The 72,089-nt window shown below is 42.6% G+C and overlaps 1 protein-coding gene across 1 annotated transcript; it reads right to left on the bottom strand.

Moving 5' to 3' along the window:
• Positions 1 to 42,931: 42,931 nt before the first annotated feature.
• LOC311126330 (ferritin, lower subunit-like) lies at positions 42,932 to 58,928 on the bottom strand. The gene is made up of 5 exons (XM_084200334.1): positions 58,869 to 58,928; positions 53,396 to 53,499; positions 48,089 to 48,235; positions 43,543 to 43,668; positions 42,932 to 43,252 (listed from the first exon to the last, which is right to left on the bottom strand). Exons 2-5 carry the CDS (start codon positions 53,495 to 53,497, stop codon positions 43,103 to 43,105), a joined length of 525 nt encoding a protein of 174 aa, XP_084056460.1. The 5' UTR covers positions 53,498 to 53,499; positions 58,869 to 58,928; the 3' UTR covers positions 42,932 to 43,102.
• Positions 58,929 to 72,089: the final 13,161 nt, after the last annotated feature.

Raw genomic sequence — 72,089 nt, 5'->3', positions numbered from 1 at the left:
AAAGGAATAGTTTCACCATATTAAAACGAGAGTTCAGTTCACATAACAGGGTTGACCTTAAAATGAGGGACAGACATAAATTAATCATTAATCACACGAAATAAACAATAATCTTCAGAAATGACTTTGTCAAAGCAAGAACATAACTAGGGGGTTTGCAATGATGGTGAAAACTTGGGAGACGTTTTGGGATTAAGTGGGTCAAAATTCAAAAGGCACTCGCTGTCTTTGTTGCAGGTGCATGGTAACAATTGAATAACATGAGAGAAGAAATAAGAAAACCTCACACTGCTCTTGCTAGTATCACTTCTCTTTATTATTAAGCTTGCTTTTGGGCTTAAAATTAGTAACAGTTCTTTGTTGGGTTTCTAAGCCAGAAACAGTATTTTGGGAAAACACATGTTTAAGTTTAATTTTGCGAAATAATTTAAACAGATCTACTTTCGTATCAAAGGGTTTGTCTGTACATATAGGTACAAAAGAGAGGCCCATAGATAAGACTGAGACTTGTGCGTCAGTGAGCTCTTTTTTGGAGAGGTTAATCACCGCGTGCTGCTGTAGCTCCGTGTCCACCGCCTGTGGGTAAAAATATTCCTAGATGTCTGAAAAATATGACGAGTGACATGTCAGAATGCAGATGTTTGGCACTTTAGCAAATAAAATCGGATTTATTGAATTTATTTATTGACGACAACATACACTATATATAAAGAAGTATGTGGACACCCCTTCAAAGTCGTGGCTTCGGCTATTTCAGCCACACCCGTTGCTGACAGGTGTATAAAATCGAGCACACAGCCATGCAATCTCCATAGACAAACATTGACAGTAGAATGGCCTTACTGAACAGCTCAGCGACTTTCAACGTGGCACCGTCATAGGATGCCACCTTACCAACAAGTCAGTTCGGCAAATTTCTGCCCTGCTAGAGCTGCCCCGGTCAACTGTAAGTGCTGTAATTGTGAAGTGGAAATGTCTAGGGGCAACAAAGGCTCAGCAGTGAAGTGGTAGGCCACACAAGCTCACAGAACACGACCGCTGAGTGCTGAAGCGCAGAAATTGTCCTCGGTTGCAACACTCACTACCGAGTTCCAAACTGCCTCTGGAAGCAACATCAGAACAAGAACTGTTCCTCTGGAGCTTCATGAAATGGGTTTCCATGGCCGAGCAGCCGCACACAAGCCTAAGATCACCATGCCAAGCGTTGGCTGGAGTGCTGTAAAGCTCGCCGCCATTGGAAATGAGTTCTCTGGAGTGATGAATACATGTAGTGAATATTGTGTACATTGCTTTGTGCATTGTCTTGTGCTGCCACCTGCAGCTGAATGGATGTCATGGCATTCTCTTTGTGCAGGATGCGCACCAACAAGTCAATGGAAAGAATGGCCTTTGGAAGAAAATAGCTCCATGTAGCTTATCGCCTCTCCTCGAGTGTGATATTACAATGTCTGTCTACACGAGATGGAAAGTATTCTTATCCCTTTTCTCAAAACACATTTAACTCATGTATGTCCTGGCCTCTATGGTGTAAGCTACAATGTGGGACCCAAGTCTGACAGTCCAAGTCTGACAGTCCAGGCTTGTTCTGTAATAGGCCCATATGAAAATGTATGCACGTACTACTGTAAATCGCTTTGGATGAAACCGTCTGCTAAATGGCATATAGACAAGTTTTTGAGCCGTTTCCGCTCTACTTCCTGAACTCCTCCCGTCGATGCAATCCACTTCCGTTCTGCCGGGCTGGGTTTGTTTTGCTAGCTAGCTCCGTTGTGCCGACAAAGCACTGATATCGCAGTGACAAAGAGGATATAAAAATTACAATTACAACATGAAGAAAAGTGGTTCGGGAACGACGTGTGCGGTAGTTGGTTGCAAAAACTCGAGAAAGCACCTGAACGAGTGGTTAGATAGAGAGTGCTACGACCACAAACCAGCTACGAAGAGGCAATGTCCATGCGCTCCATTGTTTACATTTTTTCGCAAGCCTGATACCGACTCGGAATCAAGGACCTGGCTGAAGGCATTGAATCTAAAGAAACCACCCCTCAACGTTTTTGTTTGTTCCTATCACTTTGTTGACCAAAAACCTACCAAGGATAATCCTTTCCCAGAGTTGTGGTTGGGATACAATCGCCCTCCCCAGCCAAAGAGGCGTCAACTCACCCAGCGGACCACTGCCTCCCCCCAGATAAAGAAACGCAGACTTGAATCTGAGGGTAAGTTCAGCAACTTTAGCTATGAAGCTGACAATACTGTTAATTATGAAGAAGTTGTCATACATTAACATTGCTACCGGTATTTTGCTAAGGCAGTTGATTGTTTTGGAGATGGGACAAACAATGCCCACGATAGCTACATCATTAATTGTGTGTGTGTGTGTGTGCCTGCCTGCGTGTGCCTTAGTCTACATCATAAATACAATGCAAGGTGGCAGGCTGTTGTGATGATGATTGTGTGTGTGCGTGTGAGTGCAATGTTGTAGTACACATTTTTCCATTGTGATGTTTGTAGTGAGAGGACTCTATGCCTGCATTAATTTTGCTCCATCCATGTTTTCTCTTCCCCTTTTTAGATGCTCCAGAAACCTGTCAGCCTGTCTGTGAGGCCGAGCCTGCTACACCAAAATTTCGAGATGCCCAGACCCAATGGGAGGATCCGTCACATATTGATCACATTTACTGTTCAACAACACAGTCTGTTAAAGTAGACAAGGCCACACAGTGCGAGGCAGAAATGGGTCCTACTGTGACCAGCACCACGGTCATTGATGATGCTAGGTCCCGGCTGTATACAGGAGTGCTTATGGTTCAATTCTTCACCCTGGTGACGGTGTTGTTGCCTTTCAGTAAGCCATCAATTACCCTTCCTGTTGTTGACCAAATAATTATGACGTTGATGAAACTAAAACTAAACCTAATATTAGGAGATATTGCTCACCGCTTCAATGTGTCTACATCCATGGCAAGCATTGTGATTAGTCACTGGATTGACGTGATGGGTGAACAGTTCAAAGTCCTGATCCCCTGGCTTCCAAGAGAGACCATTCGTGCCACCATGCCCTTGTCGTTTCAGAGGAACTACCCTCGAACCACCTGCATCATTGACTGTGCCGAAAGTGCCATGCAGAGAGCCACAAACCACGACTCAAGGAGTGACACTTTCAGCCAGTATAAATCACGCAACACTGTGAAATATCTCGTCGCTGTGGCCCCTAATGGGCTAATCATGTTTATATCTGATGCCTATGCTGGCAGAAGCAGCGATAAGTTTATCACCATGGACAGTGGGTTCCTAGACTATCTGAGGGCTGGTGATGAGGTCATGGCGGACCGTGGGTTCACCATTCGAGACTTGCTTGATGAGAGAAGGGTCAGTTTGAACATCCCTGCTTTCACCTACAGGCGCAATCAGTTGACCAATGAGGAGACGACACGCACCAGGCGAGTAGCCAATGTCTGCATACATGTGGAAAGAGCAATCCAGAGACTGAAGGTGTTTAAGATTTTATCCCAGAATGTTCCCATCAGCATGGCCCCGAAACTGGACAACATCTTAACCATCTGTGCTGGCCTAGTTAACCTGAAGAGTCCACTGATCAGTGAGGTTTAGAATCTTGCCCTGTGTCCCTGTCTACCAACACCCAGCCATGTTGTTCATTAAATACAGATAAACACAACAAATACTTCATGCATTGTATTTTTTAATATTATATATGAATATTTTCATAGTGATGTAATTGTGTGGGCTGCTTTTGTATTTTACTTTTTAATACCTGTTAAGATTAAACACGCAATCTTTCTTGTTGAAGCCATTTGTTTAGTTTCCTCAAAACAATTAATTAATCCAGTGTTATGTATGTACAGTATGAGCTTACTATGAATTATGAACCGTGTTAAAATAAATTGTAGCACTCTAAGGATTGAAATTACATCAAACTTTATTTTCACTCAAACAGTAGGCACACTGATATATTGCACAGCATAAAGAGATCATGTAAACAATGGACATCTGTTGGCTCCTGTGGGCATGACCTAAATAAGGCCGTTTATTTTGGTTTTAAAATGCTGAGATATTTACTGCAGAACTGTAACCTTCCCTCAACAAAATCATCAACAATTTTCGGGAGCCTTATGATATGCCCCTGGACAAAGCCTTGGTCGTAGGGTACTTCCGATTTCTAGGTGCTCAGTTTTGTTCCAGATCACCAACTTTGAGTGCTGAAGCCCTGTGCAGTGCATCCCAATTTGTACCTGCATGTAGTAGCCTTTTGGACCATTGCAGGCAATATGGTAATCTATCTCCGTTTGCCACAGTTGTGATTTCGCAGTTATTTGTTGCCAAAAATTCTGCAAATGACTTGTTTCCCATCACAGGTGATTTGATCTCCAACAGAATGTCGTTGTTTATCACTCCATCGGGAGATGCTGCAAGCCACGGTTCCTTTTCGCACACCACTAAGCCTTTGGTTTCAATGCTGTTGCCCAGAGTTTCCAAATAGTCCCTTGCAAGTTCCTCCCCATCCGCTCCTTGACGGGTTGCGGCATTGCCACGGAAGGATGGGTGTAAGTGTTCTGACAAAAACTTGTCAGGCGCCGTGGTTGAGCGAATGGGCACCTTTCTAGCTGTGCTCGCTGTCAAAGTAGTAGAACCGTGTTCCCAAACTAGCGTCGACATCGCTGTGTTTACACCGGCAGACAACTTCCGGCGGAAATGAAATGCATTTGTGTAGAGTTATGGCGCCACCCGGGATACAGCGCGTAAACTTGTCTATATAATATAATACAAAGTAGGATTTGAGTTGGACGCTCAATATTCTTGTATGCCCTCTCTCACCAGAAGATGGCGATAGAAACCTGGTCATTGTATCAATGCAAGACCAGTGCAGACGTGTTGCGTCTGACCATGATCTCAGAACACGGAACTAAATCTCTGCAGATGTTTGGAGAGATTGCCCTGTAGACCAGAGGTGTCATGAAGGGAGCACTGATGAAGATAATTGTGTAGATATTAATTTTATAATCACAGAATACTAAACCTCTACTGGATTCAGTATGCCACTCCTTTTTCACGGCATGGCATTTGTGTTAACCACAACGAGCACCAACCACTACTGCCAAGTATGGTAAGGTTTAGTCAACTCTTAAAAAGAGAAATCGCCAGGAGATTACAGTATGAGAGAGAGAGGTGAGAGAGATAAGTGTGTGTGTCTGAGAAAGAGAGTGTGTGTGTCTGAGAGAGAGAGCGAGACATAGCATAGGGGTATGTGTTCTTGTAAAAGGGGGATTTATTTCACAAACAGGGGGGAAAAAACTATTCTACAGATTTGATCGAAGGTGTTGGTGATGGATGATTATGACATAATCCCAAACAGTTGGCATGCAAATAAACATTAGCTCCTCAGTCCTTCTCATTGGGTGTTAGTGGCTGATGGGCGGATCTAAAGAGGAAAGTGAAAACACAAACTCAAACTCTGTCAGCATCCAGCCGTGGCAAGCAGGCACATTGTGGAGTAGGCTATGCAGCCGCGCTAAAGAGTTATTAAAGTTCTGAGTCTGACAGTCAAAGCTTCCGGAAGGCATACACACGGAGGAATACAACTGAAAACAGGGAGGAAAATCTCACCTCACCGGTATCTGCTTTCTACACTTTGACTTTGGGACTATTCTGGAGTGTAGCTAAATGAAAAGGAGGCGACGTATCATAACCAAATAGACCGCACTATGGAGAGCAAGGGCAGCCGCTGTAAAATCTTGGTGGTCGGCGACACGCGATGTGGCAAAACGGCATTACTTCATGTCTTCGCCAAAGACTCGTACCCAGAGGTGAGTTATGGCGGTTGTATTACGAAGTTTGTACGATTGTAATAAATAAGTCATTATTTTAATTTTTAAAAATATTTGTCAGCCTTCTCCATAAATTATGTTATAACAATTAAAGGATTCTAAAGTTTTTAGGCTTGAGATCCTGTCTAAAGCCTAGGATCAATAGCCTCAATCTATGGCACATCTTTTTAATTAATGACACACATTTTGCCTTAGCCCTATACATTCTAGCTGGTCATGTGTGTTTTAGAATTGGCTCAGAATTCATCTGGTGCATGCCATATGCACATAGCCTACATGTGATATGTGATAGAGGAATAGGTCTAGACCAGACTTTATCCGCCGAGATGAGTAGGAATGGAACATGGTATCATTTTGAATCATTGGGCAGATATAGGTTTTCATTGTGCCATTTGAAATGTTTCTTTTCAGAATTATGTCCCTACTGTCTTCGAGAACTACACGGCCAGTTTCGAGATCGAGAAACAGAGGATTGAGCTGAACATGTGGGACACATCAGGTAAGGACTGTGGCTTCAAGCGGGACTAATTTAATAAATAAATGTTGACATGTGGTGTATTAAGATTATGATGGTGTTAAATGTTTTTCATGAAGAAATTGAATGTTGTTTGTGTTAGTATCAAGAGGGAATGTTTTAGGTGTAACGCCACATACAACAGACCGGAAGTGTGTTGTAGACAGGGGAGACTGGGGATTGGCCAGAAGAGGGAGCATCATTGGTTATAAATAGGGGGGAAAACGAAGAAGAAAGTCAGATCGAGCAGCCATTCTGAGGCGTCACTCTCCGGGTGTCATGTCACCTGTCACTCATGCTGAAGCTTCTGATCTGAATAAACCTTATGATCAACGTTCAGTATGAGCAGACTCCTTTTGTTCATCAGCAATAATTGCCACCACTCACTCGATACGACAGACACTTGGACTCGAAGATGTCACAACTTGCACAAGTAATGTGGGCAGTGAGCCAAGTCTCTTTTAGTCTGGGAGGCTCCGTTCAAGGTGCAGAAATTGGCAAAGATGGGACAGTTTTGAGCATTCAGCAAAATCCAGGCACGTTCAAATTAATTATATTTATTCGGATTATAATTCTGGATTTTCCCAACAAATTACGCACAGCAATTTGTGGTTTTTGCCCACAAAACTACGCACACAAATTACATATTTTCGAGGGAGGCTACCTTTCTTGGACATTTTTTGTTACTTCCTTTGACAGTTGAGTACATATTGAATGTCTAGCCTTTAGGCCTCCTGCACAGTTGACCTGGTATTTTATTGCACCAATTTGTCTTTTTGAGGGATTGCCGCTTTCACGTGCAATCGGAGTTATCAGAAAGCCTAGTTCCCAGTGGGAAATTTCACTTCAATCCCAGCTAACAACAAACGTTCCCACAACTTTAGAGAACGTTCCCTTAAGAGTCTCATTAGGTCATTAACTAACATTTTCATAGGAATGTTCCCTTGATGTGCAAGGAATTTTTCCAAGAGACCATTCCCTTAATGTAAAATAGAACTTACCCAGAACGGGTAACCATGTTCTCAGAACTGAAGGTATTAATGTTCTAGACACGTTTCATGCGAACGTTGCAAGAACATCAATGTGTCCAGTTTTCTGTGGGTTAGGAGAATATTCCATTAACGTCCTACCAAACATACACAGAACATGGTTGCCATGTTCTCAGAATATAAGATATTAATGTCATAGACATGTTTTATGGGAGCGTTTCAAGAAAATTTATTTGTCCAGTTTTGGGAGGGTTAAAATAATATTCCATCAATGTCCCACCAAACCTACACAGAATATAGTTGCCATGTTCTCAGAACATAATATATGTTTCATGGGAATGTGTCCAAAACGTTTGTGTCCCCCCCAAAAAAATCATTACACATCATGTTACTGTTGCCAAGCCAATCAAGGCCCTGATAGGTGAACCACTGATCCATTCACAGCTCTTTGTCTGTTGGCAAGGTTAGGGATACTCACACACACAGTGCTTTTAAGACACAGTGTTTTTTCAATTTACATATTTGACACACTTTGACATACATGATTACATTGTGCTTGTTCAATTAATCAGTAATTATTATTCAACATGACCTCACCTGGGATTTGGACTCACAACCTCTCGGTTCATGATATTCTGATATTCATGTTACGCCAACATGTCTGTGTAAGGTATCAGTAATTAATCTGACTATTCTCTCATTGATTTTATTTACTTATTTCAGCAATTTAATGGCTTTCTGTATAGTTGTCCAATGTTGGTGGGGCAAATTAACCTGTTTTAATGATAGTCCATGGGGCGGCGCACAATTGGCCCAGCGTCGTCCAGGGTAGGGGAGGGAATGGCCGGCAGGGATGTAGCTCAGTTGGTAGAGCATGGCATTTGTAATGCCAGGGTTGTGGGTTCGATTCCAGTATAAAAAAAAAAAGTAAAATGTATGCACTCACTAACTGTAAGTCGCTCTGGATAAGAGCGTCTGCTAAATGACTAAAATGTAAATGTAAATGTAGTCCTGAATCACTATGATCAATAAAATATACAGAGCAAAAATATAAACACAACATTCAACAATTTCAAAGATTTTACTGAGTTACAGTTCATATAAGGAAATCAGTCAATTGAAATAAATTAATTAGGCCCTAATCAATGGATTTCACATGACTGGGCAGGGGTGCAGCCATGGTTGGGCATAGGCCCACCCACTGGGGAGCCAGCCCCAGCGAATCAGAATTAGTTTTCCCCCACAAAATAGCTTTATTACAGACATAAATACTCATCAGCACCCTCACCCCTCCTCAGACGATCCTGCAGGTGAAGAAGCCGGATGTGGAGGTCCTGAGCTGGCGTGGTTACACGTGGTCTGCGGTTGTGAGGCCGGTTGGACGTACTGCCAAATTCTCTAAAACTACGCTTATGATAGAGAAATGAACATTAAATTCTCTGGCAACAGCTCTGATGGACATTCTTGCAGTCAGCATGCCAATTGCACGCCCCCTCGCAACTTGAGACATCTGTGGCATTGTGTTGTGTGAAACAACTGCACATTTTAAAGTGGCCTTTTATTGTCCACAGCACAAGGTGCACCTGGATAATGATCATGCTGTTTAATCAGCTTCTTGATTTGTCACACCTGTCAGGTGGATGGATTATCTTGGCAAAGGAGAAATGCTCACTAACAGGGATGTAAACAAATGAGTGCACAACATTTGAGAGAAATAAGCTTTTTGTGCGTATGGAACATTTCTGTTTATTTTTTCTCCAGCTCATGAAACATGGAACCATCACTTTATATGTTGCATTTATATTTTTGTTCAGTGAATTTTCTTGAGTGTACTTTTAACAGAGCTGAGATTTACTTCAAAGTGCATTCACTCTATTGCTTACACCTATCAAGTTGTTTCAGATCTACACAAGTGCCTAGGGAGGAGGAGTTAGGGTTTCTTCTGGACAGGGCCTAACTATACTGGTCCAAGAAGCACATACAGTAGAGATATCCCTTATTGGGACAGTGGTTAGGTTGTTTGTCATTGGTGCTAGTGGCCTGGGTTCGAGACCCGCTAGAGCAGTTACCCTACTGTCCCATTCTTAGCAATATGTGTTAATGTCATTATTTGGCAACAGTTACACACTTGTCTGATTTCATTAAAAATGAGTTTCTCATTGAAAGACGGGTAACATTACAAAAACGTTCTCTCTCCATAGAATAGTTAGCTGGGATGACCCTCCAAGTCAGATCAGATAACATTTTGTTACCCACATTGTGAAGTTTCACCACTGACCTTTTCAACCAAAAGATGACAACAAATCTGTTTTTGACAATTACAACCTTATCAATATGGATAATGTAGCTAGTCTGACCATATTGTCAATGTTAAGCAAGCTATCTAACTTTATTATTAGCAATGTTAGCAAGCTTTATCAAGCTAGCTAAAATCATATTGGTTGAAGAATTGTTCCGACCAAAAAGCACATGAATGAAGGGAAGTTGTATTTCCAACATCACAACTGTGAAATAGGAAGTTCCGACTAGCACCTGAACGTGGCACTAGTCCCTGTGACTGTCCCATCTTTTTCCTCTTATGTAACAACAACGCCTCTAAACATGTTTTCACACTCACTAGAGTGACAAGACGTTGACAATGAAGACAGACAGACCAGCTAAAGCCTTAAGAGCAAGAAGCTTGTGTGCTTGTTTAGATACTGCTTGGTGGTAATGGTTGTTGTTAAAATGCAGTTAGAGAACTCACTGAAATGGGTGTTGCTGAAATGTCTAACTGCATTTCAACAACAACCATTTCAACCACCCAGGTGCTATTCGGCTGGCTTTTAAAACACTGTTGTGGATAACAAGTTATCTCAGACAACTGTCTCAATGTTTTCTCCTACCAGTGATCCTATACTGAACTATACTTGCCCCAAGCCTAAAAGAAAATGGCCTCAATTGGTTTAAATCACAACTTCAGAAGATGGCCCTGACAACTTCAGAAGATGGGAGCCACCTATACAAAACAAATCAATGGGAAACAGATGAGAGGCCGACTTGGTGAAAGTGAAAGCAGATGTGGCTAAGTGGATTTCTCCCACCTATACAGAAGGAAGGTACTATATGACCCACCTCTGACCCTACCTAGCCTCCAATTAGTTGTATAAATTGTTTGTTGTTCGGAAGAGGCAGGTTCTAATCTGGGTATATCTCATTGGACAGGTGTATTTGCTCCCACTCACACTACAATAGCATCAGTCCCCTGGCACCTGTCTTTTGTTGCTAACTGGCTAAATGAGGGTTAGCGACTCGGCGCATGTAGACAGGGCAGTGTGTGTGTGTGTGCATGTGTGTGTGTGCATGTGTGTGTGTGTGTGGAGCATTGTTTCTGCTATTTTCTGCTAGGAATCGCTTTGCCTCTTTGTGTGTGTATTGTTAGGTATCATAACAATAGGATTTGAAAGATAAACAGGATTTGTGAGATCATGTTTGTGTGTGTGACCCTGTGAGGTATAGACATCCTACCTGCAATACCCAGGAGTGTTTATTTCTATCCCTGCACTGTTTGTTAGCAATAGATTCTTTGTTTTGTGTGTGTGTGCTCACACACAGGCATGTGTGAGAGACAGCCAGCCAGGCAAATGTGAATGGAAGTGGATAGATGTGCTAGCCTGTCACGCTAAGGTGTTAGCTTTGCATGGCAGCAGGTGAGCAGATGAACAAAAGCAGTGAGTGTTAACAATGACTGAGGTCGAGAATTAATGAATGAGGATAGCTCCCCTGTCCTGCTCTCGCTCTCTCTCGTTGTCTCTTTCACTCTCTCCCCCCCTATCCCTCTCATAGCTCATTAGCCAGAGAGGCAGCTGCGGGCTGGGTGTAGCTGATAGGGCGGGGACTAGTGGAGTTGAGGAATAGAGTAGAGGAGGAAGAGGAGGAGTAGTGCCGTGAAGACCGAGGAAAGGAGGAGGAATCGCGGAAGAGAATTCAGAGTGGAGGAGTAGCAGAGAAGTAGAGAGGAGAAGAGTGGAGAGGAGGAGGGAGACTAAGTAAAGACAGAGATGAGAGGAGAGGAGAAGTCAAGCAGAGAGACTAGGGGTTGGGAAGTGAAGGAGACAGACACAAGGAGGGGAGGCTAGAGTGGCCAGCCACTCCACTGGAGCCCGAGCTAGTCGCCTGCTTGCTGACAGAAACAGTGGCAGTAATTAACCATACACTTATCCCCACGCTCGCTCAATGACCAAACACTTGCCCCCTGTCTCTTTCACTCACACTCACTCTCTCTCTCTCTCTCTCTCTCTCTCTCTCTCTCTCTCTCTCTCTCTCTCTCTCTCTCTCTCTCTCTCTCTCTCTCTCTCTCTCTCTCTCTCTCTCTCTCTCTCACTACCACCCACCCTCTTTTTCATCACCTTCTCCCTCTCCCTCTTTCTCCTCTTTTGATTGCACTCATGCACTCTCTCCCTTCATCCTACTCTTTTCTCCACCTCCTGATTGGTCTCTCTATCTTTCTCTCTCTCTTTTTTATCCCCCTCTCTCTCCTCTCGCTCAGTCAAAACAAGGTCAGGACTCCCACTCTGTTGCGCTAATGCCTCTTATGATCATTGCGCTTGATTAGCCTAGCATCTCTGCTAACCCCTCTCCCCTCTTGATCCTCTATCCTCACAGCGGTATAGATAGCAGAGATAGCTGATCCACACTCTCTCTATCACGGCACATCAGCCATATAAGGCTCAACATAATCTGTTTATGCAGTGTGACAAAAGAGCAACACATAAAAAAACACAGGCGGATGAACTGCCGAATGAGTGGGGGGATTTGGAAGGGAGAGAGATAGAATGTGTGTGTATGTGTTGTTGTTGTTTTGGGAGGGAGGCTCTGGGATTTTCTCCTAAATCTGTTACACTCTAGTGTTTGGTTGTATTTCAAAAGCAGCACATAGAATTCAATCATCAGTTTGTCTCTCATCAGATGCCCCAAAATAACAGTATACAATACCAGAATAAGTAATTAAGTTAAGTATCAGAAGAGGTAAAGCATGTACTAGCGTAATGCTTACAATTCTCTTTTCCTAAAAGTGTTAGCTCTAGCTTTCAGCTGTTCTCAATTAAGGCCAGGGTATTCAAATCTGACCGTCAAGATCTGGTAGTTAATGTATTGGTTAATGCCATTAAATAACCAGAGAGTACAGAGAGTAAGAGTCCATAGAAACCTGCTCAACCTGCAGTGTCATACACACACAAAACAGCGTAACACCAGGAAGGAACTCGACAGGGAGTCTGTCCCTCAGGCAACTTCCTACTCAGGAAGACATTGGCACAGGTTTGATCTCAGCACTCAGCTCAGTGAAACCTCTCTAGAGACCAGATTTTATTCTCTCTCTCTCTCTCTCTCTCTCTCTCTCACACAACCACACAGTATAGACTGTAGATCTCCACCTCCATGCTCCCTGTTGCATTTCTCTCAGATTGAAATGGAGTCCCACTCTGGTATTGCCACAACAGGCTCTCATTAATTAATGAGGAGATTTTATGACCTCTATCAGATGTTGGCTTCTTGAAAGCCTGCCCAGATGAGATGAGAGAGAAGGACACCTAGCTTGGGTTCATGCTCAAGTCTAAAAGTGAGTGAGAGTAGGTAGAGTTAAAAGCAACAGAATGATAAATGAAACTCAAAAGCGCTATGTAGTCGGTGTGTGTGTGTGTGTCTGGTTGGCTTGATCTACTCCTGGTCGTGGTGGCCATTAAAAACACAGGGAACATTGAAAATCAATGGCCTAGATGCTTCTCCGCCTCATCCCCATGGGAAACGCATCCATCTCCTCCATACTCACTCACTTTCACTGATAGACCTCAGACTGTTCAGTAACCCATTCCTAGAATGCTAGAACACACACACACACACACGCACACACCACGCCAAAGAGGGTCATGCAAGGCTCCATTAATCTACCCCCTAAGCCAATTCTATCCCTCATTTATAATTCAAGATATTTGCTATGACCGCACAAGTCTATCCTCACAATAGCCAGCCATTATTGAGTGGGGAGCGACCCCATGTCTTCCATGATGTTGTCCAACTGGAAATGAAGTGTCCCTGTTTCAAAGTTCCTCTTTCCTGTGTTCAGTGTGAATTACCTCTATACTGTATGACTGTAGGACTAGGGATGTAGTGGAGGGTATTTATTTAAAGGTGAATCATTGAGAACACATTATATTTTACAAACAGTGCTTTTACAAGCACTGTGTACTCTCAGTGTTGCAAATAGCGTTTATGCACCTACTACGCTAGTAGTAGTAGTACTGTAAGTAGCACTTATGTGGAGCGCCACCGTATCTTGATCGTCGTTCACCATTTACCTTTATATTTACCAGTACTTCCCAGAGTAGGGCCTTGTAACATGACGTCTTATCAGCTGTAAACTGTATCATCTGGATATTTTTAAACGTTCAATTCAATAGAACGACGGAAACTGCAATGACAGGTAAAACATTTTGTATTGCTCAAGTGCAAAATCATAATTGTGATTACCCAATAATATATAATGTCATGTTGCTCAACGATGTGTCCTCATTTAGAGCAATCCACACCCCTGACTGACTATCAGGCCTCAGCAGTGCCTGTACTTGCGGTGCCGGCTCTCTATTTACTGGCCTTTGGTGCTGTTCACTTTGGCCTGAGTGGTATTCACAGCAGCAACAGCATCAGGGTGTTCTTCAGGCGGGTCGACTGTCCATGTCCATCTCCTGAATGATCTCTGGCCTGGTGAAGCATTGGCCTGGTGAAGCATTGGAAGCATCTGTGATTTCTCCTGGCTAATGTGAATGTAAACCGGTATGGTTATTTATGCAGTGGCGATTTTAGCATGTAAATCTTGGTGGGAAAAAATTAATAGAAAATATTTGTTGCATGCCAGCAAAACCACTACACAACACAACTCTAAACAATACATTCATTGGACTATAACTGTGATTTCCAACTTGTTGTGTACTGTTTATGTCCAATAATGTTTTGTCTATCATTTCTGTTCATAATTGATCTTCATATTACAAGGATCGAAAAGGATTTGCCAGTAGATTCATGATGATGACTGCTAGCTAAGATTTTGAAAGTATGATGTTGACATGATCAGTCCAATCAAAGCTACGGTAGATATAACGTGATTTTATCTGTCCAATTTATCTTCTTTTTATTTTATTTTATTATTTTACCCCTTTTTTGTGGTATCCAATTGTCCCTTCGCCTCTCCCGTACGCACTCGGGAGAGGCGAAGTTCGACAGCCGTGCGTCCTCAGGAAGCTGGAAGCCAGTCGCACCAATGTGTCGGAGGGAACACCGTACACCTGGCGACCGTGTCAGTATGCACTGCGCCCGGCCCGCCACAGGAGTCGCTAGTGTGCGATGGGACAAGAATACCCCTGCCGGCCAAACCCTCCCCTAACCTGGACGACGCTGGGCCAATTGTGCGCCGCCCCATGGGTCTCCCGGTCGCGGCCGGCTGCGACAGAGCCTGGACTCAAACCAGGATCTCTAGTGGCACAGCTAGCACTGCGATGCAGTGCCTTAGACCACTGCGCTACTCGGGAGGCCTAAATGGGCACTTCTAATGTAACTCTATGGCAGCACCCAAGGGGCTTGAATTTTCGAGCTCTCTCCGTAGAGTTTGCGGTGACGTAGTGTCCCCATGAGTGACAGAACACTGAGCCAATCAAGGCGCAACTAGAAAACATTACCAACCCCTACGCTCCATATTTTCCGTTGGCTGCCCCACCACCACAGAAAGCACTGAGCTAGGCTGAAACACCTGCATTTTGGAGCTGCCTTACTCAAGAAAGCAAAAAAGAGACCATGTTTGTATGCGGCTTTATTAACTAAATTATTATTATTTTATTTTTTTGCTAAACAGTTGTGGAGCCCACATCATTTTCCCTCTCCTCTTTCGGTCGGTGAGGCGGTAGAGAAGCCTGCAGAACCTCTCCCTGAGGGGGGCGGTGCGGGCCACTAGCAAGGCCCAAAAGTGTCTCACTCCCCGGGTCAGAAAGCTCATAATGAGCTAGGTCATCGCAAGCACCAGCACCAGTGTAGATACTACCATGACCTGGTAGTATATGAGGAGCTGTAGGTCACGGGGGCGTTTGCCAAAGTTGTCTGAAAAAGCATGTCGGACGTGAGACCCGCCCCAGTTAAGGGACAGGGACTGCGCATCAAACATATTGCCAAATGTATCCATAGAAATAAATGAATTAATTAATTATAATGAATTAATGAATACAATGAAGAGCAGGTTACAGAGTTGTTGATTGTCCACTGTCAACATTCTAGAACTCTTGTAACATACTGGGTCCATATAATATTATGTTTCATGACAGTCCCACTATAAACATTCTGGTAGTTGTGATGTCATAATCGATTCTTCTATTACATCATGTTGGGTCCATATCTTGTGTATGTTTGACAGTGAACAGTAAACCCAATTCACATTTACAAAGCACAGCTAGCCAACTAGTAGTTTGACTTGTAATTTGTACTGCCTACTTTTGAAAGACGATTTCTTTAATCAAAATGGCACAGCTCTCCCAGAAGGGTGGGCTGTGCAACATGAAGATGTTATTGTTGGCTGTTATTTTCTGTCTCCTATCGTTTGTTGCTGCAAATGTGTTGGTGTCTTCAGAGCACAAGACTTTGATGCCAGTGAAGGACCACCCTATTCTGAACAACCCTGATGCTACAAAAGAGACCAATTTTAAGTCATTGCTGGAACGACTTGTGAGTTTACGGGTGAAAGACGATTCTTCTCCAGGTAACGTGGGCCAGTTGACAAAAGGATATTCCTCAAAAAATGTCATAGACCACCCGGACTTTGATGAGTCCCTGCCCCTGAATTATGTTCCAGAGCACAAGCCGTTGATGCCAGTGAAGGACCACTCTGTTCAGAACAACCCTGATGCTACAAAAGAGACCAATTTTAAGTCATTGCTGGAACGACTTGTGAGTTTACGGGTGAAAGACGATTCTTCTCCAGGTAACGTGGGCCAGTTGACAAAAGGATATTCCTCAAAAAATGTCATAGACCACCCGGACTTTGATGAGTCCCTGCCCCTGAATTATGTTCCAGAGCACAAGCCGTTGATGCCAGTGAAGGACCACTCTGTTCAGAACAACCCTGATGCTACAAAAGAGACCAATTTTAAGTCATTGCTGAAGAGCACCCTGAAGATCAAACCCAGAGTCAACATATTGACTGACCCTTCTTACTCCGAGCCACTTGTGAAGGTGAACCTGATTTTGGGGCCCGTTTTCTATAGCTTCATCGTAATAGTGGTTCTCTATGAGGCTGTGAGAATCTCCAAGGAGGCTAGAAGGCGATCTGATGCTATTGCCACTGCCAGGTTGAAGAAAAGGGAACCAGCCACCACTGAGGCATCCAACTACGAGGCAACCGAGAAGCCCTGCTACACACAGTCTTGGCTCACTGAGGTTTGCGTCAAATAAGACTGAGGACTACTTCTTAAACCAAGTGATATTGAATAAAAGCTGCAGATATTAAATCTCCAAATGAGATCACATGGAGACTGCCACCTTTGAAGACTTCCATTGTTTGTTTATAATTTAATGTCTTTAGAATAGTAATAAAAATACATTGCATTTAAAACATATGTTTCAAGTTATTTTTGGGGTATTTTGATTTGTTGTTGTACTGTTGTGTTGTAAATGCAATATGCAACATTATTTAATTGATAAAATAATATATTTTTCAGAGAAAAAAAATAGTTAAACATTAAAGAGATTCTTCTGTACTTTTGTATACTTTTTTGCCAGTAGTTCTGAAAGTAGCACTCACGAGCCAAAAGTGTTCCCCGAGAATTGCGTACTACGTCACATATGTGCAGATACAGTGCCTTCAGAATGTATTCATACCCCTTGACTTAATCCACATTTTGTTGTGTTACAGCCTGAATTCAAAATGGATTAAATAGATTTTTTTCTAACTATCTACACAATAATAATAATAATAATAATAATATGCCATTTAGCAGACGCTTTTATCCAAAGCGACTTACAGTCATGCGTGCATACATTTTTTTTTGTGTATGGGTGGTCCCGGGGATCGAACCCACTACCTTGGCGTTACAAGCGCCGTGCTCTACCAGCTGAGCTACAGAGGACCACAACATACAGAAATATCTAATTTGCATAAGTATTCACACCCCTGAGTCAATACATGTTATAATCACCTTTGGCAGCAATTACAGGTGTGAGTCTTTCTAGGTAAGCCTCTAAGAGCTTTGCACACCTCGATTGTACGATATTTGCACATTATTATTTAAAAAAATCTTCAAGCTCTGTCAAATTGATTGTTGATCATTGCTAGACAACCATTTTAAGTCTTACCATATTTCTTATTTTATTTGTAAAAAAAACTACCCCCTTTTTCTCCCCAATTTCGTGATATCCAATTGCGATCCAATTACAATCTTGTCTCATTGCTGCAACTCCCCAATGGGCTCGGGAGAGGCGACGGTCGAGTAATGTAGCCTAAATATAGCAGACTAAATAGCCTTGGTTTCTCAAATGACTGCCTCGCCTGGTTCACCAACTACTTCTCAGATAGAGTTCAGTGTGTCAAATCGGAGGGCCTGTTGTCTGGACCTATGGCAGTCTCTATGGGGGTGCCACAGGGTTCAATTCTTGGGCCGACACTTTTCTCCGTGTATATCAATGATGTCGCTCTTGCTGCTGGTGACTCTCAGATCCACCTCTACGCAGACGACACCATTTTGTATACATCTGGCCCTTCATTGGACACTGTGTTAACAAACCTCCAAACGAGCTTCAATGCCATACAACAATCCTTCAGTAGCCTCCAACTGCTCTTAAACACTAGTAAAACTAAATGCATGCTTTTCAATCGAACGCTGCTGGCACCCGCCCACCCGACTAGAATCACCACTCTCAACGGGTCTGAAATAGAGTATGTGGACAACTACAAATACCTAGGTGTCTGGTTAGACTGTAAACTCAACTTCCAGACTCACATAAAGAATCTCCAATCCAAAGTTAAATCTAGAATCGGCTTCCTATTTCGCAACAAAGCCTCCTTCACTCATGCTGCCAAACATGCCCTCGTAAAACTGACTATCCTACCGATCCTTGACTTCGGCGATGTCATTTACAAAATAGCCTCCAACACTCTACTCAGCAAATTGGATGTAGTCAATCACAGTGCCATCCGTTTTGTCTCCAAAGCCCCATACACTACCCACCACTGTGACCTGTACGCTCTTGTTGGCTGGTCCTCACTACATGTTCGTCGTCAAACCCACTGGCTCCAGGCCATCTATAAATCACTGCTAGGCAAATCCCCGCCTTATCTTAGCTCATTGGTCACCATAGCAGCACCCACCCGTAGTCTGCGCTCCAGCAGGTATATCTCACTGGTCATTCCCAAAGCCAACACCTCCTTTGGCCGCCATTCCTTCCAGTTCTCTGCTGCCAATGACTGGAACGAATTGCAAAAATCTCTGAAGCTGGAGACTCTTATCTCCCTCAATAACTTTGAGCATCATTTGTCAGAGCACCTTACCGATCACTGCACCTGTACACAGCCCATCTGAAATTAGCCCACCCAACTACCTCATCCCTATATTGTTATTTATTTAGCTCTTTTGCACCCCAGTATCTCTATTTGCACATAATCTCTTGCACATCTAGCATTCCAGTGTTAATACTATTGTAATTATTTTGCACTATAGCCTATTTATTGCCTTACCTCCATAACTTGCTACATTTGCACACACTGTATATATATTTTTCTGTTGTATTTTTGACTTTATGTTTTTTACCCCATATGTAACTCTGTGTTGTTTTTATTGCACTGCTTTGCTTTATCTTGGCCAGGTCGCAGTTTTAAATGAGAACCTGTTCTCAACTGGCTTACCTGGTTAAATAAAGGTGAAATAAAAAATAAAAAAATAAAATAAAAATGGTGTCCTCCGAAACGTGACCCACCAAACCGCGCTCCTTAACACCCGCCCACTTAACCCGGAAGCCAGCCGCACCAATGTGTCGGAGGAAACACCGTTCCTTGCCATAGGTTTTCAAGCAGATTTAAGTCAAAACTGTAACTCGGCCACTCAGGAACATTCACTGACTTCTTGGTAAGAAACTCCAGTGTAGATTTGGCCTTGTGTTGTAGGTTATTGTCCTGCTGAAAGGTGAATTAATCTCCCAGTGTCTGGTGGAAAGCAGACTGAACCAGGTTTTTGTCTAGGATCTTGCCTGTGCTTAGCTCCATTCCCTTTCTTTTTTATCCTGCAAAACTCCCCAGTCCTTAACGATTACAAGCATACACATAACATGATGCAGCCACCACTATGCTTGAAAATATGAAGAGTGGTACTCAGGAATTTGTTGTATTGGATTTCCCCCAAATATAACGCTTCACTATGCTTGAAAATATGAAGAGTGGTACTCAGTAATTTGTTGTATTGGATTTCCCCCAAATATAACGCTTTGTATTCAGGACAAAAAGTGAATTGCTTTGCCACATTTTTTGCAGTATTACTTTAGTGCCTTGTTGCAAACAGGATGTGTGTTTTGGAATATTTTTTATTCTGTACAGGCTTCCTTCTTTTCAATCTGTCAATTAGGTTAGTATTGTGGAGTAACTACAATGTTGTTGATCCATCCTCCATCACAGCCATTGAACTCTGTAACTGTTTGTAAGTCACCATTGGCCTCATGGTGAAATCCCTGAGCGGTTTCCTTCCTCTCCAGCAATTGAGTTAGGAAGGTCGCCTGTATCTTTGTAGTGACTGGGTGTATTGATACACCATCCAAAGTGTCATTGATAACTTCACCACGCTCAAAAGGATATTCAATGTCTGCTTTTTCAATTTTTACCCATCTACCAATAGGTGCCCTTCTTTGCGAGGCATTGGAAAACCTCCCTGGTCTTTGTGGTTGAATCTGTGTTTGAAATTCACTGCTCGACTGAGGGACCTTACTGATAATTGTATGTGTTGGGTACAGAGATGAGGTAGTAATTCAAAAATCATGTTAAACACTATTATTGCACACAGAGTCCATGCAACTTATTATGTGGCTTGTTAAGCAAACGTTTACTCCTGAACTTATTTAGGCTTGCCATAACAAAGGGGTTGAATACTTAGTGACTCAAGACATTTCAACTTTTCATTTGTTATTAATTTGTAAAAAATTTGAAAAACATAATTCCACTTTGACATTATGAGGTATTGTGTGTAGGCCAGTGACACAAAATCTCAATTTAATACATTTTAAATTCAGGCTGTAACACAACAAAATGTGGCAAAAGTCAGGGGTGTGAATACTTTCTGAAGGCACTGTATGTGCAACAAGTCCTCCTCTCTCTCTCTCTCTCTCTCTCTCTCTCTCAACAGTAATTCTTCCCTCAGATTATGCATGTATGAACTAGACATTGAAGCATCCAGCCCAAAGTGAGAGGTTTAAAAAATACTTTCTTAGCCACCAAAGTACCATGTCTTTAAACATTTGGTTTCCAGGGGGGCAGTGCGGGCCATGAGGAAGGCCAAAAAGTGTCTCACTCCCTGGGTCAGAAAGCTCATAATTAGCTGGGTCATCGCAAGCACCAGCACCAGTGTAGATACTACCATGACCTGGTAGTATATGAGGAGCTGTAGGTCACGGGGGCATTTGCCAAAGTCGTAGGAGAAAGCAGTTTAGAGACAGGGACTGCGCGTCAAACTAATTGCCAAATGTATCCAAAGAGATGAATTAATGAATTATCTGAATTAATGAATACAATGAGGAGCAGGTTACAACATTCTGGAACTCGTGATGTTATAATCAGATTCTTCTATTACATCATGTTGGGTCCATATCTTGTGTATGTTTGACAGTGAACAGTAAACCAATTCACTTTTACAAAGCACAGCTAGCCAACTAGTAGTTTGACTTGGAATTTGTACTGCCTACTTTTGAAAGACAATTTATTTAATCAAAATGGCACAGCTCTCCCAGAAGGGTGGGCTGTGCAACATGAAGATGTTATTGTTGGCTGTTATTTTCTGTCTCCTTTCGCCTGTTGCTGCAAATGTGTTGGTGTCTTCAGAGCACATGACTTTGATGCCAGGGAAGGACCACCCTATTCTGAACAACCCTGATGCTACAAAAGAACAAGTTGATAGTTTACGGGTGAAAGACGATTCTTCTCCAGGTAACGTGGGCCAGTTGACAAAAGGATATTCCTCAAAAAATGTCAAAGACCCCCCGGACTTTGTAGAGCCCCTGATTTATGTTCCAGAGCACAAGCCGTTGATGCCAGTGAAGGACCACTCTGTTCAGAACAACCCTGATGCTACAAAGGAGACCAATTTTAAGTCATTGCTGGAACAACTTGAGAGTTTACGGGTGAAAGACGATTCTTCTCCAGGTAACTTGGGCCAGTTGACAAAAGGATATTCCTCAAAAAATGTCAAAGAGCCCTCGGAGCTTGTAGAGCCCCTGATTTCTGTTCCAGAGCACAAGCCTTTGATGCCAGTGAAGGACCACCCTGTTCAGGACATCCCCAATGTTGCAAAATGGACCAAAATGGTGCAAGTGGACCAGATGCTGGAACAACTTCAGAGGATGAAAGATGATACTTTCCCAGGTAAAGCCAAAGTCCCACAGATGATTGTGGAGAAACGTATTCCTTATCTACAGGCTTACAAGCAAAAAGCATTGCAAGGTGACAACAACGTCTTCAAAGAAAATCTTCAGGCTCCAGCTCCAAAAGCTCAGAAGAGCACCCTGAAGATCAAACCCAGAGTCAACATATTGACTGACCCTTCTTACTCCGAGCCACTTGTGAAGGTGAACCTGATTTTGGGGCTCGTTTTCTATGGCTTCATCGTAATAGTGGTTCTCTATGATGCTGTGAGAATCTCCAAGGAGGCTAGAAGGCGATCTGATGCTATTGCCACTGCCAGGTTGAAGAAAAGGGAACCAGCCACCGCTGAACCACAGACACTGGCATCCAGAGTTCGGGAGAGCATCTCTTCACGGTTTGGTTTGAAACAAGCATCATCCACACCACAGTGTGCCCCCATTTCTGACGATTCTGCAAAAGAGTTGCAGAAGTCAAAGGAGTTCATCTCCACTAAGGACAAATCTGAGTCGGAAAAGAGACCTGGAAAGAGTGCTGTCAGCCTGAGAGAGTGTGAGCCGCCTCTGCCTAGCATCCCAGATAACTTCCTTGTGCCTGACTCTGAGCCTGCCATCCAGGTGGCATTGAACCCATTCGACACCAAGCTAGCCAAAGTTGTATCTGACAATGCTGAGGCATCCAACTACGAGGCAACCGAGAAGCCCTGCTACACACAGTCTGGGCTCACTGAGGTTTGCGTCAATTAAGACTGAGGACTACTTCTTAAACCAAGTGATATTGAATAAAAGCTGCAGATATTACATCTCCAAATGAGATCACATGGAGACTGCCACCTTTGAATACTTCCATTTTCTGTTTGTAATTTAATTTCTTTAGAATAGTAATAAAAATATATTGCATTTAAAACATATGTTTCAAGTTATTTTGGGGGTATTTTGATTTGTTGTTGTACTGTTGTGTTGTAAATGCAATAGGCAACATTATTTAATTTATAAAATACTATATTTTTCAGAGAAAAAAAAATAGTTAAACATTAGAGATTCTTCTGTACTTTTGTATACTTTTTTGCCAGTAGTTCTGAAAGTAGCACTCACGAGCCAAAAGTGTTCCCCGAGAATTGCGTACTACGTCACATATGTGCAGATACAGTGCCTTCAGAATGTATTCATACCCCTTGACTTAATCCACATTTTGTTGTGTTACAGCCTGAATTCAAAATGGATTAAATATATTTTTTCTCACCCATCTACACAACATACAGAAATATCTAATTTGCATAAGTATTCACACCCCTGAGTCAATACATGTTATAATCACCTTTGGCAGCAATTACAGGTGTGAGTCTTTCTAGGTAAGCCTCTAGAGCATGAACCTGCAGGATTGGGTCACCGCTTTGATGTTAGCGGAGAACGACAGGGTGTTGTCCAGGGTCACGCCAAGGTTCTTTGCACTCTGGGAGGAGGACACAATGGAGTTGTCAACCGTGATGGCGAGATCATGGGAGGAAGAGCAGCTCCGTCTTGCCGAGGTTCAGCTTGAGGTGGTGATCCGACATCCACACTGATATGTCTGCCAGACATGCAGAAATGCGATTCGCTACCTGGTTATCAGGTGTTGTATAGTGGCTTTGCTGGCATGCATTTTAAAAAATGATTTGAGTTTGCCCCACCAAGATTTACATGATAAAATCGCCACTGCTTGTTTTTACCATACGTTCCTGGTTTCAAGGAGCACCAAAAACTACACTAACCATGAGCCTTAGCGTTTCTGCCGCCACAGAAACAGACCATTTTTACAGTCTATGGTCTGTTCGGTCAAAGATTGTCTATTATATTGACAAGATATTCGAGTGGCCGCTCTAACAATGGAAATACATGTCCTCAAAGATGGAAGGCAGGCGGGAGGAGGCGAGATCAGGTCCAATGAGAGGGCAGATAAGTGTGTGAACAACAGGCCATAGACATAGATAGAGGACTCATCTTTGTATCTGTTCCATTAAAGAGTATGTGACCGCATAGGCAGCGCCATTGAGGCTATCTCCATTTTAAAGAAGTCAATTTTCTTCTTCTTCATTTGTAACAACCTAACTATTACAAAACTTCTATTCGATCAAATAAGCCTCACGTAGCAAATTATCAATTAATTTTTTTGCTGGGCGTGGACAGATTTTGGGTGGACTAAAACCTCTCGCTTTGCCTCTTCCTCTCTAGTTCGGTTCTAAGCGACAAGTTACCATGACACGGAACTACCGCAAGAGTTTGGAATTAAGTACTAATAATGTTGGGTGAACATTTGCTTGTATGCGTGTGCTTACTGTGTCACCCTGATATTGGCTACACTAAACGTGTAAAAACTGTAAAATGCAGTGCAGTCATGGACTCCGGAGCGATGGTTACAGCAAAGATATTTATAACTAACCCAAGATAGTTAATCAGTGTCGTTTACAGTGGGAGCAAATTAAGCATAGTGGGCTTAACAAGCATGGAGGTGGGCAAAGCAAAGCATGAGCTAGCAAGATCCTATTGGCACGTTGTAGCATATTTCTGTTAGGGAACGCCTCCTCTCTGAAACGCAATTCGACCTTGCACTCCTTCTAAACAATGTTTTTCTTGTATTTTATTTTACTTTGGCAAGGCAGCAAGTCTATAAAACTTAATGCACTGTGTTCGTAACAGATTCTAGTTTTGGGAACAGAAACATATATTGAGATCAGATGTTTCATTGTTGAGAAAATTAGCAGAATGTCGGCACAGTTTCACCTAGTTCCATCCTCTCCCACTACCCTCGACTACCATATTCTGTGGTGAGAAAACGTTCTAAACGGATGCTTCAGCTTTATAGCCCCTGTGACATGTCTGTGGTTACAGTCTGGGACAAAATACTGGACCATGGCTGTGTTGTTCGTCTCGGGCCTAACAACACCCGTGGCAATATATCCTCCAAACACCGGCTTCTCAGGCATTATTACTTAATTAGCTAGCTGACAGAAATTGGAAATGCAACACCTCGCCTAACCACCAACCACCATGTTTCTCAAAATTTCAAAGGAACTAGTCCAGTGGTTACGTGACTTGTATCTGCTCTGTGATTGGACAATACAGACTGCAATGCTGTATGGCAGGGTTCTTCAATTCTGGTCCTGGAGGGCCGAAACACTTCTGTTTTTTATTTCTACCTGGTAGTTAATTGCACTAACCTGGTGTCCCAGGTCTGAATTAGCCCCTGATTAGAATGAGAGGATGAAAAACAGAGGTGTTTCGGCCCTCCAGGACCGGAATTGAAGAACCCTGCTGTATGGGATGAGTAGTTTTTTTGCCCACAGTCTTGTACCCTTGAATCTTTTTAAATCTTTCACAGTTTTTTAAAATCCATTTCTAATCTTTTGAATGAATGGTTCACCCCGGAGATCTTTGTACCTATTCAATGTTTGGAACCACGATTCTCCAAGTGGGTAGCTGCAGCCCAATATGGCAACTGGAGTATGGGCAAGTGGGTGTGTCGAAAGGAGTGGGTGTATGGAAAGCGAATCAGACAATTGGGCAGGTTTGTTGCCACTCAAGACAGTTTGGCGTGGCTGATTGGGCTGCACGACGAAATAAGCCGGTGACCAGTGCACTGGTGTTGTATAGACGTGCCTGCCGACTTGAAGTGCTTCTTACTGGGTATCAGGGTCGTGTCGCTGGCGGTAGCTAACGTGGCCATTTATTTTTCTCTCACATGATTTTATTTCAAGTAGGATAGCAGCCTACACAATAAATAACTAATATTGGTAACCAAGGTGATAGTCACCTTGATCCATACAGTCTACTACTCAATGGGGAGGGCATGAAAGGCAACAACACCAGGACACTGTGCCCTTCGCTCACGCTTGACAAGCACTACTGTCCGGCAACGGCGTGGGAAATAGCTACCTAGTAGCCAATATCAGGGTGACAGTCACAGTAAGCATACGCATACAACGCATGAAGCAACAGTACACCCATCATAAATACTTTTAATCAAAACAAACAATCGTCAGTTTTATAACAGAAAATGTACAATTATTTGTGTAAAACTAACAGTGAAATTTGACTCAAGATTCATCCTCTCGCTTAAAAACAGAAGTACAAACTCTCGCGGTATGGTAGCTCAATGTACGGTAGTTGCCAGGTAAGAAATTGAAGAAAAACAACACCACTCAATAAAAACTGCCTAACCTACAGCAGAGCGCTTTCGACACACCCACTCCTTTCCACACGCCTACTACTTTCCTTACGACACACCCCGGTCGCCATATTGGGATGCAGCCTCCGATTACCAGCGTGTTCTTCTTTGTCTTCAGTGAGGTTTATCGGCGGTTGGCATCCAACGTTATGGTGCATTACCGCCACCTACTGTACTGGAGTGTGGGCCAGAGACAGGGAGAAACTAAATCCTACCTGCCAGCCCCGTTTCTCTTAAAAAATAACAAAATATTTGAGACTATATCTAATGACGTTTTACTCAATATACTCTTTAAACTAATTGCCTGTATCCCCTTCTCCCTCATACTCGATCTCATCCTCTCTCTTTCCCTCTGATACTGCCCACACTGTAGCAATACATGCTCCACGGTCTCTGTTTCCTGACAATAATCACACTTTCCTGTTGGATGCTTTCCTATCACATTTAATGTTTTATTCAACTGGCAGTGTCCCACCCTTAATCTTGTAAAAATAGCCTCCTCTCTTCTTTTTATTTATTTTTTATTTCACCTTTATTTAACCAGGTAAGCCAGTTGAGAACAAGTTCTCATTTACAACTACGACCTGGCCAAGATAAAGCAAAGCAGTGCGATAAAAACAACACAGAGTTACATATGGGGTAAAACAAAACAAAGTCAAAAATACAACAGAAAATAAATATACAGTGTGTGCAAATGTAGCAAGTTATGGAGGTAAGGCAATAAATAGGCCATAGTGAAAAATAATTACAATTAGTATTAACACTGGAATGATAGATGTGCAAGAGATGATGTGCAAATAGAGATACTGGGGTGCAAATGAGCAAATAACAATATGGGGATGAGGTAGTTGGGTGGGCTAATTTCAGATGGGCTGTGTACAGGTGCAGTGATCAGTAAGGTGCTCTGACAACTGACACTTAAAGTTAGTGAGGGAGATAAGAGTCTCCAGCTTCAGAGATTTTTGCAGTTCGTTCCAGTCATTGGCAGCAGAGAACTGGAAGGAATGGCGGCCAAAGGTGGTGTTGGCTTTGGGGATGACCAGTGAGATATACCCGCTGGAGCGCATACTACGGGTGGGTGTTGCTATGGTGACCAATGAGCTAAGATAAGGCGGGGATTTGCCTAGCAGTGATTTATAGATGGCCTGGAGCCAGTGGGTTTGGCGACGAATATGTAGTGAGGACCAGCAAACAAGAGCGTACAGGTCACAGTGGTGGGTAGTATATGGGGCTTTGGTGACAAAACGGATGGCACTGTGATAGACTACATCCAATTTGCTGAGTAGAGTGTTGGAGGCTATTTTGTAAATGACATCGCCGAAGTCAAGGATCGGTAAGATAGTCAGTTTTACGAGGGCATGTTTGGCAGCATGAGTGAAGGAGGCTTTGTTTTGCGAAATAGGAAGCAGATTCTAGATTTAACTTTGGATTGGAGATGCTTAATGTGAGTCTGGAAGGAGAGTTTACAGTCTAACCAGACACCTAGGTATTTGTAGTTGTCCACATACTCTAGGTCAGACCCGTGGAGAGTAGTGATTCTAGTCGGGTGGGCGGGTGCCAGCAGCGTTCGATTGAAGAGCATGCATTTAGTTTTACTAGTGTTTAAGAGCAGTTGGAGGCTACGGAAGGAGTGTTGTATGGCATTGAAGCTCGTTTGGAGGTTTGTTAACACAGTGTCCAATGAAGGGCCAGATGTATACAAAATGGTGTCGTCTGCGTAGAGGTGGATCTGAAAGTCACCAGCAGCAAGAGCGACATCATTGATATACACGGAGAAAAGAGTTGGCCCAAGAATTGAACCCTGTGGCACCCCCATAGACTGTCATAGGTCCAGACAACAGGCCCTCCGATTTGACACATTGAACTCTATCTGAGAAGTAGTTGGTGAACCAGGCGAGGCAGTCATTTGAGAAAGCAAGGCTATTTAGTCTGCCAATAAGAATGCGGTGGTTGACAGAGTCGAATGCCTTGGCCAGGTCGATGAAGACGGCTGCACAGTCCTGTCTATTATCGATCGCGGTTATAATATCGTTTAGGACCTTGAGCGTGGCTGAGGTGCACGCATGACCAGCTCGGAAACCGGATTGCATAGCGGAGAAGGTACGGTGTTATTCAAAATGGTCAGTGATCTGTTGGTTAACTTGGCTTTCAAATACTTTTTTCGAAAGGCAGGGCAGGATGGATATAGGTCTGTAACAGTTTGGATCTAGAGTGTCACCCCCTTTGAAGAGGGGGATGACCGCGGCAGCTTTCCAATCTCTGGGGATCTCAGACGTTCCGAAAGAGATGTTGAACAGGCTAGTAATAGGGGTTGCGACAATTTCGGCAGCTATTTTTAGAAAGAAAGGGTCCAGATTGTCTAGCCCAGATGATTTGTAGGGGTCCAGATTTTGCAGCTCTTTCAGAACATCAGCTGTCTGAATTTGTGTGAAGGAGAAGCGGGGGGGGGGGGCATGGGCAAGTTGCAGCGGAATGTGCAGAGCTGGTGGCTGGGGTAGTGGTAGCCAGGTGGAAAGCATGGCCAGCCGTAGCAAAATGCTTGTTGAAATTCTTGATTATTGTAGATTTATCGGTGGTGATAGTGTTTCCCAGCCTCATTGCAGTGGGCAGCTGGGAGGAGGTGCTCTTATTCTCCATGGACTTTACAGTGTCCCAAAACTTTTTGGAGTTAGTGCTACAGGATGCACATTTCTGTTTGAAAAAGCTAGCCTTTGCTTTCCTAACTGCTTGTGTAAATTGGTTCCTAACTTCCCTGAAAAGTTGCATATCGCGGGGGCTATTCGATGCTAATGCAGTACGCCACAGGATGTTTTTGTGCTGGTCAAGGGCAGTCAAGTCTGAGGAGAACCAGGGGCTATATCTGTTCTTAGTTCTGCATTTTTTGAATGGGGCATGCTTATTTAAGATTGAGAGGAAAGCACTTTTAAAGAACAACCAGGCATCCTCTACTGACGGAATGAGATCGATATCCATCCAGGATACCTGGGCCAGGTCAATTAGGAAGGCCTGCTCTCTAAAGTGTTTTAGGGAGCGTTTGACAGTGATGAGGGGTGGTCGTTTGACCTCGGACCCGTTACGGACACAGGCAATAAGGCAGTGATCGCTGAGATCCTAGTTGAAGACAGCGGAGGTGTATTTAGAGGGTAAGTTAGTCAGGATGATATCTATGAGGGTGCCCATGTTTACGGATTTAGGGTTGTACCTGGTAGGTTCCTTGATAATTTGTGTGAGATTGAGGGCATCTAGTTTGGATTGTGGATGGCCGGGGTGTTAAGCATATCCCAGTTTAGGTCACCAAGCAGTACGAAATCTGAGGATAGATGGGGAGCAATCAATTCACATATGGTGTCCAGGGCACAGCTGGGGGCTGAGGGGGGGCTGTAGCAAGCGGCAACAGTGAGAGACTTATTTCTGGAAAGGTGGATTTTTAGAAGTAGGAGCTCAAACTGTTTGGGCACAGACCTGGATAGTATGATAGAGCTCTGCAGGCTCTCTACAGTAGATTGCAACTCCACCCCCTTTGGCAGTTCTATCTAGACGGAAAAAGTTGTAGTTGGGTATGGACATTTCTGAATTTTTGGTGGCCTTCCTAAGCCAGGATTCATACACTGCTAGAACATCAGGGTTGGCGGAGTGTGCTAACGCAGTGAATAACTAAAACTTAGGAAGGAGGCTTCTGATGTTAACGTGCAGAAAACTAAGGCTTTTACGGTTACAGAAGTCAACAAATGATAGCTCCTGGGGAGTAGGAGTGATACTGGGGGCTGCAGGGCCTGGGTTAGCCTCTACATCACCAGAGGAACAGAGGAGGACTAGAATAAGGATACGGCTAAAGGCTTTAAGAACTGGTCTTCTAGTGCGTTGGGTACAGAGAATAAAGGGGGCAGATTTCCGGGCATTGTAGAATAGATTCAGGGATATAATAATAATAATAAGCCATTTAGCAGACGCTTTTATAATATGGAAGGATATGAGGACAGTGGAGGTAAACCTAAGCGATGGGCAACATTGAAAGAGATAGCATCACTGGAGGCACTGATTGAGCCGGTCTCGGTGTGTATGGGGGGTGGAACAAAGGAGCTATTTGAGGCAGTTTGAGAGGGACTTGGGGTTCTACAGTGAAATTTTATAATAAGAACTAACTGGAACAGCAATAGGCAAGGCATATTGACATAGGAGAGAGGCATAAAGCAATCACAGGTGTTATTAGAGAGAGCTAAGACAACAACTGGTAATGGCGATGAAAGTTTGGGCTGAGGCTAAACAGATAAACAGATGGACAGGGTACCGTGTAAAGGAACAGTCCAGCAGGCATCAGCTGTGCAGCTGAGTGATCATAAGGTCCAGTGAACAGCAATATGTGTGTCCGAGAGCAGTTCGAATTGGTGCTACAGCACAGCGAGCAGGAAGTACGGCTGTTGTTTGCGTGTGCTAGCGGTCTGGGGCTAGCAGATGGATCTTCGTGGTCGTCGCAACGGGAAGCCTGTTGAAACCACAGACGATTACGTCGGCAGACCAGTCGTGATGGATCCGCGGGGCTCCGTGTCGACTCTAGGAGGTCCCGTCCGGTTGACAGAGAGGTAGATAGCCGGGAGATGTGCCTGACTCGAGGCTAGCTCAAGGCTGATTAGCCAACAACAACATCCATTTGGTTGCAGCTAGCTAGTTGCGATGATCCAGTGTTAAAGGTCCAGTGATTCAGTGATTCCGGCAGAAAATCCGATATGTTCTGGGTCGATAACGCGCTGTGCAGACAGTGCAGACTGGCCGATAATAGTCCAGGCTAGAGCTGGCTGGTAGGTAGTGCAGGCCACGGACAATGGTGAAAAACCGCTAACGGTAGCTAATAGCAAGTAGCTAGTTAGCTGGCTACTCCCGTCCGGTAGACAAAGAGGTAGATAGCCGGGATATGGGCTTGGCTCGAGGCTAGCTCAAGGCTAACTGGTGCTTGCTTCGGGGGCAGTGGTGATTAGCCTACAGCAACATCCATTCGGTTGCGGCTAGCTAGTTGCGATCCGGTGAGCTAGTTGATGTCCAGTGATTCAGTTATTCCGGCAGAAAATCCGATGTTCTGGGTGAAAACCGCCAACAGTGGCTAATAGTAAGTAGCTAGTTATCTAGTTAGCTGGCTAGCTATTTTCAACTGGAGATTCTAGATTCAGTGATTCCGGCAGAAAATCCTAAATGCTCTGGGTCGATAGCACGCTGTGCAGACTGGCCGATAATTGTCCAGGCTAAAGCTGGCTGGTAGGTAGTGCAGGCCACGGACAGTGGTGAAGACCGCTAACGGTGGCTAATAGCAATAGCTAATAGCAAGTAGCTAGTTAGCTGGCTAGTTTCAGCCGTGGGTTCTTGATAAAAGGTATGAAGAAATAATAGAATCTGTTCCACATTGGGTGAGGCGGGTTGCAGGAAAGTATATTTAGTTAAGGATGGAAAGTGAGAGAGAAATATATATGAAAAAAGACAACAAAAAAACTGGCTATTTACACGAGGACACAACATAATACACGACGCACTGCTATGCCATCTTGGATTTTGGATCTTCTGTCCCTTCCTGCCGTCCTCCCTGACTTTCCTCTGTACTTGAAATAAATGCCTTCCCTTATTATCTCTATTCCACTGCTCCTGCCATCACTGTATATATCAATATTTTTGCCTCTGCCTTGCTCATTGAAACTTCAACATCCCCACTACTAAGTGCTTGTTTAGCCTGTTCATCTACTGCCTCGTTCCCCTCCACCCCCACATGGGCTGGGACCCAAGTAAATATATATATATATATATATTATTTAGCAGACGCTCTTATCCAGAGCGACTTACAGGAGCAATTAGGGTTAAGTGCCTTGCTCAAGGGCACATCGACAGATTTTTCACCTAGTCGGCTGAGGGATTAGAACCAGCGACCTTTCGGTTACTGGCACAACGCTCTTAACCACTAAGCTACCTGCCGCCCAAATCTTATGTGAATACCCATCTGTTTAATCCTGCCATGGGTTTGTAGCTCATCATAAAGCAGGTATTGTCTGCTACGTGAGCTAAAGGACTGGAGACTCATTAACTCTGCACATGAATCAGAGGAAATAACTACCCTGTCTTGTTTGACTTCCTCCACCCACTGCAATGCCAACAGTATGGCCATCAGCTCTGCCGTATATACAGCCAGATGATCTGTAATACGTTTCCTGACTTCCACTCCACATTACTGCACTTCAAATGCTGACCCAGTACGTCCTGTCCTTGGATCTTTGAACCATCTGTGTAAATGGCCACAAAATCCTGATACACAGTTTCCAGATGTCTCTTAAAGAAATCAGCTGGATCAACACCCTCCCTATCTTTCTGTAGTCTCTCCAACACTTCTGGAGGCGGGAGTAGCCATGGTGGATTTACAGGAATAACTACCGTTGGACTAAACTCCCTTCCATACAGTCCCATCTCCTTCGCCTGGGTATTACCCACCCACCCAAAGCTTGTGTTCTTTCGCTCATGTTCCCAGCATGCCTGTAGAATCCCTTTCGCAGGATGAGACACCCCATGTCCTTGTAGGTTGACCCAATAATTCATTGCCAGCTGCTGTCTCCTAATCTGCAATGGCATATCCCCCATCTCCACCTGTAATGCAGCCACTGGGGATGTCCGAAACGCCCCACTACATATTCTGAGTCCTTGCCCCTGTATGACATCTAGCCTTTCCAGTGAGGTCCGGGCTGCCGAACAATATGCTATACTGCCATAGTCTATTACAGATGAGATCAATGCAACATACATGGTCTTCAATGAGGAACGCCCAGCCCCCCACTCCTTCCAAGTCAGACAGCGCATCACATTTACCACCTTCTTACACTTTCCCACCACTCTCAATGTGTTCTGCCCAGGTCAGTCTAGTGTCAAAGCATACCCCAAGGAACCTGAAGGCCCACACCCTCTCCAAGTTTCTCCCATATAACCTCAAGCATACCTAATCTCCCACCTTCCTCCTGGTAAAGAACACTGTTTGAGTTTTCTCTACAGAGAACCTGAATCCCCACATTAATGGCCACTGCTCTACCTCATCAATTGCTTCCTGTACCTTCCTGACTATGTATGGCACATTTCTTCCCCTCTTCCATAAGGCCCCATCATCTGCAAATAACGACCTCCCTATATCCGGCAGTACATGAGAGTAAACATCATTGATCATGATTGAGAACAACAAAGGACTAATCACGCTCCCCTGTGGTGTATCGTTATCCACCAAGTAGCTGCCTGATAAAGACTTCCCCACCCTCACCTGGATAGACCTTCCAAACAGGAAGTTGTACGTTCTTCCTCCTACCCCCATATTATCAAGCTTGATTAACAACCCCTCCTTCCACATCCTATCATACGCCTTCTCCACATAAAAAAAGACAGCTACAACAGTCTCCTTGTTCACCTGAGCCTTCCTGACCTTTGCTTCTAAGCAGATTACTGGATCCATAGTTCCCCTACCCTACCCTTCCTGAACTCACTCTGATGTGACGATACTAGCCCTCTGCTCTCCAGGAAGTAAATTAGCCTTTCCGTAATCATACGTTCCATAATCTTACATACAGTTGAAGTCAGAAGTTTACATACACCTTAGCCAAATACATTTAAACTCAGTTTTTCACATTTCCTGACATTTAATCCTAGTACAAATTCCCTGTCTTAGGTCAGTTAGGATCACCACTTTATTTTAAGAATGTGAAATGTCAGAATAATAGTAGAGAGAATGATTTATTTAAGCTTTTATTTATTTCATCACATTCCCAGTGGGTCAGAAGTTTACATACACTCAATTAGTCTTTGGTAGCATTGCCTTTAAATTGTTTAACTTGGGTCAAACGTTTCGGGTAGCCTTCCACAAGCTTCCCACAATAAGTTGGGTGAATTTTGGCACATTCCTCCTGACAGAGCTGGTGTAACTGAGTCAGGTTTGTAGGCCTCCTTGCTCGCACATACTTTTTCAGTTCTGCCCATCAAATGTTCTATAGGATTGAGGTCAAGGCTTTGTGATGGCCACTCCAATACCTTGACTTTGTTGTCCTTAAGCCATTTTGCCACAACATTGGACGTATGCTTGGGGTCATTGTCCATTTGGAAGAGCCATTTGCGACCAAGCTTTAACTTCCTGACTGATGTCTTGAGATGTTGCTTCAATATATCCACATAATTTTCATTCCTCATGAGGCCATCTATTCTGTGAAGTGCACCAGTCCCTCCTACAGCAAAGCACCCCCACAGAATGATGCTGCCACCCCTGTGCTTCACGGTTGGGATGGTGTTCTTCGGCTTGCAAGCACCACATTTTTCCTCCAAACATAACGATGGTCATTATGGCCAAACAGTTATATTTTTGTTTCATCAGACCAGAGGACATTTCTCCTCTCATCTCTAGGAGACAGAACGCGTCTCCTTCCTGAGCGGTATGACGGCTGCGTGGTCCCATGGTGTTTATACTTGCGTACTATTGTTTGTACAGATGAACGTGGTACCTTCAGGCGTTTGGAAATTGCTCCGAAGGATGAACCAGACATGTGGAGGTCTACAATTTTTTTCCTGAGGTCTTGGCTGATTTCTTTTGATTTTACAATGATGTCAAGCAAAGAGGCACTGAGTTTGAAGGTAGGCCTTGAAATACATCCACAGGTACACCTCCAATTGACTCAAATGATGTCAATTAGCCTATCAGAAGCTTCTAAAGCCATTACATCATTTTCTGGAATTTTCCAAGCTGTTTAAAGGCACAGTCAACTTAGTGTATGTAAACTTCTGACCCACTGGAATTGTGATACAGTGAATTATAAGTGAAATAATCTGTCTGTAAACAATTGTTGGAAAAATTACTTGTGTCATGTACAAAGTAGATGTCTTAACCGACTTGCCAAAACTATAGTTTGTTAACAAGACATTTGTGGAGTGGTTGAAAGGTGTGTTTTAATGACTCCAACCTAAGTGTATGTAAACTTCCGACTTCAACTGTATTACTGGATCTTAGTTATGGTGGTAGTTCTACAATGGAATGCTTGAAGCATGTTGGCTAATGGGCAGGAGTTCAAGCAGTTCATTGTTGATATGCTAGCTAAGCCTGATGTGATTTGTGTGCAGGAAACATGGCTCAAACCGACTGTGGAGTTTATCATACAGGGATATGTAGTGGTTTGTAGGGACCGAGATATAGGGGTAGGGGGGGGTGTGCCACCTTCATAAAGCAAGGAATTCCCTACAAGATGATAGGCAAAGGTATTGAACAGCAATATGTGATGGTGGAGGTGTGGCTGAGAGGAGGGGTGCTAGTGGTTGTGAACTACTATAATCCGTGTCAGATATTGGACATGGAAGTGCTGGAGAGGGTGGAGGGCCAGGAAAGAAGTAAGGTAATGTGGTGTGGGTATTTTAACACCCACAACACGCTTTGGGGGTGGAAATGGGTGGATGGAAATGGCCAAGTGATGAAAAATTTGATAGAAAATAAAGATATGGTGTGCCTGAATGATGGCAGAGGGACCAGGATTGATGTAGCCACAGGGAAAGAGTCTGCCCTGGACCTCACTTTGGTATCTAGTGCGATGGCAGGAAATGTGTGTGGGAGGTATGAGAGGAGTCAAAAGTAGGGAGTGATCATTACCCCATAGTATGCACAGTATAGGGAGGAGGAGGAGGTGTCAGTGGATGGAGTAGGCAGGTGGGTGTTTGGAAGGGCAAAGTGGGATCAGTTTCAGGAGCTGAGTGAGCAGGTGATGGCTTGGGTGGATATAAGAGGGGATGCGGATAGTATGAATAACTGGGTGAGAACAGCGTTAGTGGGGGCAGCTACTGAGGCTATACCTAAGAGTTCAGGGAGGAGGAGGAAAGCAGTCCCATGGTGGATGGAGGAATGTGGGGCAATGGTGAGGAGTAGGAACAGGGCATTTAGAGTACTGAAAAGGACGCATAACTTCCAACATCTGATTCAGTATAACCAGGCACAGGCCATAGTAAGGAGAACTATCCGTCGACCTCCACAAGTCTGGTTCAGAACCAAGTCTGGTTCATCCTTGGGAGCAATTTCCAAATGCCTGAAGGTACCACGTTCATCTGTACAAACAATAGTATGCAAGTATAAACACCATGGGACCATGCAGCCGTCATACGCTCAGGAAGGAGACGCGTTCAGTCTCCTAGAGATGAACGTACTTTGGTGCGAAAAGTGCAAATCAATCTCAGAACAACAGCAAAGGACCTTGTGAAGATGCTGGAGGAAACAGGTACTAAAGTATCTATATCCACAGTAAAACAAGTCCTATATCGACATAACCTGAAAGGCCGCTCAGCAAGGAAGAAGCCACTGCCTTAAAACCGCCATAAAAAAGCCAGACTACGGTTTGCAACTGCACATTGGGACAAAGATCGTACTTTTTGGAGAAATGTCCTCTGGTCGGATGAAACAAAAATATAACTGTTTGCCATAATGACCATCGTTATGTTTGGAGGAAAAAGGGGGTTGCTTGCAAGCAGAAGAACACCATCCCAACCGTGAAACACGGGGGTGGCAGCATCATGCTGTGGGGGTGCTTTGCTGCAGGAGGGACTGGTGCACTTCACAGAATAGATGGCATCATGAGGAAGGAAAATTATGTGGATATATGAAGCAACATCTCAAGACATCAGTCAGGAAGTTAAAGCTTGGTCGCAAATGGGTCTTCCAAATGGACAGTGACCCCAAGCATACTTCCAATGTTGTGGCAAAATGGCTTAAGGACAACAATGTCAAGGTATTGGAGTGGCCATCATAAAGCCATGACCTCAAACCTATAGCAAATTTGTGGGCAGAACTGAAAAAGCGTGTGCGATCAAGGAGGCCTTCAAACCTTACTCAGTTACACCAGCTCTGCCAGGAGGAATGTGCCAAAATTCACCCAACTTATTGTGGGAAGCTTGTGGAAGGCTACCCGAAACGTTTGACCCAAGTTAAACAATTTAAAGGCAATGCTACCAAATACTAATTGAGTGTATGTAAACTTCTGACCCACTGGAAATGTGATGAAATAAATAAAAGCTTAAATAAATCACTCTCTAGTATTATTCTGACATTTCACATTTTTTTTAAAATAAAGTGGTGATCCTAACTGACCTAAAACAGGGTATTTTCACTAGGATTAAATGTCAGGAATTGTGAAAAACTTAGTTTAAATGTATAAGGTGTATGTAAACTTCCGACTTCAACTGTACATGACTCCACCATCGGCTGATTGAGGTCATCACGAACCTCTTCCCATGTCAACCCTGTCATACTCAAATGTCTCCCAGCAGCTTTCACTATTAGCTTAATCCTCTGTTTTAGACTACTTTATCAGTGCTACTGATAGTTCCTGCTTTGAACGTCACCAGCTTTCTCTTTTCTTTCTGTACCATATCGCTGCCCACCTGCCCCGTAATCCCCGGTCTAGATGCTCCTACCCATCTCTCCCTTGAACCTGTATCTCCCTGGACCTGGACCACCCTCACTGCCTCAGCATATGACACCCTTCTCTCCACTCTCACTTGTAGCACCTCCACTGCCTGCTTCATAGCCTCACACATACTATATGCCACACTATGAGCACCCCCACAGTTGAAGCACTTTGGTTGTACACCATCTCCACACTTCCCATACTCATGCTCCCCTCCACACCTGGCACACCTCTTTTTCTCTTTACAGACTGGTGCCACATGCCCAAACCTCTGGCATTTATAACATCTTAAAGGCTTCTGTACATAAGCCCTCACATAATAACTAATATATCCTATTGTTACTTTATTTGGCAGTACCCGGTCCTTGAAATGTAACAGAATAGACGTGCTATCTACCCTAACTCCACCCCTTGTTGCTTGCAATCTTTGTACATTCACTAGAACGCCTCCTCTCAAATTGTCCCTTACCTCTTTAGTGCTAACACTCACAGACCATCCTGTTATCACCCCTTTAATCCACTGATTCCCTGCTTGATCAGTCCAGCTGCTCGACCTTACACTTCCCTATTTGCTTCACTCAGAGCTTTTTCCCTCTGCGCCATGTCCTTACAGAACACCAACAAGCTCCCATCTCTTAACACTTTAGCATTGACAACTTCCCCAATCAACTCTTTTATCACAGCCGTCAACCTAATCGGACTCATCGCCCCAACTCCACCTTCCTCCCTAAACTTCAGAATCACTTTATGCTCCTCCTCACCTCCATGCTCCCCTTGCATCTTATCTTGCCCTTCCTCTGCACATTCTACCTCCGAACTTCCGCTAGCGTTGGAAGCTAAGTTGCGCTCCTCAAACTTCCTTTTCTGCCTCCATAGACCTCTCGCTCCCCTTCATACCCCTACTCCCGTTCTCTCCCGCTTTCTTTTTCTCTTTCTTACTCCCTCCTTTATTTGTACCGCTATGTTCCATACTTGCTTCACTTTCTTCTCCATCACTATATCCTACCATCTCTGACCCATTCACAGCACAGCCGTGCCGAACCACCGCCACAGAGTAAAGTTTGTTTGTTTTTCAACGATTTATCCCACCTACTCTTGTAACCTTCTCCAAACACAACCTTCCTCGACCGCGCAAGCTAGCCTGAACCTGAAGTTACGACCTTGTCAACAGCCAGACTGTCTGGTTAGCTGTGCTGTTTTTCAGACAGACAAATACCTCCTAGAAAAATCGACCCTACCAGCATGTTGCAGAAATGTGTATGCTAAAACTGAGTGGGGTGTCAGTTACGGAACCATAACCGTGGGAAGATGGGCGCGGCCCGTCGGAGCCCTATTGGCCATCATTTAATTTGAGCAAATCACACGAATGCGAGGCGTGGCTCCAAATGGAGGCAGGACCCGGGCAAGAACTTGTTGTGTGCTAGCAAAAACATTCCTCCTGACCTCAAAGGGAGAAAAAAACTATACCTTCCAGCTAGCTAATGGCTTCCCGAGAAGAAAAAAGCCTGATACACCTGTAAAATCTGTGGTCGATGTGTGTCACCCTTTTGGTGAAAACTATCCCATAAGAAGTACAAACGCCATCTCTTTATTGTTGCCAAGACGTCGGCCTGATACGATTATACTATAGGGCACTAAGGGAGATAACTGGTCCCATCGCTGAGGTGGATGATCTCGCTAAATCAGTCTGTGAAAAGTGTTGCACACTTTTAACAAGGCACTACAAAAGTAGTGGCGAGACTTGGGAGTTTATTTCGGGAGAGAGCCAATATTGTGCCGAAAATACGACAGACGAGGTGCTCCCTCACAACGGGCATACAGGAGGAACGTAAACAGAGGTGCACAAGACATGTACGGGGGATGGTCATTTCTGACTTGAAAACTCGTTGTAGGAAAATGAGCTCAGTTGCCCACTTGGAAAATATCAGAAATGACCAATAGGAAGCTCTACGCAAAAAAACATATGGCTTTTCATGACAATACGCCATGCAAGTTATACGCTCCTACGTCATATTTCAGTGTTTATGTCCCTGGTCTTTTGAATGGGCTTCAAGATTATTTCAAATTCATGAAAATGCCCTCATAAGATATACACAATTATGTTTGTGTTTGAATTTACTTCTGCCAGATGCCTTTTATTAAGTTTTTGCCATTAAAAGCCTACAAAAGTTCAACTACAAGGCTACTTGCCGAGTCACTTGCATGGCGTATTAAACTGGCATACGAAATGCAATGTATGTAAATTAACGCTCATTTCACACTGATGTCTCCTCCCCGTGTAATTGTGTTTTAGGGGGAAGGTGTTGTGGGAGATGATTGGTTGGTAGATTAAGCCAATGAGGGAGTTCTATTAAGCTGCCCTGGGTTGAACCGGGCTATGGCCTGTCACGTGACCAGGCGAAGCCAATGAGGGAGGCGCGCCCTGCTCAAATCGAACTGTAATGAGCGCCGCTCGTTCATATTGGTCGTGTTCCCCTGCTCAGACGTTGCTGACGCATGCCAGATGTTACAACGTTTGTATTTGTATTTTACGTATCAGCTAACAACATGTTATAGCAATGTGGTGCCCGACGGCACAGTCGATTATGTGGCACGCAACCATTGGTTGATGCATGGGACAAGACCATCGTCAACAATGCAGCATGGTGCATCATTCAGAAACATCTCTTTTCCATAAAACATGTTTGAATTTTCAAAATAGTTTTCATTAGGGAGGCAGAAAGCGATCACTTTTGCATGTGAAAACACAGATTCCTACGTCACTTTTGTTTTGGGACGACTGCTGTCAGCCAGAACAGGCACTTGACTCACGCCCGGGAGGCAGCCCGGTTCGAAATAGAATACAATCAACGCTAACTCTGTTCACCGGGGGCATTAATAGAATCCCCTCACTGCCTATGCGTCGGGTAGATCCTCACAATCTTTTTATTGGCTAACGAAGGCCAAGTTTGACACGTTGGTCCACCAGACCTTTCGGGCATTTGGGCAGAATTAGCTGGGAACGAGATTAGTGCATAGGTGGAACTTAAGGTGATCTTCTTGTCAAAAATTGTGTTGAATAGGTTTTGACTCACAATTTTCCAGACCTACAGTACCAGTCAAATGTTTGGACAAACCTATTCATTCCAGGGTTTTTCTTTATTTTTACTATTTTCTACATTGTAGAATAATAGTGAAGACATCAAAACTATGAAATAACACATATGGAATCATGTCGTAACCAAAAAAGTGTTGGCACTCTTGCCATTCTCTCAACCAGCTTCACTTGGAATGCTTTTCCAACAGTCTTGAAGGAGTTCCCACATATATTAGCACTTGTTGGCTGCTTTTTCTTCACTCTGCGTTCCGACTCATCCCAAACCATCTCAATTGGGATAGAGGTCGGGGGATTGTGCAGGCCAGGTCATCTGATGCAGCACTCCATCACTCTCCTTCTTGGTAAAATAGCCCTTACACTAGCCCTCACACAGCCTGGAGGTGTGTTGGGTCAATGTCCTGTTGAAAAACAAATGATAGTCCCACTAAGCCCAAACCAGATGGGATGGCGTATCACTGCAGAATGCTGTGGTAGCCATGCTGGTTAAGTGTGCCTTGAATTCTAAATGAATCACAGTGTCACCAGCAAAGCACCCCCACACCATAACACCACCTCCTCCATGCTTCACGATAGGAAATACACATGCAGAAATCATCCGTTCACCCACACCACGTCTCACAAAGACACGGCGGTTGGAACCAAAAATCTCTCCACCGGTCTAATGTCCATTGCTCGTGTTTCTTGGCCCAAGCAAGTCTTTTCCTATTATTGGTGTCCTTTAGTAGTGGTTTCTTTGCAGCAACTCGACCATGAAGGCCTGATTCACACAGTCTCCTCTGAACAGTTGATGTTGAGATGTGTCTGTTACTTGAAATCTGTGAAGCATTTATTTGGGCTGCGATTTCTGAGGCTGGTAACTCTAATGAACTTATCCTCTGCAGCAGAGGTAACTCTCGGTCTTCCATTCCTGTGGCGGTCCTCATGACAGCCAGTTTCATCATAGCGCTTGATGGTTTTTGTGACTGAAATCGAAATGTTCCATATTGACTGCCCTTCATGTCTTAAAGTAATGATGGACGTTTCTCTTTGCTTATTTGAGCTGTTCTTGCCCTAATATGGACTTGGTATTTTACCAAATAGGGCTATCTTCTGTATACCACCCCTACCTTGTCACAACACAACTGATTGGCTCAAACGCATTAAGAAGGAAATAAATTCCACAAATTAACTTTTAAGAAGGCACACCTGTTAATTGAAATGCATTCCAGGTGACTACCTCATGAAGCTGGTTGAGAGAATGCCAAGAGTGTGCAAAGCTGTCATCAAGGCAAAGGGAGGCTATTTGAAGAATCTCAAATATATTTTGATTTGTTTAACACTTTTTTGGTTACTACATGATTCCATGTGTTATTTCATAGTTTTGATGTCTTCACTATTATTCTCTAATGTCAAAAATTGTAAAAATAAAGAAAAACCCTTGAATGAGTAAGTGTGTCCAAACTTTTGACTGGTAGTGTATATTTTCTTTGCGGTTATACTTAAACATTTTTTTATAACAATCTACCACAGGCTGTATGGCAGTCGCAAGTAAAACAAACCTTCGCTCGACAGTGACCCAGGAATACCAGGACCCCCCCAAAATAAGACAACGCCATCTATACCAGTAGTGTTACTTTTATTCAAATTAAACTAGATTAAATCCTTCAGAACATATTTAATGATATGCTGCTTTTTAAAAATGAAACTAGGTGTAACACAGCATTGATTCATAAATATGTAGGAATGCACAACACAATGAAGCATATATATTGCTGGAATGCTTGATCAACTACGGCAGAAACCAAGTTGACTTATAGCACCAGGGTTGTTTAGGTGAACAGACACCTGGGGCGGTTGATTTGTGAGTTGCCCTTCATGCCCGCTCCCATACCCTATAATTCTGTATTTCTTTGTGACTCATTTGTATACAAGTAGGCCAGAAAAGCCACATCCCTGATTGGCAGATGATTGGCAACCCTGATTAGAAGCACCTGCTGCACATCGTTTGTTCTTTAAAAATGCTGTTTTGAATTAAAAGAAAACTGTACCTACACACTTAAGGATGTAAAGCCGAAACATCTGTGTACGCTATCCCTGATGCAGTGAAAATAAAGCGTACTATTTGATGTTCTAAATTATGTGATATTTTTTTTTTGTGCGAACCCATTACACCTTTTGTCAGTGGTAACCACTGTTCACATCAGAAGTGGTAAACGGGTGTTATTGAGGTATTCAACTGTTCCATTATCTTGCATTGTTCTCTGTACGTACTGTAAAAGAGGTATGTGGTTCTGTTGCTAAATCACACTTTAGTGCTACTTGTAACGGAAATGCATGCACAGTTAGAAAGGACGTTCTGCCCAGCACAAGACTCCAGTCCCTGTTTGAAAGCTGTGCTCTCTTCTTGCTGTGGGTCTTACAGGGTGTGTTTGTCAAACAGGTATTCTCCCATGGAGCCATGGGTCTCAGAGGAAGTGAGGCGGGTCAGGCTGCCCAGATGGTCGCCCAGCTTCTTGATGGTGTCGTGGCTGTCGGACAGGAAGTGCTGCTCTAGGAAGTCAGACAGCTAATGAGGAAGTAAATTAAAAGTAAGATTGTATTGTAATGCCCGGTTGCAACAGACACAGCACAGCATTGATATCATACTGGTAGATGCATCCTGCAGGTATTCCTTCAACATTCGATCTGTTCCTCCTTCTCCATATTTGATCTGTTCAAATCACTAACAGACCAACATAGCTGTTATGAGCTTCAGTTATACATAGCTATCATATACATCTGATCTAATAACACTGTAAACATCCATTAAAATATGCACAGCAGTTAATCACAATGGGATAATTATCATGGACTTACATTGGGGTCAGTGTGAGTATTGGCACCACGGTGCACCTCGAGGAGGGACGTGTTGAGGGTTTTCTGAAACTCCAGGGAGAAGGTGATGGCCTCCAGGCCACTTCGCCAGTCCTCCCTGCTGGGTTTCTGAAACAGAGAGACAGACAGCGCATTTCAAGGAATCAGTTTGAGCAAGGCAAGGCCCAGAACCGCTAATCTAGATCACAGAGTAGTTATTTGGGATGCATCAAGCAAAGTTATTTGTATATTAGTGATTCTTCACAGTTCTCCTGCAATGTAGTCAAACAGGCACAGTGACTTGGGTATCACAACTGCATGTAGGGCCTTGACAAATCCGCGTTGAGGAACACGCTGACGGAATAACGGAATCCAAACATTAAAACGGAATACAGTCAATGCATTCTAGCACCTTCCACATTCCATTCCACTTTATAAGAGGTTTTAAAAATAGGTTATATTTGACTCAACATTCCATTACATACATTAAGGCATTGTTGGCAGAATAGATGGATGCAGCTCAATACATTTCTTGATAGTCCCAAAAATATTGCTATCAGGTTGTAAATCCCAGCTGGCCTGGTACCTTGTTTGCTGCCTCCATTCGGGATGCACTGATCAACAGGACTAAAGTTCCCAAAATGTAAGAGGACTCCTGTGGTATTGACATGCATGCAGAAATCCAGTCGCTGCACAGCTATTTTCAGGTCTCTCCAGAGGTGTTCGATCAGGTTCAAGTCCGGGCTCTGGCTGGGCCATTCAAGGACATTCAGAGACTTGTCCCGAAGCCACTCCTGTGTTGTCTTGGCTGTGTGCTTAGGGTCATTGTCCTGTTAGAAGGTGAACCTTTGCCCCAGTCTGAGGTCCTGAGCGCTCTTGAGCAGGTTTTCATCAAGGATCTCTCTATACTTTGCTCCGTTCATCTTTCCCTAGATCCTGACTAGTCTCCCAGTCCCTGCTGCTGAAAAACATCCCCACAACATGATTCTGCCACCACCATGCTTCACCGTAGGGATGGTGCCAGGTTTCCTCCAGATGTGACGCTTTGCATTCAGGCCAAAGAGTTCAATCTTGGTTTCATCAGACCAAAGAATCTTGCTTCTCATGGTCTGAGAGTCCTTTAGCTGCCTTTTGGCAAACTCCAAGTGGGCTGTCATGTGCGTTTTACTGAGGAGTGGCTTCCGTCTTGCCAATCTACCATAAAGGCCTGATTGGTAAAATGCTGCAAAGATGGTTGTCCTTTTGAAAGATTCTCCCATCGCCACAGAGGAACCCTGGAGCTCTGTCAGTGACCATCGGGTTCTTGGTCACCTCCCTGACCAAGGCCCTTCTCCCCCGATTGCTCAGTTTGGCCGGGCGGACAGCTATAGGAAGAGTCTTGGTGGTTCAAACTTATTCCATTTAAGAATGATGGAGGCCACTGTGTTCTTGGGGACCTTCAATGCTGCAGAAATGTTTTGAAACCCTTCCCCAGATCTGTGCTTCGACACAATCCTGTCTCGGAGCTCTACGGACAATTCCTTCGACCTCATGGTTTGGTTTTGTTCTGACATGTACTGTCAACTGTGGGACCTTATATAGACAGGTGTGTGCCTTTCCAAATCATGTCCAATCAATTTAATTTACCACAGGTGGACTTCAAGTTGTAGAAACATCTCAAGGATGATAATTGGAAACAGGATGCACCTGAACTAAATTTCGAGTCTCATAGCAAAGGGTCTGAATAATTATGTTAATAAGGTATTTATTTATTTTTATACATTTGCACACATTTCTAAAAAACGGTTTTGGCTTTGTCATTATGGGGTATTGTGTGTAGATTGAGGACATTTTGATTGAATCCATTTTAGAATAAGGCTTTAACGTAACAAAATGTGGAAAAGGGGAAGGGGTCTGAATACTTTCCGAATGCACTGTATATGGAAAAATACACATTTTAAAATGTAGACCAATCGATTGGTCGAAAGAACAGACTACTTTCGTACAACCAATATATTTTTGGGTCAGGGAAAGCCCTACAGAGAAGTAACACTAAGCTAGCTAGGATAACATTAGATATTTGCATGTTATGTACTGGACGAGGGCTAGCAAGCGGTTTTCAAAACAACGGGATTACCAACTTGAGCAATAAGATCTCAGCTTGCTAGATAGCAAAGCCAACCGAATATACACCTTAGCAAACAATCATTTTGTAAACTAATGTTAGCTTCAACTAACATGACAAGTACATAGACCTATTTCTTTGTAAAACAATGTTAGACAAAGTCTATGATATTAGCCAGAAGGCTCTGCTGCTAGCTAGCTAACCAGTCAGGTCTTTTGAAGAAGCTAGCTATCTAGCATCATCTTTGTAGTGGTTATAATACATGCTGAAACACTAGTTTTCACATTTCTAAATTTTCACAAGAGCATTGCTGTAGCGTTTAAATTCTGTGAATGCCATTTAGTAATTTTAACGAATTCTATCCATATTTAACGAGATCTCCCTGTTGGCAATGCCTGACAACGCACTGGAAATGGCTCCCCTGATAAGAAGAGGGCTTGGAACATTAGAGCGTGAAATTTGCATTGAGGGAATTCGACAATATTCAAAAATGTATTGAACTTAGTAGGAAATCAACTAAATGTATATATAATAAATCATGAAATTTGCCCAAGTTAACCCTATCAGTCCCTAGACCGCAGCAAAATTGGCTTTTGATTTATCTGACTTTCATTTATTTGCATGTCCAGCCCTTATATATTTTTTATTTTACCTTTATTTAACTAGGAAAGTCAGTTAAGAAAAAAGTATTATTTACAATGACGGCCTACACCGGCCAAACCCAGACGACGCTGGGCCAATTGTGTGCCGCCCTATGGGACTCCCAATCACGGCCGGTTGTGATACAGCCTGGAATCGAACCAGGGGCTCTGTGGTGACGCCTCAAGCACCGAGATGCAGTGCCTTAGACCACTGCGCCACTCGGGAGCCTCACAATTAAGTGTTTTAACATTTATTTTCAGGACAACCTGGGCTACAAGTAGAACACAAAACAATGACAAACATTTGCATTCATGAGTTTTAATTGACAAATGTCAATTTAAAAAAACAAGGTCCGCCAAAGCAAAAACACGAAAAAAATGAATTTATATGAGTGCTGTATGTATTGAAATTGTTTGCTCACTGGAAAATGAATATCCAACTAGTCAGTGACAACTGTGTGGAGTTTGTGACAGCAACTAAGTGAGCTTATTACAGTATTATAGACACTATGTCCTTGGATTTCCTATGATCTTCTAACGTTTCTTGTGTAGCTTGTGAACGTCAGAGCAAAACATGTTACATGTGCGTGTTTGTGACAGTCTCAGTTTTTCATAGATAGCTACAAACTACTAAAAGAATAAACCATTCGGACTCTGTAGACGTTTTTGTAAAAATACCTGGCCCTGGGCCCCTTCGGGATCCACCCTTGTTTTACAAACACCGCTCTAGCTCAGCCCCCGTTATTTACACGAACTAATGGTTGGTACCAATGGATGCAGAAGATGTTTAAAAGGGGTTAGAAGTCAAAATCGTGCCAGCGTCACGGTGGGACTCGTTCGGTTAATAAGACATGAACAGAAAGCATGTGATTCTGTGTGTTGTGTGCGGTGCGAGCATATGCCTAGTCTACGCTTTTCATAGCCATTAGCGATAACGCTAATTGTCTGCTGGCGGATGGAAAGGCTTTCCCAAAAACCTTATCAATTAAATGTTAACTACAAAGTTGCCAATGCCTACCTGGCAGAAGGATATCATGATTATTTTCATTAATCCCGTGGCCATTTGTTCTGCAAACCCTGCAATCACATGAGCACTACAGAAACACTGGTAACCAAACAATGGTCTCTGGCTGGTGGGCATTGCATTTACGTCATTTAGCAGACGCTCTTATCCAGAGCGACTTACAAATTGGTGCATTCACCTTATAGCCAGTGGGATAACCACTTTACAAAATGTTTATTTTTTTTGATATTTTTTTTGGGGGGTGGGGGTAGAAGGATTACTTTATCCTATCCCAGGTATTCCTTAAAGAGGTGGGGTTTCAAGTGTCTCCGGAAGGTGGTGAGTGACTCCGCTGTCCTAGCGTCGTGAGGGAGCTTGTTCCACCATTGGGGTGCCAGAGCAAGGCCAATGCCTACCTGGGTAACTACATTTCTTACATTTTTCTCAGATCTCAAAAGTGGTCTCCTGATGTGATTTAAGCATTGTTGTAGACTTAGAAAAACAACAAAACTGGATGTTCTATAAAAAAAATTGAGATTTTGAGATCAAACCTGAAAACATAAATTGAAAAAATGGTCCTGGGAAAACAAAAATGGAGAAAAGCGGAATTTGGGAAAAAACTTAATCAGGCCAAACATTTAACTGATTTTATAGGGCCCTATACATGGGTAAATTATGATAGTGAGGGAGAGGGCAATTCCAGGACAGTAAATTCAGCTGCCAGTCTCAGGTACAAAGGCCTTAAAAGCAAAATAGGAGTGAGCATGTTTTGTAGTTAACCGGGGAGAAATAGTGACTTACAGCGATGGTCTGAAGGAGAACGTGACCACATCTCATATTCTGGTATTCCAGCAATTTCTCTGCTTGCACCCTCTCCTTCACGGAGCACTCCAGGAAAAAACTAGAGAAGCTGGGCAAAGCCACGTCGTCCCTGTCGAAATACATCCCCTAGGAGAGAACAGAGAAATAAAACATGAAATTCACATTGGATAAAAACAGGTCAGTAACATCAACAGATCACATGTTTTTATAACATGCAGGAGCACAGAGGAGAAAATAGCCAGTGACATCAATAAGGGATCATCGTGTTGGGTTTTAATTTTTTAATTGGATCTGTATGTGATGAATAGCTTGGAAGGAATGCATTAATGAGGAGCACTGTACTGATATGGATTGTTTCACATAACAGGCTGATAAGAACACTCTCTCTTTGTTGTCTGTGAAACTGTCCTTGAACATGGCTACAGTGGATTTGTGTATTTTCGGTGCTGACTCCGCAGGTTATTATCATAGCAACTATGCCTGGCAACAAATGGAACGGATTGGCTGAAATGGAGTCTGGACCACACTCAGTCCTTTGCTCTGGTTGGCCAACAGAAGAGGTGGAGGCTTTCTGTCAGAGTATTTGAAGAAGAGCTTAGAACAATGGATCAGTTCTCTGTCGGCCCTGCGTGGTTTTTCAGTGAGCCCGTATACGAACCTTCATACTTATCATACATACATTTTGCATATAATAAATTAAGCTTGGATTGAAGATCTCTTGATTCTTATTCCAATACCAGATTTGAATTACGCAATTTCTAACAATTGGTGACCTCCGACTGTGATCTGGTAGCGGAACTTCACTTCGCTGGAATTCACCCAGCCTATTGGACATCACTGTCATCGAACTGTGTTTCACAAATTGCCCGGGCTTCTATAAAAGGTAAGCAAAACACCTATTGTAATATAACTGAAGTTTTGCACATTGGCTTTATCCAAATAAATTTTGTGAAGCACCTGTTTGATGTAAGTGAACCCTATTGTACTATAAATAACAATTACAGTATACTACTTCGATTTCATAATATACTATGCAAATGTTTGATAATTGTGATGGTTAAACCCATGGGAGTACAAACTATGACTAGAGGTTCATAGGTGGCACTTTAAAGCGAATAAAGTGTGACCTATGGTTAGAGGGTGTGACTCCCATAGGATGTATTTTAAATTAACAGTGTGACCTATGGTTAGAGGGTGTGACTCCCATAGGATGTATTTTAAATTAACAGTGTGACCTATGGTTAGAGGGTGTGACTCCCATAGGATGTATTTTAAATTAACAGTGTGACCTATGGTTAGAGGGTGTGACTCCCATAGGATGTATTTTAAATAAACAGTGTGACCTATGGTTAGAGGGTGTGACTCCCATAGGAGGTGTTTTAAATAAGTAGTGAACTATGGTTAGAGGGGTCTGACTCCCATAGAAGATATTCTACACAAGTGGTGTGACAGTACGGTTTATGACTTAAAAATCATAGGAAGCATGATAAAAGGTTAGACAGTGAGAGTGTGGTCGTATGAATGAGAGTGTGAATGATAAACCAGTATACCTTGATAGAAAACTAATTGGGAATCAAAGACGTCTGTGCCTGTCCAAACTGTATAATTTGGGGATAACTGTTGGGTTTGTGGTTGCTTAAACCATATAACCCGTTAATAACAATTAGGAACATAAAGCTAAAGTGATGAATGACTAGTGTGACTGAACTGAAACGTGTGAGCTGATATGATTGAACTGTGGCGTTTGACCCTGCAAAATACTGGTTAAACAATTAGACTGAAATATTTTGGTTTATCGTTTCAATATAAACATGCACCAGCTTTGACTAATTAGGTGGGAGTGATTTGATTTAAATAAATAGACTAAAATACTTTAAATAACCACAGAATATTGGAAACACTAAAACAGCTCCTCGAAGAAGCCTGCTCCCACCCGAGCACTGGAGAGAGAGTTGCGAGGGGAGGGGCTGGAGAGAGCGAAACTGTGGCTTTTGGAGCGAGGAAAGACTGGAGTTGGCTGGGAACACCACGGGGTGATTATTTGAGAGGTGCATGTGGGTTTCTGACGAGGGATGAGATGGGTGAGAAAGTAGAGAATATTTACATTTGCATTTTTGGTGATTTGGCAGACGCTCTTGTCCAGAGCTAAGTTGAGGGTAATTTGTAATACTGTGCAAATTGTGAAGAAGATTATAATTTGGTAATAATATATTTGATTTGAACCATAAAATAACAGAAGAGAGAGTGGAGGAATGGGAATTGGATAATGAATTACCAATATTAACTAAAGTGATTGTTTAGGTAGGTGGTAATATTGACACATGGCCAAATCATGTGTCAAAAAGGGGGATGGTTGGATTAGATATTAAATATATACGAAGGAGAGGACAAAATACTTTAAAAAAACAAACATGTATGATAGTTTATTAACCACACCTGTATGTCAGAGGTTTTGTGCCCCACAGGTGAACTAAAGGAGAAGGTGACCCACTCTATCTAACCAGGAGACTGAAGCAGGCCTGGCGGGAAGGGCCCTACCAAGTACTGCCTTTGCCAGCAGAATAGCTGAGAGATCCATTTGGGTGCATGTCACTCACTGCAAAAAGGTAAACCCAGCTACACCTGACGAACAAACACAGAGTTAGGAGAAAGATCCGATCACCACAAGGGCTCGGGGGTTGGCTCCTTAACGAAGATTCCCTTACCCTGTCTGACCATCCCTGTGTGAGTTCGATAGAAGGTAAAGCAATGGGTTGGCCTCTGGCATCTGACATGTTCTCAGGGCGAGGGTGGGGATTCACAGGTCTCCCGACGGTAGGTAGCTGTCTGATTGTGGGGGCCATATTCCTAACACACACGGACCCTCCTGTTTCAGCCAGAAGTGGTAGTTAACCTAACACAAGTTGAAAAGGCATAGGAGACAGCTAGACGTAGGGAAAGGGGAAATACTAGGGACTTTAGGGAAGGACATCACCAATCTCCATACACAGTTTAGGGACAGGTGGAGTATTGTGAAAGTAGGGAATTATCAGAAATGGCAGTGCGACCCATATGAGGGTAGGTACTGTCTGAAAGTCTGAATTATGCTAAAACAGATTACAGACCTGACAAGTGAGATATCTTCTTCAGCTGGGGCACCCTATAGAGTAAACCTCTCTGAGGGAGGTAGTGAGACAGTGCAAACTATAGACCTGAAGGAAGTAGTACAGATGGAGACGGAGTAAATAGATTTTAACCTGTGGTTGGAATGGATTCAGTATACGGTCTAAAGAGGACTGTTATGCCTGTAGGACAGCCAAACCAGGGTTAACAACTACTCCGTTCCCATTGACAGGCTTTGACTCTCTGTCAGGATTATCCTCCATGCAAGCCACCTGGGAATGTGGTGAAAGAGTCTTATGGTAACTTGCACTATCTGTTTCCCCCGATAAACAAAGTCATCCCGACCTGGGTTGCCTCAGTTTGAAGTCACAGGGGATTCTAATTATTTTTCTAGGACTAGTAAGACAGGATACAGGGTAGGGCCTCTTAGCTCCTGCTCCCACACAGAGAATGTCACAACTAAAAGAGACCATGACTAATCTCTCCTCTTTGTTGCAGCCAGAGGATTTTAGGACCCAAAACCAGACCCGTGCTGACATCTGATGGATGTGTGGTGATAACTGATTGTGAACTCAACTACATATGTAAACAATCAAACGTGTCAGAGACTGGTGAGTTGTCACGTAGAAAGTAGGACCTCCTCCCGGGATCCTTTGATGAAAGGATATATATTGATGGGATCCACAATCAGATCGCAGCTGGGTTTGAATCAAGTATTTTCTGGTGGTCAACAATTAATAAAAATGTAGATTGGATAAATTATATTTAATATAACCAGCAAAAGATTTATAAACCACACTCGTGATGCAATAAAGGGATTAGCTGAGCAGACAGCGGCAACTAGCTTAATGACATGGCAGAATAGAATAGCTTTAGATATGCTTTTGGCTGAGCGTGACGGGGTTTGTGTTCTGTTTGGATATATGTGCTGTACTTTCATCTCCAACAATATAGCACCGGACGGGCCCGTGACCAAAGCGCTTGAGTGACCATCACCATGCTGGCGAACGAACTGGCTGAGAACTCTGGTATTGATAGCTCCATAAACAGTTGGTTTGATAACATATTTGGTAAATGGAAAACTATTGTTGTAACTATTCTGGGTGAAGTTATAGCTTCTATGGGTATACTTGTTCTTTGTGGATGTTGTCTTATTTCCTGTGTCTGAGGGTTGGTGAGAAAAGGAGATGGAGAAGGTGGTTTACAAACAGATGGTGAGATACGGCCCAATCCCGGACTCCGACCTAAGGAATGAAGGATATGACCTACCAGCCTTGGTGGAGTGACACTCTAGAGGGTGTCTAAAGGGGGCCAAAATGTACTTCCCTGTTGGTGTTTTATGTTTTAATAATCTTATGTTTTGTGTTCTATTAATCCTGTGTTTTATGCTTTATTAATCAAGTTAACCATTGAGAATGTTTGTCTTTCCTTATGTGAAGGTTTGAAGTGCCTGGGTGACTTGTGGCCAACCGTTTGCGAAGTTGGGTGTCGATGGAAGGACTTTTATTATCAAATTGTCTATTAATAAAAGTGTTTATTTTTGTTTGTATTGTATTTTAATGAGTGACACCCTAGAGGGCGTCAAAAGGGGGAATGGTTGGGTTTTATTTTTTAATTGGATCTGTATGTGATGAATAGCTTGGAAGGAATGCATTAATGAGGAGCACTGTACTGATATGGATTGTTTCACATAACAGGCTGATAAGAACACTCTCTCTTTGTTGTCTGTGAAACTGTCCTTGAACATGGCTACAGTGGATTTGTGTATTTTCGGTGCTGACTACGCAGGTTATTATCATAGCAACTATGCCTGGCAACAAATGGAACGGATTGGCTGAAATGGAGTCTGGACCACACTCAGTCCTTTGCTCTGGTTGGCCAACAGAAGAGGTGGAGGCTTTCTGTCAGAGTATTTGAAGAAGAGCTTAGAACAATGGATCAGTTCTCTGTCGGCCCTGCGTGGTTTTTCAGTGAGCCCGTATACGAACCTTCATACTTATCATACATACATTTTGCATATAATAAATTAAGCTTGGATTGAAGATCTCTTGATTCTTATTCCAATACCAGATTTGAATTACGCAATTTCTAACAATCGCTTTCACCTGGATTCACCTGGTCAGTCTGTCATGGAAAGAGCAGGTGTTCTTAATATTTTGTATATACATATTATATAGATCATACCAGGGAGAGGTATGTGTAGGATGCAGTCAGCTTGATGTTCACCAGCTTGTTGATGTTCACCTCACTCTCTGGGTGGAAGTTGTGATTTACCTGCGACTGCATCTCTGAAATGGCAAAATAGACATGAAATTAACTAAAAGATAAATAGGTCACTGGTATGAAATATATATTGACTAATTTAATAAACCATATGTTCACCCACACCATTACTAGTAACTAGCAACTTTCTTTTCTGCAATGAAACAAAGGCATCGATTTTAAATAATAAGCGTAGTCTTTGGAGTTATGAAATCATAGCTAATATAACTCATGTCTACATGAAGCGGAGTCCGTGCAGCTGTATGTATAGCCTACTCATTGTAAATGTTGCAATTACACTAGGCAGCCCTAGTATTTATATATCATATCAGGGTTTCCGGCAGCATTTTAATTTAATGGGCATTTGAGGAATTTACTGGACCCATAACCCAATTAGGGTCGCACCCACGGTGCTCAGAATGACAGAAATCACATTATGGTTATTCATCTTAACAGAACATGCAACTCAAGGATGCAATGGTGTGTGTCCTTCTTACCGAATTCCGATGCGCACTTTGACGATAGAATAACTGCCACATTTACTTTTCCTCAGCCAACAAGACGAGTAACGAACAGCAAAATCACTAGCCTATGTCAATCTAATATCCCCTATAGTAGAAAAGTTGACATTCTATTGGTCAGCTTGTCGTTTTGTGCGAGAAAGAAATGGCCTATTCCAAACAGACTCTGGGACAGTTGTGGGACGATAAAAGCAATAAGGCTGATGCAATAGATCAGAACGATTAGCTTAAAATGTTCATCAATTTATTTCTTCACGTTATAAGCGCAGCAATGAGCACAGGCTGTAGGCTACGTGCAAATGTTTGTTCCATAATACAATTGGCGGGAAAACACCAGGCAAAAGCGCACCAACACATTGTCAAAAGCGCACCGCACTGCGAGCGGTTTCATGTGACAGAGATTAAAATATCCGTTAGAAATGTTGAAAGAGGGGAGATCTAAAGATGCAACAACTAGCGTGGGTTGCTAATATGACTATTACATGCACTTGAATGGGAAGCACACTTCAATTACCAGTTGAGAAATAAATAGTAGGCCTAGCCCTTTTTAATTGTTAATTGTTTTTTTTCAATTTGCCTAAAATGACATACCCAAATCTAACTGCCTGTAGCTCAGGACCTGAAGCAAGGATATCCATATTCTTGATACCATTTGAAAGGAAACACTTTGAAGTTTGTGGAAATGTGAAACTAATGTAGGAGAATATAACACATTAGATCAGGTAAAAGAAAAAAGTGTTTTCTATTTATTTTTTTGTTCCGTCATATTTGAAATGCAAGAGAAAGGCCACAATATAATATTGCAGTTTAGGCGGAATTTAGATTTTGGCCACTAGATGGCAGCAGTGTGTGTGCAAAGTTTCAGATTGATTCAGTGAAGCATTGCAATACTGGACTATTTTGTATCAAGTCTGCCAAAATGTGCCGAATTGGTCAAATTATACATTTATGTACACAACTATAGAGAACATAGAAAAGTGATATGGTAATAGAAAATGTACATTTACACACTCCCAGGAATGACATACATGGTGGTCTCTGTAGCTCAGCTGGTAGAGCACGGCGCTTGTAACGCCAAGGTAGTGGGTTCGATCCCCGGGACCACCCATACACAAAAATGTATGCACGCATGACTGTAAGTCGCTTTGGATAAAAGCGTCTGCTAAATGGCATATAATAATAATAATCTCTGGGACCCTTAGGATGACAAATCAGAGCAAGATTACTGAATGTAAATACATTATTTACCTTCAGAGGTGAATGTATCAAACCAGTTGCCGTGATAAGTTTTTGTTGTTGTGCACTCTCCTCAAACAATAGCATGGTATTTTTTCACTGTAATAGCTACTGTAAATTGGACAGTGCAGTTAGATTAACAAGAATGTAAACTTTCTGCCCATATAAGACATGTCTATGTCCTGGAAGGTTAGCTGTTACTTAAAACAGTCATGCTAATCACATTAGCGCACGTTAGCTCAACTGTCCCATACACATGACACCGATCCCATAGAGGTTAACACGTGATTGCATTTAGAATTGTTACCTAATGATTGGGCTTATAACAGCACGTTTCACTCCAGCAGCAACTAATGAGCTGTTTGAGAAGTTGTAGCAGCAGCTCTTGCGCTGTCTGACAGACTGTCCGCTCTATATGCTGTGCTCGTGTGATAAACATAACGATTAATGAAAATACACATCCACCAATTGAATTCCACTAAATGATGCAAATTGACCAATAGACCAGCTAAATGTATTTCCATCAACTGTTTTTTTCTTCTTCTTTTTTTCGGACAATTGGCTGGCGATTTATTTAAATCGGCTTTTCCCCAAAAAAATGTGGCCAAAAGACTGCTATTACCGGCTAATGGAAACCCTGCATATCATGTGTCGTGGGGTAAGGGGAGATCAAATTAAAAGGTTTTATTCAGCTAAGGTGGCAGACACAGCTGTCTAACGCAAGCCATACTCAATAGGTGGAAGAGTTTGTGAGCAGAGTTGAGAGGTTAGAAATGCCGCTCATCGCTCATGGAGCAGTGCGCAAGGGTGCTCCACGTCCTTTCCAACCGCTCCGCGCTCACAGGTTTAAAAAAATGAAGCTCAAAATTCGCTCCATTCAATAAAATCACAATTGAACCAACACCCAACTATAATTGTGACTACCTGGACCTACCATTTGGTTTTTAAGTATTGAAACCAAACCATATGATTTGAATGAAAAGTATTTTAATAAACATGAAAAGGTGAATGTAAGAAGTGCTCATCATTTCAAATAGGCTACATGTCATATTAAATAGCATATAAACACTAAGTAGGTCAGGAGCCACACAGGGAGGCAGAGAAAAAAGAAGGAATTATTTAGGCTATATTATTTCAATTATTTCAAGGCCATAGCCTACAAAGAAATACATTTGCGAGTGCGACACACTTGGCTGGTAGGGACATAAAGGGCTCAGCATTTAAACATTTTGTTGTATTAAATCATTATAGTCTATACATTGTGCATATAGGCTGTGACTTACTAAGAATTAAATAGAAATTAAACTAAAAATGACTTATGAATTCATTTTTAGAAACACGAGTTTGGCCAGTCTGTGGCTTCAGGCTCATGCAATGGTGCCTTGAGAGCAGCGGAGAATATCCTCGCCACACTTGCAGAGCCACTGGGAATGCTAAACACCCTTTTGGCCACTATTGCCAGGCTGGGCAGAGATGTAGAGTTGTTTTTTTATTTTTAGGTAGGCCTAAAAAGGTTTTTAGGCTAAATAACCCAATCAAAACAGAAAGCTCCTTGAACGTGGGAATATGCCAGGCCAATTGGGCCAAAATCAATGATGGCCTATTGTATAGATAGAACAAAAATGAATGAAACGTTAAGAGCTCTGATTAATTTGTTTATAAATAATTTGCTACAATGACACATTTAGTTATCTACCCACCTCATTCCTTTATTTTAGCATGTGCATGTAGTAAGTACACCATCATGCTTTTGGGATACATGTCTTTTCACATTCCACAATGATTTTTTAGTTGTGGACACTAGATCACTGCACTACCTCTCTTGGTCCTCATCTTTGTAAGTCACCTTGATGTTGCACCTGTGTGTTTTATCAGTTTCTTTATGAAAACATTTAGCGAACTCCATGACAGTAGCTAAAGCAAGGGGCTATAGCAGCACACAAGTAGACTACAAATGCATGCTGGGCCGGGCATGCCCTGAGCCATGAAGTGAGCGCTACTGGAGCGAAATTGGAAAGGGTGAGAAGACCGACGTTCCAGCCTTTGGGAATCTTGCTCCGTGCTACAGTGAAATTGGGCACGCTCCGCTCCAGCTTCGCTCACATACTCTAATAGGTGGATCGCGGTCCGTATTCTGACCCAGAACGGACCGCGGGTCCAGACAAAAAAAAGGAACAAATGTGGTAGTGCAGGGCAGTTTTTATTTTGTTATGTCATTCACTGACAGACAGAACTGATTATAACCGGTCAGAAATGTCCAGCTGATCCACTAACCAATATTAGCTAGGTAGGTCAATTAGGCTAAGCAGCTATCTAAATCTTGTGGTTCTCATTGCCAAGTCAAATACCCAGGGGCCTCGACCCCAAGGGGGCCCTATTGATGTTTTGTTTTTTGGGGGGGGGGTTACTCAAGTATATCAATACACAAGACATGGCAGGAAATGTGCTTTAAAGTTGCTAAATGTTCTGTCAGCCCCATGGCAAAATGTGAAACTGCAGGAAATTAGTTTTGAAACTGCATAAAAATAAAATCAGCCAACAAGATGTGTTAATAGTGAACAGTTTGGGGTCGCATTGTTGCGAGGTGGGGGTTTCTTACTACACTGATAAATTAAAATATCCATCTGGACCTTTGCCATCTAGCTAACCCAAAGGCCGGCAGATGGCCACATTGAGTCGTTTCATCTTACCGTCCACAGAGAATGCATGCAGCTAGCTATACATGTATCAACGTGGACCGGTTCGTATTGAAAAAGCATTCTCCATTCAGGCAGCAAATCCGACGATTTCCTCGTTAATGGCGAGAAGGCAGAAAAAAAGCGGGAAATAAGCCTACCATTCCAGCACCATGGATAATGGGTTATGCCTAGGAATGCTAGTCCCGGATGTTGCTATTGCGTTCAGCCAATCAGGTTGCAGGAACCTGTTTACCCCAGGCTGAATGTGGGGCGCAAAATCAGGATTCAGCATGGTGGTGAAAAATCGTGTTTCGCAAAGAAAATACGCATATTTCCCGCATTCTTGCCATTAAATCGAGTTAAGGAAGAAGTCGACGCATTTGCAGTCTCTATGGAGAACGAAAACCGGTACACGGGGGATGTGAGTGTATAGCCGGCTGCATCTATTCCCTTTGGACGGTTAGATTAAACGTCTCGATATCTGCCGGCCTTTGGGCTACCACTTAGCTAGGATAAGAGTGACCGGGCCTTCTAAAATAGTACTTAAGTACCCCTGGTCTAACATATCTCGAATCCTGGACTTAACAAATAAAGGCATGCCCATACATTGCAAAGTTTGGCAGGTTGGCACTTGCCAAGCAGTCTAAGTAATGCGCGACAGTGAGTGTAGTGACCTACAGTACAGTAACGGTAGCTCGCTAACAGACAAAAACGAGGAATGCAGATCAAGACAAACTAGCTTTCTAACTGGCTAGGTCACCAACACGGGTGTACTTCTCTGATAAGGAACGTTAAAGATAGTCGTTAGCTACCTAGCTAGCTTGTTGGTGTTACCCAAATCAATATTAGCTATCCACAGTAAACAACTTAAATAATGTCTCACAGCTAACGTTAGCTTGTAAACCTCCAGCTAATTGCATTGACGTATCAAATACTGAAGTACCAGAATGTTGTACTTACTTTCTCCCTTTTGTTTCTAATCACTACCAGAGCAGCTAGTTAGTTGACCTGAGAAACAGCGCTTTCCTCTTCGATTAGGTTTCACAGCAGTTGGCATCCAATAAATGTTGCATTACCGCCAACTACTAGACTGGAGTATAACTCCCTTATACTTTGCTTAATTTTTTTATTTTAAATAACATACCATCTAACACTACACTAAAAAAAAGAAAAAATAACAATAATAATAATAATAACTACCATACTCCATAATTTAAAACTATTTATTCCTACTTCATGCCAACAGCCTTACTGGGCTATCAGTTACTTGTCAACAACACTTAAGATGTACTTCTGGGTCACATTATGTCATACATTTTCCTAATAAAAGTCATTAACCTGTATTTATTAATGATGTATGAAAAATAATTGTCTAAACATGAACAATTATTCATATTTTTTCATATTTAGGTGACATTTGCATAAATGTTTGGTTTTAAAACATGTTCCGAGGTCAAATAAATGCCCCCAATGCAAATCACTGTATATCAGTGGAGGCTGCTGGCGGGAGGACTGCTCATAATATAGGCTGGAACAGAGTGTTCTGTCTGGAAAGAACACTCCGTTCCAGCCATTATTATGAGCCGTCCTCCCCTCAGCAGCCTCCACTGCTGTATTGCCATTACATATTGGCTTATAGAGAAAAAACTATTATTTGTGCCAATGTAAAAGTGGGCTGGAGTGTACTCGGTAAGGTCTGTAGAATCTATATATGGTGTCATTTCATGGGGCTCTGAATAATATGGAGTGTTGCTGGCCTGGTCAAACAGCTTAAAAATGGGTGCCTGGACACTATATGGTACAAATATAGCACTGTACAGGAAAAACAATCCATTGTGTGTATATAAAACCTGTGTCCAGTCTACTCACTTGAGTCCCTAGAATACAAAACAGATGGGTTTGAACAAAAAGCTAGGTCATAAGAAGTTTTGCTGGACTTTTACTGTGTTCAAACAACTTAAAGTGAGGTGCCTGGACACTACAGTGCCTTCAGAATGTATTCATACCCCTTGACTTATTCAACATTTTGTTGTGTTACAGCCTGAATTCAAAATGGATTAAATAAATAAAAAATTCACCCATCTACACACAATACCCCATAATGAAAAAATGGAAACATATTTTTATACATTTTTGTAAATGTATTGAAAATGAAATACAGAAATATCTACCAGTCAAAAGTTTTGACACACTTACTCATTCAAGGGTTTTTCTTTATTTTTACTATTTTTTACATTGTAGAATAATAGTAAAAACATCAAAACTATTAAATAACACACATGGAATCATGTAGTAACCAAAAACGTGTTAAACAAATCAAAATATATTTTATATTTGAGATTCTTCAAATAGCCACCCTTTGACTTGATGACAGCTTTGCACACTCTTGGCATTCTCTCAACCAGCTTCATGAGGTAGTCACCTGGAATGCTTTTCAATTAACAGGTGTGCCTTCTTAAAAGTTAATTTGTGGAATTTATTTCCTTCTTAATGCGTTTGAGCCAATCAGTTGTGTTGTGACAAGGTAGGGGGGTATACAGAAGATAGCCCTATTTGGTAAAAGACCAAGTCCATATTATGGCAAGAATAGCTCAAATAAGCAAAGAGAAACGACAGTCCATCATTACTTTAAGACATGAAGGTCAGTCAATATGCAGTCGCAAAAACCATCAAGCGCTATGATGAAACTGGCTCTCATGAGGACCGCCACAGGAATGGAAGACCCAGAGTTACCTCTGCTGCAGAGGACAAGTTCATTAGAGTCATCAGCCTCAGAAATTGCAGGCCAAATAAATGCTTCACAGAGTTCAAGTAACAGACACATCTCAACATCAACTGTTCAGAGGGGACTGTGTGAATCAGGTCTTCATGGTCGAATTGCTGCAAAGAAACCACTACTAAAGGACACCAATATGAAGAAGAGACCTGCTTTGGCCAAGGAACACGACCAATGGACATTAGATCGGTGGAAATGTGTCCTTTGGTCTGGAGTCCAAATTTGAGATTTTTGGTTCAAACCGCTGTGTCTTTGTGAGATGCGGTGTGGGTGAACGGATGATCTCCGCATGTGTAGTTCCCACCGTAAAGCATGGAGGAGGAGGCGTTATGGTGTGGGGGTGCTTTGCTGGTGACACTGTCTGTGATTTATTTAGAATTCAAGGCACACTTAACCAGCATGGCTACCACGGCATTCTGCAGAGCTACGCCATCCCATCTGGTTTGGGCTTAGTGGGACTATCATTTGTTTTTCAACAGGACAATGACCCAACACACCTCCAGGCTGTGTAAGGGCTATTTGACCAAGAAGGAGAGTGATGGAGTGCTGCATCAGATGACCTGGCCTCCACAATCCCCGACCTCAACCCAATTGAGATGGTTTGGGATGAGTCGGACGGCAGAGTGAAGGAAAAGCAGCCAACAAGTGCTCAGCATATGTGGGAACTCCTACAAGACTGTTGGAAAAGCATTCCAGGTGAAGCTGGTTGAGAGAATGCCAAGAGTGTGCAAAGCTGTCATCAAGGCAAAGGGTGACTATATGAAGAATCTCAAATATAAAATATATTTTGATTTGTTTAACACTTCTTTGGTTACTACATGATGTGTTATTTCATAGTTTTGATGTCTTCACTATTATTCTACAATGTAAAAATAAAGAAAAACCCTTGAATGAGTAGGTGTGTCCAAACTTTTGACTGGTACTGTAAGTATTCACACTCCTGAGTCAATACTTTGTAGAAGCACCATTGGCGGCGTCTTTTTGAGTAAGTCTCTAAGAGCTTTGAACACCTGGATTGTACAATATTTGCCAAATATTATTTTTAGAATTCTTCAAGCTCTGTCAAGTTGATTGTTGATATTGCTAGACAGACGTTTTCAAATCTTACCATATATTTTCTAGCCGATTTAGGTCAAAACTGTAACTAGGCCATCCAGGAACATTATGCAACTCCAGTGTAGATTTGGCCTTGTGTTTTAGGTTGTTGTCTTGCTGAAAGGTGAATTTGTCTCCCAGTGTCTGTTGGAAAGCAGACTGAACCAGGTTTTCCTCTAGGATTTTGCCTGTGCTTATAGCTGTATTCAGTTTATTTTTATCCCCCCCAAATATCCCTAGCTGATGACAAGCATACCCATAACATGATGCAGCCACCACCATGCTTGAAAATATGAAGTGTGGTACTCAGTGATGTGTTGTGTTGGATTTGTCCCAAACATAAGACTTTGTATTCAGGACCAAAAGTTCATTTCTTTGCCACATTTCTTGCAGAATTACTTAAGTGCCTTGTTGCAAACAGGATGCATGTTTTGAAATATTTTATTCTGTACAGGCTTCCTTCTTTTCACTGTGTCATTTAGGTTAGTATTGTAGAGTAACTACAATGTTGTGGTCCTCTGTAGCTCAGCTGGTAGAGCACGGCGCTTGTAACGCCAAGGTAGTGGGTTCGATCCCCGGGACCACCCATACACAAAAATGTATGCACACACGACTGTAAGTCGCTTTGGATAAAAGCGTCTGCTAAATGGCATATTATTATTATATTATTATTGTTGATCCATCCTCAGTTTTCTCATATCACAACAATTAAACTATGTAACTGTTCACCATTGGCCTCATGGTAAAATCCCTGAGCAGTTTCCTTCCTCTCCTGCATCTGAGATGGAAGGACACCTATATCTTTGTAGTGACTGTGTGTATTAATACACCATCCAAAGCCTAATTAATAACTTCACCATGCTCAAAGGTGCAGTATTTTCTGTTTCTGCTTTTTTTATTTTTTACCCATCTACCAATCAGTGCCCTTCTTTGCGAGGCATTGAAAAACGTCCCTGGTCTTTGTGGTTGAATCTGTGCTTGAAATTCAATATTCGATTGAGGACTTTAGCAGAGACGGGTAGCACGTTTTTCTCTCTACTGTCCAATATGTGTAGGGTACAGAGATGGTGTAGTCATTTAAAAACCATGTTAACCACTATTATTGCAACTTTTTATACAATTTGTTAAGCAAATTATTTAGGCTTGCCATAAAAAAGGGGTTGAATACTTATTGGTTCAAGACATTTCAGCTTTTCATTTTGTATTAATAAAAAATAAAATAAAATACAAACAAAATTCCACTTTGACATTATGGGGTATTGTGTGTAGATCAGTGGCACATAATCTCAATTTAATCACTTTTAAATGTAGGCTGTAACACAACAAAACGTGGAAAAAATAAAGCAGTTTGAATAGTTTCTGAAGGCACTGTAGATCAGATTCAATGAGTATAATGGTGAACACCTTGAAATAAGGTGTTCACCATTGTACATTGTCAAAAGAAGATACATCTGCAATGATGTGATTAATTGGTGTAACCTGCACATGTACTATGGTTCTGAGATTGTTTGGTGTATTTCATGAGCTGATATCCTGAACCCTGATCATGCATATAATTGAAACTTCTGTGTAACTGTTGATGATCAATTTGATTAATTAACTTCATTGTGATATTTGTTATGAATAAAGTATGCTTTTTGGGCCAAATTTAATTGCATCTCTCTTGACTTTTTGAATAAACATATTGTACTATGTTGTATATTTTTGGTATGACAATGTGTCCTATGACACATTGCTATATTTCAGGGGTGTCAAACGTCCGGCCCGCGGGCCGCATCAGGCCCGCAAACGGGTTTAATCCGGCCCGTGAGATGATAAAAAATTTAAATAATAATAATAATAATTTTGTAAAGTATAAAAATGCGCTGCAATTTTTCAATAAAATAAACTGCTGTTCCAATTGCGTCCACTGGATGGCGCAATAGCAATTGTGTTAAGCAAGCAAACTGTTTATACCGGGGCAGAGCAAGTAGGTCAAGCACGTGCAGCCAATGAGCTACTTTGTTTTGCCCGCGATATTTATTACGGCTTCTACTTTTAACATTATGTGCTTTGGCACCCTCATTGCCCATATATCTCTGTCAAAAAAGAGAAAAGTGGACGCAGAGTGCAGAGTGTTCCAAGAAAAATTGTCATCCGATTTATTCACAGAATTGAATGGGAAAGCTGTATGTTTGGTTTGTTCAGAGCATGTTGCAGTGCTGAAAGAATATAACCTTCGTCGCCACTATGTGAGTCTTCATGCCGACAAATATGACAACTTTCAAGGACAGCGGAGATGAGAGAAGGTGAATGAACTGTTGGCGGGTCTGAAGAAACAGCAGTCTGTGTTTACTCACAGCCGAGACATCAGTGATGCTGCAGTGAAAGCTAGCTACCTCATTGCTAATGAAATCGCAGTGGCTTCAAAACAATTTAGTGAGGGTGAATTTGTAAAAACATGCATGATGAAGGCAGCGGAGATTGTGTGCCCTGAAAAGCGGCAGGCTTTTGCAAATATCAGCCTGACAAGAAACACAGTTGCAGACAGGATTTCCGATCTTTCAGTGGATTTGGACAGCCAGTTGAAGCAAAAAGTAAAGTCATTTATTGCGTTTTCGGTTGCAATTGATGAAAGCACAGACATTACAGATGTTGCACAACTGGCCATTTTCATCCGCGGAGTTGATGACACATTGACCGTCACCGAGGAGTTCGTGGAGTTGGTGCCGATGACAGATACAACGACAGCAGCTGATATTTTTACCGCACTCGTCGGCGCGCTGGACAGGGTCGGAGGGGACTGGTCCCGCGCTGTCAGCCTGGCTACAGATGGTGCGCCCTCAATGATCGGGAAAAAAGCAGGCGTTGTGACAAAGTTCAGAGAGAAAGTGCAATCTGCAAATGGAGGACGTGATTTTTTGACTTTTCACTGTATTTTGCACCAGGAGGCTTTGTGTTTAGCATGTCATTAAAGATGGATAACGTCATGAAGGTGGTCATCCAAACTGTTAATTTCATCCGATCCAGAAGCCTGAATCACCGTCAGTTTGACAGCCTTCTCAGAGAGAAAGACCACATCAAGACCACATCTATGGCCTGCCATACCACACTGAGGTAAGATGGTTAAGCCGAGGTGCTGTGCTGAGGCGTTTCTTTGATTTACGAGAAGAAATTGAACAGTTCATGGAAGAAAAGGGCAAACCAGTGTTAGAATTTCATTCCGCAGAATGGATGCAGGACCTTGCATTTATGGTGGATGTTACAGAGCACCTGAATAACTTGAACAAACAGCTGCAAGGGCGCAACAAAGTTGTCACGCAGTATTATGACAGCATACGTTCTTTCAAGTTGAAGCTGTCATTGTGGGAGACGCAACTTGCCGGTGGTGATGCAGCTCACTTCCCCTGTCTGAAAAATGTGTGCGCGACCCAACATGTGGCAGACATGAAGCGGTTCAAAGATAAAATAACGGGACTGTTACGGGAGTTTGAGCAACGCTTTCAGATTTATGTTTATATGTTTTTATGTTGATGTGCTATTGTTTTTAATTGATTTTATTTTATTTGTATATTTACCTATTCTTGACTCTGTGGTTCTTGCACTTGTTTGGGGAACAGGATTTCATAATTTTTTATCTACATTTCTGCCTGAGAAATGACACCCTGATATAGTTCTGTGATCTGTGAAACAGTTCTGTTAATCACTGAGGCATTGTGTGTTTGTGTGTTCTTTTTCTTTAGAATTTTCAAATAAACTTGACGTGTTTTATGATTAATAGTGATGTTGTGCTTTAACTATTTTGGACACACTGTCCTCAGGCTCCAGCTTTATGTTGTATGTTGATCATATTAAAACAAAGAAAACAATCTGAAGTTGTTGTTTTTAAGTTATATATACAATGATTTTTCCGGTCCGGCCCACTTGGGAATAGATTTTCCTCCATGTGGCCCCTGAGCTAAAACGAGTTTGACACCCCTGCTCTAAGAGCTTTGCACACCTCGATTGTACGATATTTGCGCATTATTATTTAAAAAAATCTTCAAGCTCTGTCAAATTGATTGTTGATCATTGCTAGACAACCATTTAAGTCTTGCCATATTTCTTATTTTATTTGTTAAAAAAATTACCCCCTTTTTCTCCCCAATTTCGTGATATCCAATTGCGATCCAATTACAATCTTGTCTCATTGCTGCAACTCCCCAACGGGGTCGGGAGAGGCGACGGTTGAGTAATGTGTCCTCCGAAACGTGACCCACCAAACCGCGCTCCTAACACCCGCCCACTTGACCCGGAAGCCAGCCGCACCAACGTGTCGGAGGAAACACCGTTCCTTGCCATAGGTTTTCAAGCAGATTTAAGTCAAAACTGTAACTCGGCCACTCAGGAACATTCACTGTCTTCTTGGTAAGAAACTCCAGTGTAGATTTGGCTTTGTGTTGTAGGTTATTGTCCTGCTGAAAGGTGAATTAATCTCCCAGTGTCTGGTGGAAAGCAGACTGAACCAGGTTTTTGTCTAGGATCTTGCCTGTGCTTAGCTCCATTCCCTTTCTTTTTTATCCTGCAAAACTCCCCAGTCCTTAACGATTACAAGCATACACATAACATGATGCAGCCACCACTATGCTTGAAAATATGAAGAGTGGTACTCAGTAATTTGTTGTATTGGATTTCCCCCAAATATAACGCTTCACTATGCTTGAAAATATGAAGAGTGGTACTCAGTAATTTGTTGTATTGGATTTCCCCCAAATATAACACTTTGTATTCAGGACAAAAAGTGAATTGCTTTGCCACATTTTTTGCAGTATTACTTTAGTGCCTTGTTGCAAACAGGATGTATGTTTTGGAATATTTTTTATTCTGTACAAGCTTCCTTCTTTTCAATCTGTCAATTAGGTTAGTATTGTGGAGTAACTACAATGTTGTTGATCCATCCTCCATCACAGCCATTAAACTCTGTAACTGTTTTTAAGTCACCATTGGCCTCATGGTGAAATCCCTGAGCGGTTTCCTTCCTCTCCAGCAACTGAGTTAGGAAGGACGCCTGTATCTTTGTAGTGACTGGGTGTATTGATACACCATCCAAAGTGTCATTGATAACTTCACCACGCTCAAAAGGATATTCAATGTCTGCTTTTTCAATTTTTACCCATCTACCAATAGGTGCCCTTCTTTGCGAGGCATTGGAAAACCTCCCTGGTCTTTGTGGTTGAATCTGTGTTTGAAATTCACTGCTCGACTGAGGGACCTTACTGATAATTGTATGTGTTGGGTACAGAGATGAGGTAGTAATTCAAAAATCATGTTAAACACTATTATTGCACACAGAGTCCATGCAACTTATTATGTGGCTTGTTAAGCAAACGTTTACTCCTGAACTTATTTAGGCTTGCCATAACAAAGGGGTTGAATACTTAGTGACTCAAGACATTTCAACTTTTCATTTGTTATTAATTTGTAAAAAATTTGAAAAACATAATTCCACTTTGACATTATGAGGTATTGTGTGTAGGCCAGTGACACAAAATCTCAATTTAATAAATGTTAAATTCAGGCTGTAACACAACAAAATGTGGCAAAAGTCAGGGGTGTGAATACTTTCTGAAGGCACTGTATGTGCAACAAGTCATCTCTCTCTCTCTCTCTCTCTCTCTCTCTCTCTCTCTCTCTCTCTCTGAATAGTAATTCTTCCCTCAGATTATGCATGTATGAACTAGACATTGAAGCATCCAGCCCAAAGTGAGAGGTTTAAAAAATACTTTCTTAGTCACCAAAGTACCATGTCTTTAAACATTTTGTTTCCAGGGGGGCAGTGCGGGCCATGAGGAAGGCCAAAAAGTGTCTCACTCCCTGGATCAGAAAGCTCATAATTAGCTGGGTCATCGCAAGCACCAGCACCAGTGTAGATACTACCATGACCTGGTAGTATATGAGGAGCTGTAGGTCACGGGGGCATTTGCCAAAGTCGTAGGAGAAAGCAGTTTAGGGACAGGGACTGCACGTCAAACTAATTGCCAAATGTATCCAAAGAGATTAATTAATGAATTATCTGAATTAATTAATACAATGAGGAGCAGGTTACAACATTCTGGAACACTTGATGTTATAATCAGATTATTCTATTACATCATGTTGGGTCCATATCTTGTGTATGTTTGACAGTGAACAGTAAACCCAATTCACTTTTACAAAGCACAGCTAGCCAACTAGTAGTTTGACTTGTAATTTGTACTGCCTACTTTTGAAAGACGATTTCTTTAATCAAAATGGCACAGCTCTCCCAGAAGGGTGGGCTGTGCAACATGAAGATGTTATTGTTGGCTGTTATTTTCTGTCTCCTTTCGCCTGTTGCTGCAAATGTGTTGGTGTCTTCAGAGCACAAGACTTTGATGCCAGTGAAGGACCACCCTATTCTGAACAACCCTGATGCTACAAAAGAACAAGTTGATAGTTTACGGGTGAAAGACTATTCTTCTCCAGGTAATGTGGGCCAGTTGACAAAAGGATATTCCTCAAAAAATGTCAAAGACCCCCCGGACTTTGTAGAGCGCCTGATTTCTGTTCCAGAGCACAAGCCGTTGATGCCAGTGAAGGACCACTCTGTTCAGAACAACCCTGATGCTACAAAAGAGACCAATTTTAAGTCATTGCTGGAACAACTTGAGAGTTTACGGGTGAAAGACGATTCTTCTCCAGGTAACGTGGGCCAGTTGACAAAAGAATATTCCTCAAAAAATTCTAAAGAGCCCTCGGAGCTTGTAGAGCCCCTGATTTCTGTTCCAGAGCACAGGCCTTTGATGCCAGTGAAGGACCACCCTGTTCAGGACATCCCCAATGTTGCAAAATGGACCAAAATGGTGCAAGTGGACCAGATGCTGGAACAACTTCAGAGGATGAAAGATGATACTTTCCCAGGTAAAGCTAAAGTCCCACAGATGATTGTGGAGAAACGTATTCCTTATCTACAGGCTTACAAGCAAAAAGCATTGCAAGGTGACAACAACGTCTTCAAAGAAAATCTTCAGGCTCCAGCTCCAAAAGCTCAGAAGAGCACCCTGAAGATCAAACCCAGAGTCAACATATTGACTGACCCTTCTTACTCCGAGCCACTTGTGAAGGTGAACCTAATTTTGGGGCTTGTTTTCTATGGCTTCATCATAATAGTGGTTCTCTATGATGCTGTGAGAATCTCCAAGGAGGCTAGAAGGCGATCTGATGCTATTGCCACTGCCAGGTTGAAGAAAAGGGAACCAGCCACCGCTGAACCACAGACACTGGCATCCAGAGTTCGGGAGAGCATCTCTTCACGGTTTGGTTTGAAACAAGCATCATCCACACCACAGTGTGCCCCCATTTCTGACGATTCTGCAAAAGAGTTGCAGAAGTCAAAGGAGTTCATCTCCACTAAGGACAAATCTGAGTCGGAAAAGAGACCTGGAAAGAGTGCTGTCAGCCTGAGAGAGTGTGAGCCGCCTCTGCCTAGCATCCCAGATAACTTCCTTGTGCCTGACTCTGAGCCTGCCATCCAGGTGGCATTGAACCCATTCGACACCAAGCTAGCCAAAGTTGTATCTGACAATGCTGAGGCATCCAACTACGAGGCAACCGAGAAGCCCTGCTACACACAGTCTGGGCTCACTGAGGTTTGCGTCAATTAAGACTGAGGACTACTTCTTAAACCAAGTGATATTGAATAAAAGCTGCAGATATTACATCTCCAAATGAGATCACATGGAGACTGCCACCTTTGAAGACTTCCATTTTCTGTTTGTAATTTAATTTCTTTAGAATAGTAATAAAAATATATTGCATTTAAAAAATATGTTTCAAGTTATTTTTGGGGTATTTTGATTTGTTGTTGTACTGTTGTGTTGTAAATGCAATAGGCAACATTATTTAATTTATAAAATACTATATTTTTCAGAGAAAAAAAAATAGTTAAACATTAGAGATTCTTCTGTACTTTTGTATACTTTTTTGCCAGTAGTTCTGAAAGTAGCACTCACGAGCCAAAAGTGTTCCCCGAGAATTGCGTACTACGTCACATATGTGCAGATACAGTGCCTTCAGAATGTATTCATACCCCTTGACTTAATCCACATTTTGTTGTGTTACAGCCTGAATTCAAAATTGATTAAATAGATTTTTTCTCACCCATCTACACAACATACAGAAATATCTAATTTGCATAAGTATTCACACCCCTGAGTCAATACATGTTATAATCACCTTTGGCAGCAATTACAGGTGTGAGTCTTTCTAGGTAAGCCTCTAGAGCATGAACCTGCAGGATTGGGTCACCGCTTTGATGTTAGCGGAGAACGACAGGGTGTTGTCCAGGGTCACACCAAGGTTCTTTGCACTCTGGGAGGAGGACACAATGGAGTTGTCAACCGTGATGGCGAGATCATGGGAGGAAGAGCAGCTCCGTCTTGCCGAGGTTCAGCTTGAGGTGGTGATCCGACATCCACACTGATATGTCTGCCAGACATGCAGAGATGCGATTCGCTACCTGGTTATCAGGTGTTGTATAGTGGCTTTGCTGGCATGCATTTTAAAAAATGATTTGAGTTTGCCCCACCAAGATTTACATGATAAAATCGCCACTGCTTGTTTTTACCATATGTTCCTGGTTTCAAGGAGCACCAAAAACTACACTAACCATGAGCCTTAGCGTTTCTGCCGCCACAGAAACAGACCATTTTTACAGTCTATGGTCTGTTCGGTCAAAGATTGTCTATTATATTGACAAGATATTCGAGTGGCCGCTCTAACAATGGAAATACATGTCCTCAAAGATGGAAGGCAGGCGGGAGGAGGCGAGATCAGGTCCAATGAGAGGGCAGATAAGTGTGTGAACAACAGGCCATAGACATAGATAGAGGACTCATCTTTGTATCTGTTCCATTAAAGAGTATGTGACCGCATAGGCAGCGCCATTGAGGCTATCTCCATTTTAAAGAAGTCAATTTTCTTCTTCTTCATTTGTAACAACCTAACTATTACAAAACTTCTATTCGATCAAATAAGCCTCACGTAGCAAATTATCAATTACATTTTTTGCTGGGCGTGGACAGATTTTGGGTGGACTAAAACCTCTCGCTTTGCCTCTTCCTCTCTAGTTCGGTTCTAAGCGACAAGTTACCATGACACGGAACTACCGCAAGAGTTTGGAATTAAGTACTAATAATGTTGGGTGAACATTTGCTTGTATGCGTGTGCTTACTGTGTCACCCTGATATTGGCTACACTAAACGTGTAAAAACTGTAAAATGCAGTGCAGTCATGGACTCCGGAGCGATGGTTACAGCAAAGATATTTATAACTAACCCAAGATAGTTAATCAGTGTCGTTTACAGTGGGAGCAAATTAAGCATAGTGGGCTTAACAAGCATGGAGGTGGGCAAAGCCAAGCATGAGCTAGCAATATCCTATTGGCACGTTGTAGCATATTTCTGTTAGGGAACGCCTCCTCTCTGAAACGCAATTCGACCTTGCACTCCTTCTAAACAATGTTTTTCTTGTATTTTATTTTACTTTGGCAAGGCAGCAAGTCTATAAAACATAATGCACTGTGTTCGTAACAGATTCTAGTTTTGGGAACAGAAACATATATTGAGATCAGATGTTTCATTGTTGAGAAAATTAGCAGAATGTCGGCACAGTTTCACCTAGTTCCATCCTCTCCCACTACCCTCGACTACCATATTCTGTGGTGAGAAAACGTTCTAAACGGATGCTTCAGCTTTATAGCCCCTGTGACATGTCTGTGGTTACAGTCTGGGACAAAATACTGGACCATGGCTGTGTTGTTCGTCTCGGGCCTAACAACACCCGTGGCAATATATCCTCCAAACACCGGCTTCTCAGGCATTATTACTTAATTAGCTAGCTGACAGAAATTGGAAATGCAACACCTCGCCTAACCACCAACCACCATGTTTCTCAAAATTTCAAAGGAACTAGTCCAGTGGTTACGTGACTTGTATCTGCTCTGTGATTGGACAATACAGACTGCAATGCTGTACGGCAGGGTTCTTCAATTCTGGTCCTGGAGGGCCGAAACACTTCTGTTTTTTATTTCTACCTGGTAGTTAATTGCACTCACCTGGTGTCCCAGGTCTGAATTAGCCCCTGATTAGAATGAGAGGATGAAAAACAGAGGTGTTTCGGCCCTCCAGGACCGGAATTGAAGAACCCTGCTGTATGGGATGAGTAGTTTTTTTGCCCACAGTCTTGTACCCTTGACTCTTTTTAAATCTTTCACAGTTTTTTAAAATCCATTTCTAATCTTTTGAATGAATGGTTCACCCCGGAGATCTTTGTAC

The sequence above is a fragment of the Coregonus lavaretus genome (genome assembly GCF_964263955.1).
Source record: "Coregonus lavaretus genome assembly, contig: HAP1_SCAFFOLD_316, whole genome shotgun sequence".
Taxonomy (NCBI): domain Eukaryota; kingdom Metazoa; phylum Chordata; class Actinopteri; order Salmoniformes; family Salmonidae; genus Coregonus; species Coregonus lavaretus.
Note: the sequence above shows the minus strand (reverse complement) of the source record. Positions and strands in the feature narration are given on the sequence as shown.

Excerpts from the sequence above, each read along its gene's own strand:
- LOC311126330 (XM_084200334.1), bottom strand. The coding sequence starts at position 53,497 with ATGCAGTCGCAGGTAAATCACAACTTCCACCCAGAGAGTGAGGTGAAC. Across the intron at positions 48,236-53,395 it reads CCTACACATACCTCTCCCTG|GGGATGTATTTCGACAGGGA; the intron begins GTATGATCTATA and ends GTTCTCTCCTAG. Across the intron at positions 43,669-48,088 it reads TTCTCCTTCAGACCATCGCT|AAACCCAGCAGGGAGGACTG; the intron begins GTAAGTCACTAT and ends TCTCTGTTTCAG.